The 69,265-nt window shown below is 47.6% G+C and overlaps 8 protein-coding genes and 1 long non-coding RNA gene across 10 annotated transcripts; 5 read left to right on the top strand and 4 right to left on the bottom strand.

Moving 5' to 3' along the window:
* Positions 1-12,402: 12,402 nt before the first annotated feature.
* LOC136351045 (cationic peroxidase SPC4-like) lies at positions 12,403-14,002 on the top strand. The gene is made up of 2 exons (XM_015780057.3): positions 12,403-12,806; positions 12,897-14,002. Exons 1-2 carry the CDS (start codon positions 12,579-12,581, stop codon positions 13,674-13,676), a joined length of 1,008 nt encoding a protein of 335 aa, XP_015635543.1. The 5' UTR covers positions 12,403-12,578; the 3' UTR covers positions 13,677-14,002.
* A 5,627-nt stretch (positions 14,003-19,629) lies between these two features.
* LOC4337486 (cationic peroxidase SPC4) lies at positions 19,630-21,322 on the top strand. Its single transcript, XM_015780053.3, has 2 exons — positions 19,630-20,169; positions 20,297-21,322. Exons 1-2 carry the CDS (start codon positions 19,927-19,929, stop codon positions 21,110-21,112), a joined length of 1,059 nt encoding a protein of 352 aa, XP_015635539.1. The 5' UTR covers positions 19,630-19,926; the 3' UTR covers positions 21,113-21,322.
* A 1,600-nt stretch (positions 21,323-22,922) lies between these two features.
* Positions 22,923-26,203, bottom strand: LOC136356098 (uncharacterized). The gene is made up of 3 exons (XR_010740790.1): positions 25,377-26,203; positions 24,550-24,606; positions 22,923-23,235 (listed from the first exon to the last, which is right to left on the bottom strand). It is a non-coding gene; the product is annotated as an uncharacterized lncRNA (long non-coding RNA).
* A 1,714-nt stretch (positions 26,204-27,917) lies between these two features.
* LOC4337484 (cationic peroxidase SPC4) lies at positions 27,918-29,418 on the top strand. Its single transcript, XM_015780058.3, has 2 exons — positions 27,918-28,283; positions 28,439-29,418. Exons 1-2 carry the CDS (start codon positions 28,029-28,031, stop codon positions 29,204-29,206), a joined length of 1,023 nt encoding a protein of 340 aa, XP_015635544.1. The 5' UTR covers positions 27,918-28,028; the 3' UTR covers positions 29,207-29,418.
* A 13,304-nt stretch (positions 29,419-42,722) lies between these two features.
* On the top strand, positions 42,723-44,264 carry LOC4337483 (cationic peroxidase SPC4). The gene is made up of 3 exons (XM_015780054.3): positions 42,723-43,145; positions 43,239-43,424; positions 43,506-44,264. The coding sequence occupies exons 1-3, from the start codon at positions 42,873-42,875 to the stop codon at positions 44,091-44,093; spliced, it is 1,047 nt and encodes a 348-aa protein (XP_015635540.1). The 5' UTR covers positions 42,723-42,872; the 3' UTR covers positions 44,094-44,264.
* Positions 44,265-47,509: 3,245 nt separating this feature from the next.
* Positions 47,510-49,095, top strand: LOC4337482 (peroxidase 12). Its single transcript, XM_015780055.3, has 3 exons — positions 47,510-47,804; positions 47,959-48,144; positions 48,240-49,095. The coding sequence occupies exons 1-3, from the start codon at positions 47,568-47,570 to the stop codon at positions 48,855-48,857; spliced, it is 1,041 nt and encodes a 346-aa protein (XP_015635541.1). The 5' UTR covers positions 47,510-47,567; the 3' UTR covers positions 48,858-49,095.
* A 3,819-nt stretch (positions 49,096-52,914) lies between these two features.
* LOC9269370 (protein BYPASS1-LIKE-like) lies at positions 52,915-54,527 on the bottom strand. The gene has a single exon (XM_066309594.1). It carries the CDS (start codon positions 54,418-54,420, stop codon positions 53,143-53,145), a length of 1,278 nt encoding a protein of 425 aa, XP_066165691.1. The 5' UTR covers positions 54,421-54,527; the 3' UTR covers positions 52,915-53,142.
* Positions 54,528-56,751: 2,224 nt separating this feature from the next.
* On the bottom strand, positions 56,752-60,398 carry LOC4337480 (tubby-like F-box protein 7). Its single transcript, NM_001402460.1, has 5 exons — positions 60,271-60,398; positions 59,542-59,930; positions 58,947-59,034; positions 57,969-58,101; positions 56,752-57,868 (listed from the first exon to the last, which is right to left on the bottom strand). Exons 2-5 carry the CDS (start codon positions 59,896-59,898, stop codon positions 57,058-57,060), a joined length of 1,389 nt encoding a protein of 462 aa, NP_001389389.1. The 5' UTR covers positions 59,899-59,930; positions 60,271-60,398; the 3' UTR covers positions 56,752-57,057.
* A 5,154-nt stretch (positions 60,399-65,552) lies between these two features.
* LOC4337479 (WAT1-related protein At1g68170) lies at positions 65,553-68,951 on the bottom strand. 2 transcript variants are annotated; one of them, XM_066309593.1, is made up of 3 exons: positions 68,512-68,951; positions 67,998-68,081; positions 65,553-66,841 (listed from the first exon to the last, which is right to left on the bottom strand). In XM_066309593.1, the coding sequence occupies exons 2-3, from the start codon at positions 68,042-68,044 to the stop codon at positions 65,860-65,862; spliced, it is 1,029 nt and encodes a 342-aa protein (XP_066165690.1). In that variant the 5' UTR covers positions 68,045-68,081; positions 68,512-68,951; the 3' UTR covers positions 65,553-65,859. The 2 variants fall into 2 exon arrangements, with proteins under 2 accessions (XP_066165690.1, XP_015635021.1); XM_015779535.3 differs by having other exon boundaries at positions 67,998-68,060.
* Between the last annotated feature and the right edge of the window lie 314 nt (positions 68,952-69,265).

Genomic DNA, 69,265 nt, shown 5'->3' with positions numbered 1-69,265 from the left:
GGGGCGTAGCCTGGCTGGTGGTTAGCCTGAGTTACCGACTGGTGATATTGCATGGGTTGACCGTAGCGAGGGCGAGGTGCGCCTCGGGAAGAATTTCCCTGATGGTTAGACTTGCGTTTCTTGTATTCTTCGGTAGCCTCTTTTCTGGCATCCTCAAGTAGAAGTGCCTTGTTGATCATATGGTGAAAAGTGGGGAAGTCATGAGCAAGCAACTGGAGTCTCATTCCAACTGCGATCCCTTTCAAGAATTTCCTGATCTTCTTCTTATCTGTGTCCACTTCTTCAGGGGCGTACCGAGCTAACTTGTTGAACTGACTTAGGTACTCATTGACACTGCTGTTGCCTTGCTTAAGTCTGTTGAATTCTTCTTTCTTCATGTCAATAGTGCTTTCAGGCACATGAGCTGCACGGAAAGCCGTAGCAAACTCATCCCAAGCAATGTTAGTGGGTTCAGGGTGTGCATTGCAGTAATTCTCCCACCAATCTGCAGCAGGTCCTCTTAGCTGGTGAGAGGCGTAGAGCGTCTTCTCAACAGGAGTACACTGCACTAAGTTGAGTTTTCTATCAACATCTTTCAACCAATCGTCAGCCTCGACGGGCTCGACGGTCTGAGAGAACTCTGGCGGACGTGACCTCAGAAAATCTGTCAGCTTGGATCTATTGTTGCCCACGTGAGGGTGGCCATTTCCATGCGCATTATGCTGAAAACTGGCTATGGCTGTGGTTAGTCCTTGCAAGATTTGTGTCTGAACTGTCATTATGTGTTGCATGTTGTTTTCCACATGAGGTAGGGAAGGGAGGCGTTCTTCTCCAGAATTGTGACTGGCAGTGCGGTGAGAGCGGTGAGACTGTCCCATCTCTGCATCACGGGAAACTGTGCGATGCGAGCGGTTGCTGCGGCGGGGTTGCCCAATCTCTGCGTTGCGGGAAACAGTATGGTGCGAACGGTTGCTGTGGTGTGACTGCTCATTAGCCGACTCATGATTTTCTTCTGGCTCAACTCTACCATCTTCAAAACCAAAGCGGGCTGGTGCACGGGCTGCATGGCGGGGGTGGCTAGCCATCTAAACTCCCAGAAGAGGGCGAGGTAAGAGTCAGACAAGCACTTAGGAGGGCAAGGAGCAAGGTAAATAGCAACTCAGATAGCACACACTAGGCATAAACTGGATTTTTCAAATCATAAAAACACCTGATACAACGGGTGTGGACAAGTCACAGAGCTACGCCGAGCTTGACTGTGCGCACACCACCTAGGAGAACCAGACTACCAAACAACACCCACAACAACACACGCATGCACTACCTCGCCACGACTCCAAAAGAGTTGGCGGCGGAACAAAAGGGGCCTAACACACGGATGGCTGCTGAAGACTGCCTCCTCTACTCCTCGTCGGCCTGGCTGCCTCCTGTAGTCGGCTCCTCAGTCGAAGAAACGTCGATCGGCTGGCGCGAAGGGACCGGCGGAACCTGTCGAGGGCCGGCAGCAGCACGGGCCGCTGGCGGTGGGGGAGCTGGGTGGCGGAAACGGAACACGGTGGAAGAACCAACAACACGCTTCCGCGCAGTGCGGATAAAGCGTGGGCCACGGCGGGAGGAAGCAACTGGGGTGTGTCCGGGGGTGTAGGAAGGGCTAACTGGGTGTGGGTAGGGGGAGTACATTGGTGAGTACGGCGCACGCGAGCTGGGGGAGCGCGGGCCACTGGGAGTGCGGGCAGAGCCGCGGGAGCTGTGGGAGGACAGGTGGCTGGCGTGGCAGAGGCGGCCTGAGTCCCAGGAGATAGTGTCAACTGAGGTGACACCCTCCTCGGCCAGGCGGGCCTCCAAGGCGGCGTAGCGGCGGGCAAGGGAGCGGTAAGCCTCAAGGAGTAGGTCGTGCTGAGTGGCCTGAGCCTCCGAAAGCTCAACCATGCGAGTCAGCACTGGCTGAGACTCGCTGTACGGACAAGGGTACCTGGCGTCTGAGTGGCCAGAAGGAAGGCGTGGAAGCTGCCGGAAGGCGGAGCCTCCGAGACGGTGGCTGTAGTCGTGGGCCAGGCGACGAAGCGCAGTCCAGGAGAGGTCCTGGTACGCGATCTGGAGAGTGGGCCTGGCCACAGTGAAGTGGTGGGGGCGAAGGCCAGCTCCGTGTATACCTCCACGGGGGTAAAGGTATACCGAGAGCTCATAGTGAGGGGGAACACGGTCCACGGAGTACCCCGTGTACTCGGGACACGAGAAGCCAAGGAAACGGGAGAGGTCACGAAGCTGAGCGACGTGGTGACCCTCACCAAAACCGTGGGAACTGAAGCTGGCGTTCACTGCCATCTACAATTTTGAAAGAGGGAGAAAGATCAGTAACCGTTTTAGAAACAAACTATTGAAAATAAAGAAAACAAAAGAAACCTTAGCTTTTCGCAAGTAGTTTTGAACTTAGTATCCTTAGGGTCGTCCTAAGCGTCGGGTTTCGCCCTAGGGCCAAGCCTGTGCTCTGATACCATCTCTTGTCATGCCCCGAACTAGTCCCGACCGGAACTAGCCCGTGACGCTCCAAATTAACCTGTTAATCGATACCAGTCCCAGGAAACAGTGCTGGTATCACAGGGAGACAGAGTATCACAGCAACAGAGGTCTCTTTATTATAGAGTAGAAGTACAGTCATGTTGGCTGCGGACAGATCCCGAGCTCACAACTGCATTACAAAAGTAAAGCGGAAGCCAGGACTTGGACCAATCATCACAGGCGCGACTTGGGAACTAGGCCGAAACCCTAAAACTCATCGTAGCCGACTTGCTCCTGGAAGAACTCCTCGTCAGCAGGATCCACTTCATCTTCTTCAGCAACTGGGGGGGGAATTATTTATATAGAGCAAGGGTGAGTACGGGAGTACTCAGCAAGCCAGGGGAAATAAGTGTTTAATGCAGGCTTCAAGGAAAGGCTGTTGTTTTCGTAATTGATTTTGTTTGAACTCTTTTCTAAAAAGTCTAAGTGAGTGCTTCTCAAACGACACGGATGAGACAGTGCGTCTCGTCCGGTCGGAGTATGTGCAATGCATCAATCTTTAGAATTGAAACAAGATTGGCACCCGGCCAACAGCTTTTCAAACGGCCACCCGGGCCAACAACTTTTCAAACGGCCACCCGGGCCTAGCTGATCCCGTCAGCTGCTGATTTTTCAAACATCGAATCCCCTTTTCACAACAGCAATTTTACAAGCAGTAGTCAAACAAAACTACGCTAGGAATCACCTCACATCCGCCCATGACCGTGGGCACGGCTGTTCGAACAGTTTGTTAACCTCTGCAGAGGGGGTACACTTTACCCAGATGACATTACTAACCCGGATCACCCAGCCCGTGGGGATCAGCCACGTCGGGAGACCTCCAAGCTTTCATGACAAGGCATTTCGAAAGCCGACACAGGTTTACCATATGCCGACGAGAGGGGTCCCAGACCAACAACAGGTTAGGTCCCAGACCATACTATGCCAGGAAGCCCAGGGGTCCTCCCCGACACCACCCCGGCGAATCCACATGTCTCTCGGCATCAAGGCTCCCCTGATAAGCTAGTTACTCAGCCAGCGGTTTTGGAAATTCATTTAGTTCGCAAGCACCGACCCAGGTGTCGGGTTTTCCAAGTCTCTTGTAAAACTCCAGTTTTACCCAAGTTGTTACTCAGATTTTAAGTTTGAAGGCGACCGTCGATACTCGCACAGAGTGCACGAATATCGAGGCGCAACTGGGTGGTTACAAGGGGACATGGTATAACAATTATCAATGGAAGGATCAAATGTAACAAATTAGGTAGGTCTGCCAATCTGCCTTGCAGACGGGACAACAGATTAAGTGTGATCCTATCAATGCATAATATTTCGCAAGCAATATAATTAAATTTCAAATATAGGCTCAAGATGTTCAAAGGTGGCTTGCCTTGCTCGCGATCCGGAGCTTGATCCTCGAAATCCTCGCACTGCGGGTCTTCGGGCTCCGAAACTACACGCGAAACGGGACAACTCAACAAACGGCGAAAATAAAGCCCTATTAATGACCTCTAAGCGTGCCATTAGATAGATCTCGAGATTTGAGGAATTTTGGAAGTTGAACGGAGTCAATCGGATTTACGGTTGGGAAGATATTGAATTTCTAAGATTATTGGATTTTTGGTCTAAAGGAAAAAGGATTTATTTAAATCCTTATTTTGGAAAAAAAAAGAAAAGAAGGGAGGGAGGGAATATAGACTTTTCTTGGGTGGCTAGGGTGCGGCCCAAGAGATTTGGGGCGGCTCGGCCGAGCTTAACGGACCAGCCGGCCCAAGACGGACCAAGCGCGCGCGCGCGGGAGGGAGATGAGAGAGGGAGCCGGTGAACCGGGCTCACCACGCGTGGTCCCGGGTGGGACCCGCTTGTCAGCGGCTCGGCTCACCGTGCGGAGGGAGTATGCGGCGTACGCGCGCGGGCGGGGCTGGGACGCGGTGCACGCGCGCGGTTCGCGGAGGAACGGATGCGGCAGGCCCACGCGCAGCCTCACGGCTCACCGCGGACCACACGCACGGGGAGAAACGGAGGGAGCGGCTGGCCGGGTCGGCTTATCCGGTCGCGGCCGAGGTGGCGCCGACGTGGTGCCTACGTGGCAGCCACGCGGGCCGGCGGGAGGTAGACGACGACCCGGCCGCGAATGGATGGCGGGCGACAGCGGCGAGCGGCGGAGCGAGCCACGGCGATACCGGCGAAAGCGAGCACACCGGGTGGCTGCACAGGACGAGGGGAGACGAGCCAACGGCTCGGATTCGCCGGAGGTTGCTCGACGGCGGCGGATTGCGGCGGCGGCAACCGGAGGCGGGGGACGAGGGAAACGGCGACGAGGCCACGAGGGGCCGATTCCCGGCGGTGAGAGCATCTACGCGGCTTCGGGAACTCGACGCTAGCGTCGGATTGGGCGGAACTACGCCGAGCGAGGCCGGCGACGAGCGGGTGCTACGGAGCTCGGGCGGCGACGGCGGCGAGCACACGGCGAGCGATGGCAACGGTCGGGGCGGCGCCAGCTAACTACGGGGAGGCTACTCGAGCTACTACCGAAATCTAAGGGGAGGAGATGGAGCGAGGAGGAAGAACGGAGGGAGACACTACCGTGCGGGATGAGGCGATGTGACGAGAGGCCGACGGCGCGGGACTAATCTCTCCGGCCTCGGGCCGGGGAAGAGGAAGAAGAGGGCGCGGCCGAAGTCCTCTTCCGCGTCCTTGCTCGTGCCGGCTCCTCCGACACGCGCAACGACGATCGGCGACGGCGAAACAGAGGGCGGCAATGGCGCGGAGGCGAAAATGAGAGAGTTTGGAGGGGGAGGGCTTGGGCTTAAATGGGCGGTATTGTCGGTTTGGGCGAGGGAAACCGACATTGAACGGTCAAGCCGGCGAGCTGGCGCTCCGGCTAGCGTCCAAAGCGGCGACAGGAGGTGACGCCGGCGAGAGGGGAAAAAGGAAGGAAAGGGGAAAAGGAGGGAGAGAAAGGGGCTTGCTCCTTTGCCGAATCGGGAAAAGGAGGAGGGAGCGGGGCGACGCGGCAGAGGGAAGGGAGAGCTCGGCCTCCGCCTCTTGGCGGCTTACGTGCGGAGTGGCGGGGGCCGGGGGATGACGACGGCGATGACGGTGGGATGGTTTGGAGCGGCGCGATGACACGGGCGACAAGCGCGGGCTGGCGCGGCAGAGGGTGACGGCGGCGGCGACCAGGCGGTCGGCCACTCGGCACGCGCGCGCGGGAAGCAACGGGCGGCGCGGCTGGGCAGCGGGACCGGGCGACGCGGACAGCGTAGACGACGCGGCTCGGGCGGGAAACCACGCGGCGCGCGCGCGAGCAACGGCGCGCGGGGCCGGCTTTGCGAGCGGGGAGCTCGCGCGAGAGGAGGGGGCGCTCGGCGCGGGCGACTCCCGCGCACGCGCGCGCGGCGCGCGGGCGGAGCGGAAGGGAGCGGAGAGAGAGGCGCTCGGCGCGGCTCTCGCACGCGCGACCAGCGAGGGGGGGGAAACGCGCCGGGGGGGGGAGGGAGCGAGAGAGAGAGAGAGAGAGAGAGAGGGGGCGCCCGGGAGAGAGAGGGGGGGCCGGGGAAGAGATGGGCCGAGCGGAATTCGGCCCATCGAACCCGGGGGAGGCAAACTAGACTTTTGCGGAGGGATTCGATTTGGAAGGAATTGTGACGGAGCGTGGGGCTCCTCACCGGGAGACCGCGCAGGCCCCCCTTTGCCGGTTCGGCCGGGGGCTCTGGGTGAGGTTCTAAGCTCTTGGTCTGTGGAAAGTTCGCGAGAGTGGAAACACACAAGACACGGGCGATGTATACAGGTTCGGGCCGCTGAGAAGCGTAATACCCTACTCCTGTGTTTTGGTGGATCTGTGTATGAAGAAGCTACAAAGTGCGAGCCAGCCCCCGATCGTTCTGGGATCGTTTTTTCTTCTAAGTGGGCAAGGTCCTCCTTTTATATCTCAAGGGGATACCACATGCACCATCTCTCCCTCTCTTTCTTACTTGACTTCTCTTCATTAATGGACGGAGATTTGTATGGCTGCCGTCCGAATGACCTTCTGATGGGACGGCCCATACCTACCTCCACTTCCGCCGGAAGCAGGCGCGACGTGGGAACATGGCTGTCTGCTGACGACATGACCATTGTCTGACCGGTCACAAATCGGTCATTCTTGTCCACCACGTGTCAGTTTAACAATCTGCATGTTCGCCCTTCTTCATACAACATCTTGCCTGTAATGGTTAGGATGAAGCCTGGCATATATCTGACCGGAACCAACGTGCCATCTCCAGGAGCTAACACGCCGGTTCCGGCTAGGGACGAGTGCTTGGAGGCTCTCGTCCTGACGGGATGGGGCGAGGCGTGCGTCAGACCGCCTGTCGCCACCTAACCCACGATCTGACCGGTATGTGACCGGTCACAGACCGGATAAACGAGCGCGCTGCACTGCGTTACATGCGGCGTGACGCGCTCGTCCAAACCGCAATAAATGCGGTTAGGTGAGCGCCGCTGCGCTCACCTAACCCATACACGCGGCGCAAAATCCACAAGGGGTCGGGGCGCCCCAGCCCTCGGGGCCGAGACGGGAGCGGTCCGACCCCTCGGAGAGACAAAGAGAAGGGCGGCCGTATCACCCTCGGGCCCGACCCCCCCGTGGGGGTTAGGCCACGTGGGTGATCGTGTCTGCCTCAAGTCTCTAAGTCATGATACTCCCGGTCCCATGTCACCGACAGTAGCCCCCGGCGTTATGCCAGGGCGATCACCCTCCCCGAGGGAAGCGGTCGGGCGTGACGCCACCTCTAAGGCCTGGTGACAGGTGGGGCCGGTTACTACAGGTGCCGTCGAACTACATCACCCAGAGGGTGGTGTGAGGCAGCTGCGATGGGCTCGAGCTGGCCTCGGGGGCGGAGACGAGCTCGGGAGCTGGGGTCCACTCCACCACAAAGTCGGCGAGGGCTTGGCTCCTGATCGCGTGGCTTGGTTCAAAGCGCAAATCGAATTCAGAGAGTTCGATTGCCCATTTCACCACCCGTCCAGTACCCTCTCGGTTATACAAGATTTGGCCGAGGGGATAAGACGTAACCACCATGACCCGATGCGCCTGGAAATAATGGCGCAACTTCCTCGAAGTTATCAGGATAGCGTAAAGCATCTTCTGGGCCTGAAGGTATCGGGTCTCAGCGTCCCGGAGGGCCTCGCTAACGAAGTAGACGGGCCGCTGCACCTTTCGGCGGGGCCGATCTTCTTCGTCAGGGGCCACATCTCCAGGGCGCTCTCCATCCGAGAGGCCACGCGGGGCGCACTCGGCTTCTGTGCCGACGACCTCGGGGTCAGAGGGCGACAGGCGCGGTCTTCCCGCAGTGGCCTCGGGGCCATCCTAGGGGTCGGGGGCGCCTGGCACCGTCGGACAAGCAGGCGGAGGGCCAGCTCCGGCCGTCGGGGGCCTTGGGCCGCCGTTCGGCTCGGGGGCCTCTCCTCCCTACTCTCTCTCTCTTCGGGCAGAATCCCGGCGGTCGCAAATCGCGCGCATCAGCAAGGGAAAACCGACCGACAATAACGAGCGGCCTCTCGGCTCGCGTTTGCCTTCAACTCCGACGAGGAGTGTGGTGACGACGGTGCGGACGACAGCGACGGCGAGGCCGGCTACCCGGGCGCGTCGGAGTGAGCCCCCAGGCCTCCGCCAATCTTAATAGCTTTTCCTTCTTCTTCCGAGGCCTTCGGGCCCCCTTCTTGTTATAGGCTGATTTAATCTGCAATCAAATAAAGAGGAAATTTTTGTGTCAATTTCATTTGTTCTGTGTATGAGACGAGGATGGTCTGTGCCACGGTCCTTCTGTGTCTTGGCTTGAACAAGGGCTCGTGCCCAGGTCCTAGTCCTCAAATGGCTCGGGTCGGGGCTAGTGCCTGGGGAGATCCACATGTCGAGACTGGCCAGGCCGGGAGCGTGGTGACCGAGGGTTATGGGTGACCCGATTGTGGGTTTTTGCCGATTCCCCCCCGGAGTTCACCACGCCCCGGGGCACGGCTCGGTTCTGGGCCCCGTTTGGTGATTTTAGCCGACCCGAGCCCCCGAGGGCAGGATTGAACACGAGTAACCTATTTCAAGTCAAGATTCTTCAAAAGGAAACAAAAGCACAGACACAGCCTTTAGGAAATCGAAAATGCTTTTATTGAAATACGGAAGAGAAAAAAGATAAGCCCCCGGCCAACCCTGCACGCCCGGGGGGGTGCGGGGTTAGCCCGAGCCCAAGACCTGACACCCGACCCCCACTAGGGGTAGAAGCGACGAAGGTGTTCGATGTTCCACGGGTTAGGCAGCTCTGTGCCGTCGCCCGTGGCCAGCCGAACGGAGCCCGGCCGGGGGACGCCGATCACTCGATACGGACCCTCCCACATTGGTGAGAGTTTGCTCAGTCCAGCACGTGTTTGGACACGGCGTAGGACGAGGTCGTCGACGCAGAGTGATCGGGCCCGGACGTGGCGCTGATGGTAGCGCCGCAGGCTCTGCTGGTAGCGCGCGGCTCGAAGGGCCGCGCGCCACCTTCGTTCTTCCAAGTAGCCGAGGTCAGGGAGCGTCGGCTTCCTTCTTTTGGTCGCTCGCAGGCCTCCCCTTTCGGGTGGCCAGCGAAACGCCTTCGAAGGCGAGGACATGACCCTCGTCGTCGGAATGGGCCGACCTCTTCTTCCTCCTCCTGTCCCGCCGCCCTGACCGAGCGGCGGACCCGAGGGCGGCCGAAGCTGCCACACCGGAACCGGAGGGGTTCCAAGTCCAGGCCTCCTCCTTGCGAGCCACTCGGTCCGCGAGCTGAAAAAGCTCCGCGGTAGTCTGGGGCTCTTTGGAGGCGATCTTTTCGAGCATGCGGTTGTGCCGCACACCCCCCCTGAACGCGTAGATCACCGCGTGTGCAGGGATGCATGGTATGGTGTTGCGGACTTGACAGAACCGCTGAATGTATAAGCGAAGTGACTCATCATCCCATCGCTGGACTGCATGTAAGTCCGCTTCTACACCTGGGCGCGGATATGTGCCTTGAAAGTTCATGGTGAACTGTTGGCACAAATCCTCCCAAGAGTGGACGGACACGGGTGGCAAGTTCATTAGCCAACCCCGCGCCTGTCCCTTCAGGGCCATGGGAAAGAAATTCGCCATGACCCTGTCGTCACCCCCGGCGGCCTCGATCCCGGTCGTGTAGACCTGGAGGAACTCGGCGGGGTTGACGCTCCCGTCATATTTTTCGGCGATGGTGGGCCGGAACCTTGGGGGCCAACGGACGTTCCGAAGGCTCGCCACAAAGGCTCTACAGCCGACACCACCAACCGGGGGCACGGAGGGCTGATCCCCGCGTCCGTGTTGATGTGACACTCCGGACGAGGAGGCGCCCTCCGTTGCGTGGGCAGCACGTCGGCCATTACACCGGCGCTCGATATCGATGCGGGCATCCGGCCCCCCACGCAGATCTTCCTGGGTCGGAGGCGCTGACGAAGGAGTGGCGGCCGAATGGCGAGCAACAGCCGCCGCTCGCCGCGCCCTCCGCCTTGACGATACGGAGCCGGTGGTAGCAGCGCCAGAGGTCTTGGTGGCGGAGGACCGCCCACCAGCACCTAGGCGCTGCCGTGCCGTCATGACCAAGTTGGCCACGTCGTCCAGCCAACGTTGGGCTGGAGACTCCGGGTCAGGGACAATGGGCGGGTGACGTAGGAGCGCGCCCGCAGCTTGGAGCGCGCCCTGGGGCGTGCTACCGTCGCCGTAGACGAGGAGGCGACGCTCCCCATCTCGCCGCCCTTCCCCATCACCCGTGGATGTCGAAGTCGTGGATCCTTCGACCCTCTCGAGCACCTCCTCCCGCCTAGGACTTTGGCGTGGAGGGGGCGGTGGAGTACGAGCTCGACGGCGTGGGTTTGGCTCCCCGTCGTCACCGCTAACACTCGGAGAGAGGTTGTGCGCCTTTGCTTGTTCGGCCATTGGGCTGAACAGGAAAAGCTTGGCGCACACGAAAGAGTGCGAGAGCTCAGAAGATCACTCGCAGAGCCCCCTACCTGGCGCGCCAGATGACGGAGCGTGGGGCTCCTCACCGGGAGACCGCGCAGGCCCCCTTTAGCCGGTTCGGCCGGGGGCTCTGGGTGAGGTTCTAAGCTCTTGGTCTGTGGAAAGTTCGCGAGAGTGGAAACACACAAGACACGGGCGATGTATACAGGTTCGGGCCGCTGAGAAGCGTAATACCCTACTCCTGTGTTTTGGTGGTCTGTGTATGAAGAAGCTACAAAGTGCGAGCCAGCCCCCGATCGTTCTGGGATCGTTTTTTCTTCTAAGTGGGCAAGGTCCTCCTTTTATATCTCAAGGGGATACCACATGCACCATCTCTCCCTCTCTTTCTTACTTGACTTCTCTTCATTAATGGACGGAGATTTGTATGGCTGCCGTCCGAATGACCTTCTGATGGGACGGCCCATACCTACCTCCACTTCCGCCGGAAGCAGGCGCGACGTGGGAACATGGCTGTCTGCTGACGACATGACCATTGTCTGACCGGTCACAAATCGGTCATTCTTGTCCACCACGTGTCAGTTTAACAATCTGCATGTTCGCCCTTCTTCATACAACATCTTGCCTGTAATGGTTAGGATGAAGCCTGGCATATATCTGACCGGAACCAACGTGCCATCTCCAGGAGCTAACACGCCGGTTCCGGCTAGGGACGAGTGCTTGGAGGCTCTCGTCCTGACGGGATGGGGCGAGGCGTGCGTCAGACCGCCTGTCGCCACCTAACCCACGATCTGACCGGTATATGACCGGTCACAGACCGGATAAACGAGCGCGCTGCACTGCGTTACATGCGGCGTGACGCGCTCGTCCAAACCGCAATAAATGCGGTTAGGTGAGCGCCGCTGCGCTCACCTAACCCATACACGCGGCGCAAAATCCACAAGGGGTCGGGGCGCCCCAGCCCTCGGGGCCGAGACGGGAGCGGTCCGACCCCTCGGGGAGACAAAGAGAAGGGCGGCCGTATCACCCTCGGGCCCGACCCCCCCGAGGGGGTTAGGCCACGTGGGTGATCGTGTCTGCCTCAAGTCTCTAAGTCATGATACTCCCGGTCCCATGTCACCGACAAATTGGATTCGGAATTGATCTCGACGATCGATCGCGGATTGAGATCTTGAGATGGCACGGACACTAGACAACAAGCAAAGAAACAAATTTCGCAATTAGGGTTTTTAAGAGATAATTTTCCCGCTAGGCGCCACGACGGAACGGGCGCTACATCTTATCTCTTCTTCCTCTGTCTCCTCCCTCATCCATCGAGCACCGAGCTCTGATATGGGCTCAACGAGGTGGCACCGGAGGAGATATACGCTTGGGTTCAATGAGCTAGCGATGCTAGGCAAGTCATCACCGAAAACAATTTGATGTACTTCGACATTCGCTGCAACTGCCGCTCGATGCCCTTCCACGATGACTTGGCCGCCACTGCCACACACTCGGCGGTGATGGCGTCAGTGAGCTCAAAGTTGACACGAGCTTAGCAGGGAAGCGAGGGCTAAAAAGAACGAGAGTGTTTGCGGTGAAGGGTGAGTGTAGAAGTAGGGACTGTTGATGCTGGTGTAGGGGAGCAGAGGTAGAGGCAGAGGCACATATAGTCAATGAGGCAGGCATGATGAAGGTAGAGGGAATATGGGGGAAGGGGGGGTGGTTGGCCGGTGCATCTCGTCGCCCCTGACCTGTGCATGTCTAGCTAGTAGATAAGATGGCGGCGACGCTTTCCATGATTCCCCGGAGTTAAGTCATTGTCACAAGTGATCGAAATCTAAAACATGGTGGATAAAGAGAGGAGGGAAATTAAGAGAAGGGGGCATGTGTAAAATGGATATTTCACATCAGTAGTCTGGCCTATCACATCACATAGACGAAAGTGGAAAGAAATCAGGGAAGCTTTTATTCTGGTGGGAAGAAAATGGAAAAAGAACCGTAAGAACGAAATTTAAAGAGCGACAAGTCGACAACTTATAAAAGCCACAAATAGTTGCCCAAATAAAGTAGTATAAACTTGAAAAAAAAATATTTATCAAGAGTGAGAGCAGAGAGCCAAATTAAGATGGCTGCAGCGAGGAGACTGCCCGTCCTGGAGCTGGTCTCCTTCGTCGCCGTCCTCCTTATCTCCTCACCAACAGCAGCAGCAGCCGAGTTGTCTGTGGACTTCCACGCGGCGTCGTGCCCGCCGCTGGAGGCCATCGTGCGCTCCTCAGTGCAAGCCGCGCTGCAGCAAGAGATCGCCCTCGCCGCCGGCCTCCTCCGCATCTTCTTCCACGACTGCCTCCCGCAGGCACGCACGCAAGAACATACTCCTATATTCGCACGTACGTACGAACAATAATGTTGTACTCAACTGAACATGCTGCATATGCATGTGCAGGGGTGCGATGCATCGGTGTATCTGAGGGGAGGCAGCAACTCAGAGCAGGGCATGGGCCCAAACCTGACGCTGCAGCCGCGGGCGCTGCAGCTCGTCGACGACATCCGCGCCAAGGTGCATGCAGCATGCGGCCCCACCGTCTCCTGCGCCGACATCTCCGCGCTCGCCACCCGTGACGCCGTCGTCGTCTCCGGGGGACCCTCGTACGCAGTGTCTCTCGGCCAAAAAGACAGCCTCGCCCCGGCCCCGGTGCGCCTCGTCAACCAACTCCCGGGCCCGGGCACCTCCAGCGTCCAGGCTCTCCTCGACAAATTCGGAAGCAAGGGCCTCAGAGAGGCCGCCGACCTGGTGGCGCTTTCCGGCGCCCACACCGTCGGGAGGGCGCACTGCGACTTCTTCCGTGACCGCGCCGCCCGCCAGGACGACACCTTCTCCAAGAAGCTGGCCGTGAACTGCACCAAGGACCCCAACCGGCTGCAGAATCTGGACGTCGTCACGCCCGACGCCTTCGACAACGCCTACTACGTCGCGCTCACCAGGAAGCAGGGGGTGTTCACCTCCGATATGGCGCTCATCAAGGACCGGATCACGGCGCCAATCGTCAGGCAGTTCGCCGCGGACAAGGCCGCATTCTTCAGGCAGTTCGCCAAGTCCATGGTCAAGCTCAGCCAGGTTCCGAGGACTGACAGGAACGTCGGCGAGATCCGCCGCAGCTGCTTCAGGACCAACGGACCACGCCTCGTCGACTTGGCCACCGGCGATGAGGCCGCTTCTCCTTGATATGGGTGGATCGATCGAGATCGTTGGCTCCGGCTGTACGACGACATGTCCACGGAGCGGCCCTCCATCCGTTGTTGATTAATTAGGGAGGTGGTTGACGTATATACGCTAGCTGATCCTGGTCTCGTTGGCCTGCACGAGTGCAGGCCTTGGCCCTTGGCTTTTGTTCGCTTAATTCGTTGTGTCCCTACCATAAGGGAGATAGCAGTGCGACCACCGCATTTGCTGCGCTTCCGTTGCCACCTGGACCAAGCTCCTCAAAGGATATATGCTTCACAGTAGTGCAAGTTATTTATTGTGGATCTCACTTGTAGATCCACTCCCACTTTTCATCTCCCCCTATATCCTCTCTGCCTTTCCCACCGCCGGAGGAAGACGAGGCGCCGGGTGAAGGAAACCGAGGTGACGGCGCTTGGCGGAGGAAGCTAAGGTATCGAGCGGAGACGGAGTCAGGCGGAGCGGCAGCAGCAGCTCAAGAAGTAGTGGCGCCGGGTGGAGGGAGCCGAGCCGTCGGGCCCATGCGGCGACGACACTAGGCGGAGCGGCGGCTAGATCCACCGGTGTACCACCCTTCCTCTCCTCCCCCAAAGCATCGGCGAGGTCGGCGGCACGGGTGTGGATCTGGAGGTGACGAGGGCGTCCCAAGCGACGAAGGCAACAGCTCGACGTCGGCGCCACCTCACCTTCTCTCCTCTTGACGCGACGCCGGCACAACTATATCAGGGGATGAAGAGGACAAGAACAACGGCAACGTTTATCCCCTCTCCCCACCTTTTTCACCCCTCCTTCGTCTGTGGCCACGGCGTTGTGTCGCCGGTGCGGTCTGAAGCGCTCCTCACCTCATCGCCCTCCTCCACTGTCCAATATGCTCGGCAGCGTGGAGCGCGGGGATGGCGACAAAGTGCCTCTCCTCGGTCCTCTCTCTCCCTTCCTTATGGTGCGGGGCATGAAATGTGGGATCCAAAGATGCAGATTTTGACGAGGTACCTGTGGTAACATTTGGCTCCGCGTTCTTCAGAGCAACAAAATAGTTCGACGTGTGGTGGAATCTCCAACCTATTTGGCTCGGGCTGAATGCCACGTCAATGCACTATGAAAGCCAATAATAAGATTGTTTTTCTTTGCTAGCGGTACTACCTCATAATTTCAATCTCGTACTACCTCCGTTTTCTAATATATAGCGATGTTAACTTTTTACATAATGTTTAATCATTGTTTTAGTTAAAAAAATTAATGAAATATATTCTCTTTTGTTAGGGCTTGATTTATCACTAAAGAAACTTTACTTATATTATTACAATTTGAAAAAAAATGAATAAAATTGTAGGATCGTAAAGGGCATTTCCTACCCTAAAAGCTAGTCGTTGAGGTGAGGGGCTCCCCCACTTATATCTTAGGTCCTTTGTCCTTCCATAACTAATGTGGGACTATTCAACAATCTGTCCCTTCACACATTGGTGTCCCTCAGCCTTTCACCGTATACGGGCCCCACAGGATAGGCCCACGGTCCATCAGGTATACGGGCCCCGCAGACACTCACGGTCCATCAGGCCTTCACACACTATGTCTATCGGGCTAGAGATGTTAAACTAGCCAGGCTCTGATACCACATGTAGGATCGTAAATAGCCTTTCCCACCCCAAAAGCTAGCCATTGAGGTGAGGGGTTTCCCCACTTATATCTTAGGTCATTTGCCATTTCACAGTCAATGTGGAACTATTCAACAAAGACGAATGGTTAAATTTTATAACAAAACTTAGCAGATTCATATATTGAAAAGCAGAGTGAGAATTTTCTTACCTCCCATCTTGAGAAATATTGTTAGTCCGTATAAATTATAAAGGACTCGACTAGAGATAGTCCGTTTGATATGATAAAAGAAATCGTTAAAACTGCTTCATCAGTTAATAGTTACTGAAAAAACAAACTTATACATTGTGAAACAAAATTTTCAGACAATAAAACATTTAGAATATAATAGCTGTAATAAAAGAGAACCAGCGTGATATACCAAACACCAAGACAAGTGGAATGCAATATTTAGAAATAAAATAAAGGAAATAAAACATTGTCAAATTTAAATTGAAACGTATAATTTCCTTCCACGTATGAAATAATTGGGTTACGTTCCAATGATTGAAAAATTGAAGAAAGTAATAACAACCAAAACTTAAAATAGTGAAACACAATCAAATCAAATCGAAACATTTCACTTCCAGTACATGATGAGGTAGTATTTTCAACTATTGAAATTAATGTCACAAAAACATTGCAAAATTGAGCATAGCAAATGTAGAGCCTTCTTCCGATCTGTTGAGACCACGGAAGTATAGCGTGGGCCGTTGGCCGTGGCGTCGTGACTAGGGCTCATGGCCGGTGCTTCGCGGTAGCTACTCCAGATCCTAGCATGGTGGGGGCAGCCGCCCACTAGTCAAGTGACGACCATATATAGGTGCTTTCTTGCGATCTTCTCACCGTACTAGCACACTCACAAAGTTATATAATTAATTAAAGTTTTACTGAGCTCCGTAACAATTAATTTTTGCTTCGCAAGAATTTCATCATTATGTCAACATTGAACGATAGAGACATGCGTACACTAATTTAATTAATACGGCCACAATCAAAATGGTTTTAGCATATACTATATGAGAGAGAGATGGATTAGCATAGGCATAGCAACAGTTATCTGTTAATGGCTGGATGCATATGCATGGTGGATCGATGGAGAGATGTGGCTAGGCTTGTCGGCTCAAAGCAAGTGGTGGCCGGAGCAGATAATACACATGGCGACACCGGCCTGTTAACTAATTTCCAGTTTTGCGGCCGGGCCCCCCTGATAGCTACAAGCTACATTGCGCCTCTTACTAGCTTCTAACATTTCGACCGACCCAAAAAATCAAGTACTACTAGCTCATATCCCTCATGAGTTGTCGCTGTTGCTTATATAGATGTACCATATGCATCGTACTACCACTATGGCATATTCACTCTGTAATTCAAAAATATAAATTACTTCTACATTTGTAATATTAAAATACGTATAGATTTTTAGTATTAAGATGTGTCACATCAAATAAAAAATATCTTATATTTTAGGATGGAAGAAGCAACTATTGCTAGGAAAGCTCGAGATTTTTATATGTTAGTAGCTAACTGATGTATTAGCTATGTTACTTAATTTTTCTATTTTATCTTATCTTATAATTACAGATTTTAAATCCTGGTGAGATCTAAATTGTTTGGTAAGCTAAAAATTCTAAACAAAGTACAGCCCAGTTTGGGGGAGTATATATCTATAGTTGTTGCAGCTTCTTCCAGAATCAGAAGCTCCCCAAACAGTCTAGCTTTTGGTCCATATTCTGAGAAGCTATAGTTGTAGAATCCAGAAAAATGAACTAGAAGCCAGAAGTTGGGAACCCAGCTTTTACATATTCTCAGAAGCTAGCTACCAACCAGCTGTTTCTTAAAATCTTAAGCTCTCCAAACAAGCCCTATAGCTGATAGAAGCTTCGGCCATATATACTACTGGTTAAGTTATTCTTCTTATTCCTTAATTTATACCCTCCTAGGATGGCTTATATGTGTAACACTAATCTTGTTAGTTTGTTTGAGAAGGAAATAAAAGATACTAGGAATATATATACTACCGACAGTTAATTGCATATTTCGGTTCGCACCAAAAAATAGAGCAGGAAAATGTGCCTCGTAGGTCGATCGTAGCTACAGCATGCATGCATGTGGACCTTAATTCGGGGATCACTCCGATCCAGTGGATGCATGCATCAGGACGAGCCGGTGGCCGGGGTTAGGTAGGAAATTTTCATGGAGAATAAAAACCCTGCTAATGCCAAATTTTCAGTTTGGCCAGGTCCGGTCTTGTGGCCAGCTTCTTATCTTCTTATATGATCCGTTCTCAGATACTCCCTCGTTTAAAATATACTCTATCATTTCAAAAACACAGTTAGTTGACTTTTCACATAAATTTATATAAATATTATTTATTTTGTAATGACTTGTTTTATCATCAAATAAAATATAGTCTTCACTCATACTGTTACATATTTATACTAAATTTTAAATAAGATGAATGATCAAACATTATGCGAAAAGCTAACATCGTCGTACATTGTGAAAAAGATACAGTGCTAGTGCTACCTATGTCTCAAAATAAATAGATTTTGAAGGTAGTCTCAAAATGTACATATTTTGAAGATATATATTAATTAGTATTAACAAAGTTAATGAAAATAATAAGAAATATTATGATTAGTTAAGAAAATAAAGTAAGTGATGAAATTAAATGGAGAATAGTTATAATTGGTTAAGATGAGGGGTAGGTGGAAAAATAGTCATTTTTAAAAAAGCTACTATGCTAGAAATAATTATATTTTAATACGGATGAAATATTATATGACACATTCTCATACTACGAATCTGGATAGTATCACTTTAATTACTGGTTTGTTTATTATAGGACAGAGAAATTAAGTTTTAGGACGTAGGTAGTATTGAGAGTTTAAAATTTATACTAAATATAACAACTTAACACTTATAATGATATTTTTTGCTCCTAATTATCCTACTATCTCTGTATTATAATCCAGGCCTACACCTCTCTTATTCCGATAAGACAAATAGTTGTTTTTATTTTTTTATATACTTATGCGATCTCCTAGAAATTATTATGTTCGGACAGCGCGTCGTCCGTGTTGGTGTACTCCTCCTGTCCTCTACAGTAGTAGTACAGTGTGAAGGCGTGTCCACCTCCACCGCCACCCGCTACCCCACTTGCTCTTCAGACTTCAGTTGCAGGAAAAGTATAAAAGCTGAAGGGAAAAGGCAACCAATCATGGAAAAAAAATCATGTAAGACGGAAAAGTCTTTTAAACACTCGAGAATATATGTAACTTGTAGGTTATCTAAATTGTTATAAAAAATAATTTATAAATAATTGAATAGATTAATATGTGATATATTACATTAAAAATATACAATTTTAAATTTAACTCATACAAGTTGCAAAGAAAAATAACTATAAGCACACAAATGTTAGTTGGAGTTTAATTTGGTAGTTTTGTTACAACTTGTGAACATTGAAGTTGAACATATATGTTTGTGGTTGTATGTTTGTGGAGTGACATGAAAAAATAAGAGGACATATCGCGAGAGATTGATTTCTAATATATTGAGGATATGTCATCTCATCCATGCATGTCACCTAAAGAGTCAGGAAGAATAAAAAAAATGACAAGATAATAAATTAATTCATGATATATCACTCCAGTAAGTTCGAATTAGATTTCTGCAAGTTGGGGAAAAAAACAAACTAGTATATGTGTGCTCATAGTAAAATTTTGTTTTCTTTTGTAGTTTGTAGAAGTTAATTTTTAACTTGTATTTATGAAATGGTATATCGCACATATATTAATGTATCTTATTATCACATAGGAAAATGAGCCATCTTTCCCTGGTCGCCTGAGATCGATATTAAAAGATTTCCATGTAGTAGTCTGCATCATATAAGATACTCAACTACTTTCTCCGTCTCAAAATGTACTTATTTTTTTAGATTGACATGAGTATTAAGAAAATAGATGAAAGTAATTGGAGGAAGTGTACGTGTGATTGGTTGAAAAGAGAAAGGAAGTGAAAAAGAATGGTTGTGATTGGTTGAGAGAAGAAGATAGGTAGATAAATAGCTTCATTTTAGGATAAAACACTGTGTTAGAAATAGTTATATTTTGGGATGGAGGTAGTATAATACTTTTAATCCACCATGCGAATATGTATATGTGATAAGGTCGATTTCGCTGTTGGCTCCGTCAGCCCATATATTCCTCCATCTACTAAAAGCATGACAGTAAAATTTTTTGTGGCTTAAGTAATTCGATCTCTTAATTTCCTTCCTTTATCCGTCAACGACGATGACTGGGTGATGCATGCATGCATGCATGGAGCTAGCTAGCTACAGCGTTTGGTGTACAACTGTACAGCGTTGATGTACGTATGAATGTGTGCTAGCTAGAGTGTGAGATGGAAAAATCTGAAGGCCGCCCCCCTGCCGCTATCGTCGCTGTATATGTGCTTATAAATAACGAACACTTCTAGACGTGAGGAAGGCACAAGCACAAGCGCAGTTAGTAATAATTCGATCAATTATATTACTGCATTATTATCGATTAGCAGCTAGCTAGGAGGAGCTAGCTAGTGGAGTAATTAACATTGTACAAGGTAGAAATTAATTAAGATGGGTGCAGTGAGCAGAAGCGGCCGCGCAGTGGCCGTCCTGCAGCTTGTCTCCACCGTCGTCCTCCTCCTCTCGCCACCACCAGCAGCTGCATCTCGCCGTGACATGTCTGTGGACTTCCACGCTGCGTCGTGCCCGCAGCTGGAGACCATCGTGCGCTCCGCCGTGCAGGCGGCGCTCCAGCGGGAGATCGCCCTCGCCGCCGGTCTCCTCCGCATCTTCTTCCACGACTGCTTCCCACAGGTCACCTCTAGCTACTCTACGTGCGCCCTTATTACTGTACTAATTAATACAGTACTGTGTTGTATGTATGTACGTATATAAGGTATAGGATCGGAGTACGTAACTAAATGGACATGTATACGTACAGGGGTGCGACGCGTCGGTATATCTGAATGCCACCAACCCCAACACGGAGCAGTTTCCCCAGGGACCCAACGAGACGCTGCAGCCGCGGGCGCTGCAGCTGGTGGAGGACATCCGCGCCAAGGTGCACGCCGAATGCGGTCCCACTGTCTCCTGCGCCGACATCTCCGCCCTCGCCACCCGCGACGCCGTCGTCGTCTCCGGCGGCCCCTCTTACGCCGTGCCACTCGGCCAGCAAGACAGCCTCGCTCCGGCATCGGTGGATCTCGTCGGAGATCTCCCGGGCCCGAGCACCTCCAGAGTCCAGGCTCTCATCGACCTTTTCGCGACCAGGGGCCTGGGAGATCCTGCCGACCTGGTGGCGCTCTCCGGCGGCCACACCGTCGGGAGAGCACGCTGCGACTTCTTCCGTGACCGCGCGGGGCGCCAGGACGACACCTTCTCCAAGAAGCTGAAGTTGAACTGCACCAAGGACCCCAACCGGCTGCAGGAGCTTGACGTGATAACGCCCGACGCCTTCGACAACGCCTACTACATCGCGCTCACCACCGGCCAGGGTGTCTTCACTTCCGACATGGCGCTCATGAAGAACCAGACCACGGCGTCCATCGTCAGGCAGTTCGCGCAGGACAAGGCCGCCTTCTTCGACCAGTTTGCCAAGTCCATGGTCAAGCTCAGCAAGGTACCCAGGCCCGGCGGGAACGTCGGCGAGATCCGCCGCAGCTGCTTCCTTTCCAACTCCAACGGACCACGCCTCGACCTCGTCGTCGCCGCCGCCACCGACCAAGACCCCGGTTTCGCTGCCTCTGCGTCTGCTTGATACTCCATACGTCCGTCCGACCGTCCCTACTTTTAATTTGGGTTCATTCCAAGAGTGATCATATATATCTTGAGTATATTTTATTCCAACTGTATGTATGTATATGTTCGCGCGATATATATTTTACGTTTGTACTATAATATACTAGTAGTAATTACATTTGAAAGCTTTTTATATTAAGAAACAAGCTTGCCGCAATTTTTTTAGCAATTCATCAATTCTCTAATTAAATTTATCGGTACGTCGTCACTGTCAACTTCTTTCTCTGTAAATTCAATTGTACTTTAATTACATGCAACTATAACTTCTGTCTAAATCGTACTACATGGATTTGGTACGTGATTTTTAATTTATACGTTCATATCCCGCGCGCATGTGTATCAGCCAATGCATGTTTTGCTAAACATTTTTACGCATGGCTGCATGCATGCATGTGTAAGGAGGTGAAGTATATACATCGCCCGATGAGATATGGCCATGGAGGAAGAGCAAGACAATTCAAGCATGACCAATCGAGAGCATGGCAAAAGATTTCAACGTGCCAATCGGCGATAGACGACAATAGCCATGCATGCATGCATGTTGTCATCGATCGATCGATCCATTCTTTTGCTTGGCCAGTTGGCGGGTAATTAATCTACCCTATCCACCAAGTTTGGAGATTGGTTGATGTTGCATATATTGTCGTCAGAACTCAAACGTTGTACGCGTCAACATGAATCGGATTAGCATTTATTTTGCCCAAGTAAAAGAAAAAAAGGACCGGTATTCATCCAGTTGATGAAGACAGAAAAAAAGTAGCTAGCTAATCCCTTCAAAAAAAAACAAATATAGATCTAGATGTGAAATATTCTAGTATAATAAATCTAAACAGAAGTTTATTCAGATTAATTGTACTAGAATATATCATATTTAATCTTAGGTTCGTTTTTTTATATGGGCTAGTTATACGGTCAAAAGTCACACCTCAAAAAAATCAACCATTAAAATGTCCATCGTCACAATTCTGACCAGGAGTACTAATATAAGAAGTATATGTGTAACCTACTTGTTCGTTTTGAGTCAAAACAAAGACAACAGAAGATAATACTCATCCCAAAATATTCAAAGTTTAACTGTTCGTCTTATTTAATTTTTTTTATGATTAGTGTTTTTATTGTTATTAGATGATAAAATATGAAAAGTATTTCTTTACGTGTGACTACTTTTTTTATTTTTTCATAAATTTTTTAAATAAGACGGACGATCAAACGTTAGACACGGATATTTACGACTGCACTTATTTTGGGACAGAGGAGGGAGTATTTCAGTAAAAGACGACGATGACAATGAATTATACTCCCTCCATTCCAAATTGATCTACATATTTCATAGGTACACTAAGACCAAGAAAAGATAATAACTCTCTCACACTATATTTACTCTAGCAACAAACTCAATGCATACACCATCCCAACTATTTTCTAGCCAATAGCAAATCCAGATATTGCATGTGGGTTATAAATACTTGTGTGTATGGATGCATGCATCAATGTCCATTTACTCTAATGCACAGATAACGAATAGACTTAATAAATGAACACACATATGTAGATTATTTAGGAATAACCTTAAAAAAATTATATATAGATCAATTTAGAATGGAGAAAGTATACGTATTTCAGTACGTACATATGGGGTCGTGGAAAATATTTATGCCAGACATGGAGCAGGAAAATTGAAAATATACGTTTTGGCCTTTGGGCATGATATGGGGGTTGGGGGTTAGGCTGGAAATTTCCTGTGGACCCCCGTTTTTATAACAGGAATCAATCGTGTAAACAGTACCATTTCCCTGGATCAAGTAGTTTGGTACACACGAATTCATAGCTGGAATATCAAGTGCACATACACGAGTGCTTAATACGAATTATTACATCATAGGCCCGCAGGCATAGCCTTAAATCATCGGACCGAGAGGTCCGGAATACATCCAAAAGCAGAAATAGATAAGGCAGCGGAATTCAGGCAGCGGCATGCCATTGCCACAGGCAACGACCGTGCTAAAACCTACTGGACGCCATCGTCTTCATCTCCTTCCTGATAATAGGCATAGGGATCCTCCGAGGCTTCATCTCCCACTTCTGATAAATTTTATATTTGCAAGGATGAGTACCAACCGTACTCAGCAAGCCACCACAGCAACAATGCATATGAAAGGGGGAGTTCAAAGGATGGCCATAGTTCTTTTGCGCAAAGCAAGTTTTGTAATTCTTTTCACAAGCCTAAGACCTAGCATTGACTGATCAAATTTTTAGTACCAGAGTTTGTATTTAAACAACGACGGTTCTGTCCACCATCCATTGTGATCCCAAGGATAGCTTCCCGCCATTGATTTGTCATGGTTTTCTGAGGACGTCCACCTTCCCGCCTCTCAGGAAGTGGCTCCAACAGCATAAAATTCATCATGCAATATCCCATCCCACACAAGTTAAGAATTTAGAGTCTAGCCAAGTGTAATACATGTCCCGGTGCTCAATAACCGCGAGCACGGCTATTCGAATAGGTTTGGTTTACTCACACTGCAGTGGATGTACACTTTACCCGCACTCCGCGACTGCCCAACACATGAGCCTCGTCCCAACACATGAGACGCGTCACGGCAAAGCTTTTTGATAACCTTGCATTGGCAGTACCCGCTCCATGAACTTATCATCCTCATGCACTCTAGGCGTACACGGTTTCTAGCAGTGAGAGGAGTTCTGGCGCACCCGGGAAGGGAAGACTCACACATGCATTAAGTTATAATTATGTTTTAGATTCTCACATGGCAGTCCTACCGATGGCGACACCACTGTAGACACCCGCCTCGCGGTCCTACCAATGGCTGCCCCACCGTAGAGCCCCTGCCTCACACATCAAGAAACCACTATGCATGGATACTGCCTCCGCTCAGCTATCTACTCCGCTAGGTCTATACCCATACGAGAAGTGCGGTTGTACGGGGGTCGTTTCATGCTTAACTTCATGGCTCGGTCCTTAATTGACCAGGGACGGCACTAGCCTTTTCCGGACACCACCCAAGTCCTCCAGCCGCCCCAGTCGAAAACAGTTGTTTTACTTTATTTTCCTTTCACAAATTATGTCATCAATATCATGGCAATGTGGCGCTCATGTCTCCACATGCCGCATCTCAATTACCTTCCCAAAGGTAATTGCCCAAGCATATAGCATTTGATAAATATGAGTATGCATGAATCTAAAATAGCATTTCTAAGCAAGTGTCATAGTTGACTAGGAACTCGTACGTATCTATGGTTACAAAGATTTAAAGGTGAACAATAATCAAGGCATGGCATAATCACAAGTAGGAGGTTCATAATTGCATGCAATTTTATTTATAAACAAAACAATTTCGCAATTGGGATCAACATGTTCAAGGAATAGTGATGACTTGCCTTGCTCGAGGTCTTGCGGGTCTTAGCCTTCACCTGGATCCGCGGCTCCCTCGGTCTCTATAGTTACGTGCGAAAATTGATTTGAATTCAGTTAGAATTCAAATAAAAATCCAAGTAAATCCGAATGGAAGTCGAACGCAAAAGTCAATTCCTTTTTATTAATTTTACTATCCGCGAACTATGGCAAACCCCAATTTTGGTTTAAATTATTTTGCGGTTACAATATTTTGTTGTCGTATGTTTTTAATTTAATCTACCCTAGCATTATATCCATATATTAGGTTAGAAATTTCTTATCGCGAGCTAAATGTCGGACGGAATCCTAAAATTGTCTTATAATATTATACGACTTAATTTAGTCTATGATTAAATATAATACACGGCTAACACCCTAGTAATTAAATCCGAATCGCTACCGTTGATCGATTATTTATAGAGATTTCCTAGAAATAATCCACAATAATTTACGAGAATTCATACATTTGTTTAATTATTAATTACATCTAAATTAATACCGCGAATTGATTTCTTATGGAGAGTACTAAAAATTATCTATAATCTATAGGAATTCATCCAATTATATTTTCATTAATCCTATATTTAAATTCTAATATTTGCAAATATTTTAAATTTCCCCCTAAATTTTTCCCTTTTCTTTTTCCTCTTTTCTTTTCTTTTCTTTCTTTTCTTTCTTTTCTCTTTTTCCTTTCTTTTCTCCCTCCCGGCTTCCTCCTTCCTTCCTCTCCTTTTCCTCCCTCGGCCTCTCTCTTTCTCTCTCGGCTCGGCGACAAAAGAAAGAGGGGGGGGGGGGGGGGGCAGCGGCTCACCGACGGCGGCGACGGCGACGGCGGCGGCGGCGACGACGGCGCACGGTGCGGCACACTGGGACGGCGGCACGGGGGCACGAACGCGGCGGCACGACAGCACGAGGGCGGCGGCGCGGCGGCGCGATGGCGGCGGTGCGATAACGGCGGTGCGGTGGCGCGGCGGCGTGGAGGCGGCGGCGCGGTAGTGTGGGTAGAGGAGAGGGGTGGAGATGGAGGGGAGGAGGGGGAAATAGTGAGGCTTATATAGGGGAGGGGAAGAGCTAAGGGGGGGGAAAGGGGGAAAGGGAGACGCGACGGCGACGCGGGGCGCGAGGTGGGGGCGCGCGGCGCGAGGCGACGCGACGGTTGCGGCGACACGACGGCGGGCGGCACGAGGCGCGAGACGACGGCGACCCGCGGCGGTGGCGACGGCGACATTGGTGCGGCGCGGCAGAGGCGAGGGGACAGCGATGGGAACGGCTCGGCAGCGGCGGCGCGCGGCTCGGAGCGACGATGGGACGCGCGCGGCGATGGGACGGTCGCGCGGCGACGTCGACGCGCGGTGACGGCTCACAGCAGCGGCGCGGGGCGCGAGGCGGCAGGCTCGCGTCGCGGTGATGGAACGGGCGAGCGGCGCGCGGGCGCGAGGCGCGAGGCGACGCGACGGCCGAACGGTGACGGCGCGCGGCGATGGAACGGTTGGCGCGGCGCGGTGGGACGGCGACGCGGTGGCGACGGGCGACGCGACGGCGATGCGACGGCACGGGGCTCGGGGCGGCCGGGCGCGCGGCGCGCGGGGCAGAGGAGGAGGCTGGGCTAGGGGAGAGGTGGGAGAGAAGGGGAAACGCTAGGGACCACATCGAACACCTTGCGGGCAATAAACAGTGCATTTTCCTATTATTCCCGATTTTAGGTTATTTTCAAAATAAATTTGATTTCATAATTTCTAAATCTTGTATAAATGAAGTACATTCCACATTTGTGTTATCCTAACTAAAATCCTCCTTAATTTAATATCACTCATATTCTGTTTATATAATTTATTTTAATTAGGGTTATTCCATCGTACTAAAATTTAATTATTGCTAATATGGTTGCGATAATATTTTATTTGTTTCCAATCCCACCTAACCTTTATTTTAATTTATATTTTAATTATTTATTTAGTCAACTAGATTTTCTTTTATGGTTTGTTCCTAGCTAGTTATTCATTATTCGCGATTAATAGACTCCGACATCAAAATCCAATGAAACAGGCGAATAAAGTCGGCATGATGCAATTGGTTTAAAAAGTTTTTGAAAGTCCGTATTTTTAGAGTTTTTGTTTTGTCGGTCGAATTTTCAGGGTGTTACATTTCCACACACATAAGTTGTATAGTGGCATTGTCAAAGTTGAGTTTGGTCATATGGACATGTGGATTGCTTATCCATACAACCCGTTAGCGACAGGGACATGGCATTTCAAACATCAAACAGTGATTAGGAGTACGTGGTACATATATCTGCCAATCTCCAGTGCAGTGTGAAGGAGTGCCCACCACTACCACTTGCTCTGCTAGCTGTACGTAGTACAGACTCTGGTGTGCACTTGTGCTAGATACCTACAGTACATACTACTCCTACAGGGACGAGCTAGAATAAAGCAAACCGTCAACCATCTTCTATAAAAAGACGCCAATACTCGTGCTGTCTTTGTCCTAAAATAACTTTACATTTCACATATCTTGAACACACCGATACAAATCTAAAGTATTGAAATATCTTTAGGCGGTGTTCGGAGGAGAGGGTTGGGAACCCTCCTCCCCAACACGTAAAACAAAGTTCGTTTTATTGCATGATTAATTAAGTATTAACTATTTTTTTAAAAAAGATTAATATAATTTTTTAGCAGTTTAAAAAACGTGTACGCGAAAAACGAGAGATGTGGGTTGAAAAAATGAGGAAATAATAGAGCCTAAGGCTATTTCTTATCAAATTATAATACAACTATTTCTTACTTTATTTACTTTCGACTATTCTCTATTTTTACAAACTAAGATATGCTCGTAATTACTTTAAAAGTAATTTTATTTTAAAACAAATGTAAGACACTAAAAATAAAATTTAATAGGAGACGGAGGAGAACGTCCATGCAGTGTTGATAAGATTAGAAAGCACTAGTACTCCTCCTCTAGCACTTTTTCGTCCACCACGTGATAAGCCTGCTTTCTCCTATCGTTATTCTTCCATTTCTTAACCGCTTCTTTTTCTTAACTTTTGGGCCCGCTCTTTTCTTACTCACTCCAGTAGTTAATTATTCTCTCCATCGACGGGGAACGGGGTGATTCATTCGGGTTCCTGTAGCTACACGCAGTGTCGATAAGATTAGATAGCACTATCGTTGGGGGGTGAACGGCGGAGACGCACAGTGAAACATGAGGGAAGCTACAGTACCGTGCCGTTGCTATAGTGAAAAATATTGTAGCTCTCTGCCGTCCCAGAACGGCAGAGGATGTGGTGTTGATGTACTACAAGTATTGCAGACGATGGGACACGTACACTAGCTAGCCTATAAATAAGGGCCAATTGTGGGAGTGAGGAAGGCACGAGCAAAGCGGAGTGAGGAGAGTAGTCCACAACTCCGGCCGGCCACTACGACTCTACGAGTACGTACACTGCAAATTAAAGCTCAAGATGGCCGCAACAGCGGGCAGGACCGCGGGCGCATTGGCCGTCCTGCAGCTCGCCTCCATCGTCGCCGCTGCCGTCCTCCTCTCCTCCCCACCTGCGGCTGCTGCTGAGCCGTCTGTGGACTTCATTGACGTGGTGGCGTGCTCGCAGTCGCAGGTGGACTCCATCGTGCGCTCAGCCGTGCAGGCGGCGCTCCAGCGTGAGATCGCCCTCGCCGCCGGCCTCATCCGTATCTTCTTCCACGACTGCTTCCCGCAGGCACTTGCTACTATATATACTCTACCTTTTTATGAACTAAACCAACCAACCATCTAATTGAATGAATGTTTAATTCAAGCAAAAACGATCGTGTACGTACTATACTAATGGCAAAAGAAGAAAAAAAAGATTAACTGATGATGGAATTAATGCAGGGCTGTGACGCGTCGGTTTACTTGAGTGGCGCCAACTCGGAGCAGGGGATGCCGCCCAACGCCAACTCGCTGCAGCCGCGGGCGCTGCAGCTGGTGGAGGACATCCGCGCCAAGGTGCACGCCGCATGCGGGCCCACCGTCTCCTGCACCGACATCTCCGCGCTGGCCACCCGCGCGGCCGTCGTCCTCTCCGGCGGGCCCACCTACCCCGTTCCCCTCGGCCAGCTCGACAGCCTCGCCCCGGCCCCGCTGCGCCTCGTCAACCAGCTCCCGGGCCCGGGCACCTCCAGCGTCCAGGCTCTCATCGACCTGTTCGGGAGCAGGGGCATGGGAGACGCCGCCGACCTGGTGGCGCTCTCCGGCGGCCACACCGTGGGGAAGTCAAAGTGCGCCTTCGTGAGGCCCGTGGACGACGCCTTCTCCCGGAAGATGGCCGCCAACTGCAGCGCCAACCCCAACACGAAGCAGGACCTGGACGTCGTCACCCCCATCACCTTCGACAACGGCTACTACATAGCGCTCACCAGGAAGCAGGGGGTGTTCACCTCCGACATGGCGCTCATCCTGGACCCCCAAACTGCGGCCATCGTCAGGCGGTTCGCGCAGGACAAGGCCGCCTTCTTCACGCAGTTCGTTACGTCCATCGTCAAGCTGAGCAAGGTGCCGAGGCCCGGCGGGAACAAAGGCGAGATCCGCCGCAACTGCTTCAAGACCAACAGCGGAGCACGCCTCGTGGACGTCGTGGAGGGCTTCGCTGCCTCTGCTTAATTCATGTCATGTCGCTCATCGATCATAATCGAGATGAATATCTAGGGTCGACATCATTATGCCGTTGTATGTGTGACCTAGTACGTCCGCCCCTTTTGGGCCCGGTCGGTCGGTCTCGCCAGTATGGCCTTTGTATGTTTCGTTACGGCCGTGCGCGCGTTAATAAGATGTACTCCCGCACCGTAATAATTATGTTGTTTTAATTTTTTTTATCTTTAAGTAAAAAAAAATCTTCTCCAACTCTGCCGATATTTTAAGAAATCACCAGCATCTGCACCACCACTAAATTAGTTTAATTAAATTTGACTTGAAATTTATCACGATACAAGTGTACTGACATAAGTTTAACTTAGGACTAACTTACATAACGAAATAGAGTACTCTCGTACTTATACACATGCATGTCAGCCTAATAGAGTACTCTCGTACTTATACATGCATTATGCATAGATTATTCTTCATCTGTTTGTAAAATATATAACGACATTGACTTTTAAGCATTCGTTTAATCATTCGCTTTATTCAAAATAATCGTGTAAATATGTTGTAAGGTTTTTTTATCATCAAAGTAGTATAACATTAATTTTTAAATATTGTAATAAATTTTATAATAAGATGAATGTTCGAATATATGTAGAATGTCAATGATATCTACTATTTAAAAGGGGAAGTGGATTAATTTTGATCCCTCTATAGAATATCTTCTCGTTTTTTTGCATGTTACTTAAATAGTTATAAAATTTTTTTAAAAAAATAAAAAGATGTATTAACATGCGATATATCATTCCACAAATATGCAAGTTCAAATTCAACTTCTATATCTCGCAACGAAAAAAAAATCATGATTGTAAATATACGTTATTTAACTGCGGTTTAATTTGGTTTTTTGTTACGAGATGTAGAAGTTAAATTTGAATTTGTTTATTTGTGAAGTGCTATACCACGTGTTAATACATCTTCTTAAATTTTTTCATAACTATTTAAGTGATATGCAAATAACGAGAGATCCCTTTGTAGGATCAAAATAGTTTCCCATTTAAATGGTGTGAAGAAGTGTTGTACACAACTTTGAAAACAAACTGTAGAGATTATGGATATCCCATATCTACACGGCGATGATATTTGGACTGGATATAGGATACCGAATATATATAGAATATCTTATTTGTATCTCGGGTTCGTTTCTTAACTTGTACATCAAGGAAACACCTTGAGACTTAGTCGGTTACGACTGTATTTTACCTGTATCTGCATATTCCGTTAGGGATATAGATTATCTTTTGTAACACGGACTCCTTCCCATATATAAGGGGGGTCCGGGTGCCTCTAAGGGGAGAAGTTGATTTTCTCCAAATCATACAATCAATAATACACTCGGCGGATTCATCCCCGGACAGGAGTAGGGTATTACTTCTTGAATAAGAGGGCCTGAACCTGTATAAATCCTTTGTCTCCAAACCCATACACTTTTCCAGCTTGATAGCCACCCCCTTTTATTATTGCCGAAATCTAGTTTCGACAGTTGGCGCGCCAGGTAGGGGTAGCGTCAAGCTTTTCGCCGATCAGTGCAATGGGTTCCGTCTCCGGGATCGACGACCTCGTCTTCCCACCCGGGCAGACGTTTCGGTTCGGCAGCCTCGACTTCGTCACCAACAACTTCGGCAAGATCTCTCTCCTTGACTCGGTGTCGGCCCAGTCGGGAGAGAACCGGCTTTCAGTCCCGTTTGGACTCCTAAACGCGGCTGAAAGTTACTTCAAGACCATCTCAATCGAGTTGGCTTCAAACCACTCGGGCGAGATCGCATCTTCTCCAACGACACCAGATCAAGATGATGGGGCTTACCCACCGATCCTAATGAAGCTCCCCGACGATTCGGCGGCCGCCTCCATCACGACAGCGTCTTCATCCCGTAGGCCTAGGCGGAAGTCGGCTTCAACACCGATTTCGCCTAGCTTCAGGGAAGTCGGCGTCATCCTCCAACCACTCGGCACGGTTTCGACGGATCAGTTGGACGGCTACTACAGCTCTCCCACCGTCGACTCGCGCCCCACCGACATCGTGGAGTACGACGAGTTTAGCTCTCGCTACAACGAACCGGATCTCGACGACTTCGACGAAAGCCTAGATGACAACTACACCCCTCTCTACTTCGGCGTCTTCATGGCCGATAACGAGACGGAGGAGCAACGCCAAGCCCGGGAGACCGAAGCACGTCGCGAGGCTGAGCGTCTCCGACTGGAGGAGGAGCGTCAAGCACAAGAACAAGAACGGTTACGGCGTGAGCAGCAGGAGCGTGAGCGGACCGCGAAGGAGGCTGAAGATCGACGACAGCGAGCTTTGGAAGCAGGGCGCCGAGCGCGTGATCTCATCGGCCAACAAGATGTTGAAGGGACACCGGTTTTCCGCACCCCTCAGCAGAATGCGGTTGCCGCGATCACCCTCCTCGACACCCTCCTCAAGGAAAACGAGCTCAATCAATCTGATCACGTCGTCAACATCTTGAACCAGACGAAGACCATGATTGCGGCTTCGGTCCCAGTTAACTCCGAAAGCGTCCACACGCTGACTGGCAGCCGAGTTCCCCACTTCAGATCTCATGACTACCGTCATCCAAGCCTCAGCATCACTGGCGCAGGATCCAATCGCAAGAGCAGGGGTCACGACGGGCGGTCCGTTCACTCACCTCCCGACCATCATGGGGAGCGCCGAGTGGAACGGCCTCGCTCACCACCTCGTCGCCGCCCCGTCGATCTTCGCGACACGATCATACAGCGCCGAGCAGCTCGAGGCCATCATCATTTGCCGGACCGCCACGACGACGACCTTGACGGAGTAGCAGCCTTCACCGACGATCTGCGTCGAGTGGATTGGCCAGCCGGCTTCAAGCCGACTAGAATAGAGAAGTACGACGGTACCACTAACCCAGAATTGTGGCTTACCGTCTACGGTCTCGCAATCCGCGCAGCAGGAGGAGACAGCAAGGCCATGGCGAACTATCTACCAGTGGCTTTAGCGGATTCCGCCCGATCTTGGCTCCATGGATTGCCCCGTGGTACAATCGGATCTTGGGCCGAATTACGCGACCACTTCATCGCCAACTTCCAAGGCACCTTCGAGCGTCCCGGCACACAATACGACCTCTACAACGTTATTCAGAAGTCCGGAGAATCCCTTAGAGATTACATCCGGCGATTTTCTGAACAACGTAATAAGATCTCCGACATCACCGACGACGTTATCATCGCCGCTTTCACCAAAGGGATTCGCCACGAAGAATTGGTCGGCAAGTTCGGGCGTAAACCTCCCAGGACAGTCAAGCTTATATTTGAAAAAGCCAACGAGTACGCCAAAGCTGAAGACGCCGTCACCGCATCAAAGCAGTCGGGTCCTAGTTGGAAGCCAAATAAGGGTACGCCGGCTACGGGAGGAGGTGGAAGTAACAATCATAAGGACCGCAAGCGTAAGCCTGCGGAACTTGTTGCAACCGCCAGTCACTCTTCTCGACAGCGTTCGCGCGTCAACACGTTCGACAAGATCATGAACTCCCAATGCCCGCACCATCCTAACTCCAACCACGTGGCCAAAGATTGTTTCGTCTACAAGCAATTCGCGGATCAATACACCAAGACTACACGGAAGAACTCCGACGAAGAACAAAGCACGTCGAGGAAGAAGGACGACGGCGACGCCCCGGCAGGATTTCAAGACCACCGCAAGGAGCTCAACCATATCTTCGGCGGCCCCTTGGCTTATGAGTCTAAACGGAAGCAAAAGTTGACTGAACGGGAGATCAATGCTGTTCAACCCGACACGCCCCAGTATCTTCGATGGTCAGAAATCGCAATCAAGTTTGACCGCTCGGATCATCCTGACCGAGTGGTCCACCCGGGGCGGTACCCCCTGGTACTAGACCCAGTGGTCCGTAATGTCAAGCTTCGCAGAACCCTCATCGACGGTGGCAGTGCACTCAATATCCTCTTCGCCAAGACCTTGGATGACATGCAGATCCCTCGCTCCGAGCTAAAACCAAGCAATGCGCCTTTTCACGGAGTAATTCCAGGATTATCCGCAACTCCACTCGGCCAGATCACCCTCCCGGTCACCTTTGGCACTCGGGAAAACTTCCGCACAGAGAATATCAGCTTTGAAGTCGCCGATTTTGAGACAGCATATCATGCCATACTCGGACGCCCGGCGTTAGCCAAGTTCATGGCCGTCCCGCACTACACTTACATGATGATGAAGATGCCCGGTCCCCGAGGAGTCCTATCCCTACGGAGCGACATCAAGCAAGCCGTCACATGCGACAAGGAGAGTTGCGACATGGCCCAAACCCGCGAGATGGCGTCTGTCCGAGAGGATATCCGACTGGCTGCAGCCACGGCGAGCGAAGGAGAAGTGCCCGCCACCAAGACTTCAAAAAGTGGAGAAAGCGAAGCCAAGACTAAGAAGATTCCCCTAGATCCTTCTGATCCTACTAAAACTGCTGTAATAGGCGCCGAGTTAGATTGTAAATAGGAAAGCGCGCTCATCACCTTTCTTCAGAACAATAAAGATATCTTTGCGTGGAAACCATCTGATATGCCCGGTATTCCTAGAGAGGTGATTGAGCACTCCTTATATGTCAAAGAAGATGCCAAGCCTATCAAACAACGACTCCGCCGATTTGCACAAGACAGGAAGGACGCGATCAAAGAGGAATTAACCAAGCTGTTAGCAGCAGGCTTCATCAAAGAAGTCCTTCATCCCGACTGGCTGGCAAACCCGGTTCTAGTTCGAAAGAAAACAGGGCAATGGCGCATGTGTGTTGATTATACTGACCTCAACAAATCCTGCCCTAAAGATCCTTTTGGGTTGCCTCGCATTGACCAGGTAGTCGACTCGACCGCCGGCTGTGAGCTTCTCAGTTTTTTGGATTGCTACTCGGGGTATCATCAGATCCGACTAAAGGAATCCGACTGCTTGAAGACTTCATTTATCACACCCTTTGGAGCATACTGCTATGTCACCATGCCGTTCGGACTAAAAAACGCAGGAGCAACTTATCAACGTATGATTCAGAGATGCTTCTCAACACAGATCGGTCGCAACGTTGAGGCCTATGTGGATGATGTAGTCGTTAAGACCAAGCAAAAGGATGATTTGATTTTGGATCTAGAAGAAACCTTCGCGAGCATCCGCGCTTTCAGGATGAAATTAAACCCTGAAAAGTGCACCTTCGGAGTACCGTCAGGGAAGCTGCTTGGTTTTATGGTGTCTCATAGGGGCATCCAAGCCAACCCGGAGAAAGTTATTGCTATCCTCAACATGAAACCGCCAAGTACCCAGAAAGATGTTCAGAAGCTGACTGGATGCATGGCGGCGCTCAGCCGATTTGTTTCAAGGCTCGGCGAGCGGGGGATGCCCTTCTTTAAGCTACTAAAGAAAACAGACGACTTCCAGTGGGGACCCGAAGCACTGAAGGCCTTCGAAGATTTCAAGAAACTCCTCACCGAGCCACCAGTCTTAGCCTCACCACACCCGCAGGAGCCGTTGTTGCTGTATGTATCAGCCACCTCCCAGGTTGTGAGCACAGTCTTGGTCGTCGAGCGCGAGGAAGAAGGCCATGTCCAGAAAGTCCAGCGACCGATTTACTTTGTCAGCGAGGTCCTAGCCGACTCCAAAACGAGGTACCCTCAGGTTCAGAAGCTGTTATATGGTATTCTAATTACTACCAGGAAGCTATCTCACTACTTTCAAGGTCACTCGGTAACGGTGGTCACATCATTTCCACTCGGTGATATACTGCACAACCGTGAAGCAAACGGACGGATTGCTAAGTGGGCTTTGGAGTTGATGTCTTTGGACATATCATTCAAGCCCCGAATTTCGATCAAGTCCCAAGCGTTAGCTGATTTTGTCGCCGAATGGACCGAGTGCCAGGAGGATACCCCCGCGGAGAAGATGGAGCACTAGACCATGCATTTTGACGGGTCAAAACGACTTTCGGGCACTGGAGCAGGAGTAGTTCTAATTTCCCCAACTGGAGAAAGATTAAGCTATGTGCTTTGGATACATTTTTCGACGTCCCACAACGTCGCCGAGTATGAGGCGCTCCTTCATGGACTACGGATTGCAATCTCCCTAGGGATAAAGCGTCTAATAGTTCGAGGCGATTCACAGCTGGTCGTCAACCAGGTTATGAAAGAGTGGTCCTGCCTTGACGACAACATGACGGCATATCGACAAGAAGTACGCAAATTGGAAGATAAGTTCGATGGACTCGAGCTCAGTCACGTTCTTCGACACAACAATGAAGCTGCCGATAGACTCGCCAACTTTGGATCCAAGCGTGAGGCGGCACCCTCCGATGTTTTCGTCGAACACCTTTATACGCCGACAGTACCTCACAAAGATGCTACTCAAGTTGCGGGCACTCATGACGTAGCTATGGTTGAAGCCGACTGGCGAGAGCCCCTCATACGATTTTTGATTTCTCAAGAACTCCCCCAAGACAAAGATGAAGCCGAGCGGATTTCAAGGCGGAGCAAACTTTATGTTATGCATGAAGCTGAGCTATACAAGAAAAGCCCTTCAGGGATTCTGCAACGCTGCATATCTTTAGAGGAAGGGAGACAATTGCTGAAAGACATACATTCTGGGATATGCGGAAACCATGCTGCTGCACGTACCATTGTCGGCAAAGCTTACCGGCAGGGTTTTTTTTGGCCTACTGCAGTGTCCGACGCCGACAAAATCGTGCGCACATGTGAAGGTTGCCAATTTTTCGCCAGACAAATTCATCTACCAGCCCAAGAGTTGCGGACTATCCCGCTGTCTTGGCCGTTTGCGGTTTGGGGGCTCGACATGGTTGGCCCGTTTAAAAAGGCAGTCGGCGGTTACACGCACCTCTTTGTGGCCATTGACAAATTCTCCAAGTGGGTTGAAGCTAAACCGGTTGTCACAATCACAGCGGATAACGCTCGAGATTTCTTCATCAACATTGTGCATAGATTTGGAGTGCCCAATCGGATCATCACTGATAATGGCAGACAATTCACTGGCGGAGTTTTTAAAGACTTTTGTGAAGACTTTGGAATTAAGATTTGCTATGCCTCAGTGGCGCATCCCATGAGCAATGGACAGGTGGAGCGAGCCAATGGCATGATACTTCAAGGGATTAAAGCGCGTGTTTTTGACCGGCTAAAACCCTATGCCGGCAAATGGGTGCAACAGCTGCCATCAGTACTTTGGTCTTTGCGAACTACACCCAGTCGGGCCACAGGCCAGTCACCTTTTTTCCTTGTCTATGGGGCAGAAGCAATGTTGCCGAGTGAAGTTGAATTCGAGTCTTTGCGCTTTTGAAATTTCCGTGAAGAACGCTACGAAGAGGACCGAGTGGATGACTTGCACCGATTGGAAGAAGTCCGCGAAGCAGCTTTGATTCGGTCGGCTCGATACTTACAAGGGTTGCGGCGTTATCATAATCGCAATGTTCGATCCCGTGCCTTTCTAGTCGGCGACCTGGTTTTGAGGAAAATTCAAACTACACGGGATCGGCACAAGTTATCTCCTCTATGGGAGGGGCCGTTTATCATCTCTGAAGTCACCCGGCCAGGTTCCTATCGACTCAAGCGCGAAGACGGTACTCTCGTCGACAACTCTTGGAACATTGAACATCTTCGTCGTTTCTATGCTTAAGCTTATCATTGTACTTCCTTATCTTAACTGTCAACATCAAGTTTTCTTCTTGAAGTTGTCAGTCGGGGGCTATCATCATAATAATGGAGTGTGATTTTTTACCAATTCAATTTGCTTACTTGGTTTATCATTGCCTTGTTCGATTTTTCTACTTAGTCTGCGAGGACTGAAAGTTTTTAATAGCTTCTTTGGGTTTTAGGCTCAACAAAGCTTGATAAAAGCTTTTAAGAAATCAAAGATTTCGCTAGAACTATCAAGCACAGCATATATACACCAGTATTGTACAAATTGAGCCTCCATTTGTTACATTCATACTCAATCAGAATCAGTCCTTTCATCATCAGAGTTATTATTGCTCGGCTGAAGGTCGTTGTTGCGGAATTGCTCTACAACGTCACTTGCAATCTTGTCAGCCGCGTTTTGAGCATTGCTGATAAGATCAAGAGCAGCCTCTTCGCTTGTCCCGTCTGCAAAGCCATCAATGGCGTCAATTTCAATTCTCGGGTACAAGGACTTGGTCATCGCCAATGCCATGCTAGCTCCCATACTTCCAGCTTTCTTGATGTTCTTGAAATATACATCCGGAGCAACTCTCAGCTTGTCGAAAATTTCGGTTGCGTCGAGTGCACTCGGACCACTGTTATTGAGGAACATAGCTTGGACGAGTGGTGTAGCGACATTGGCGACTTCATCTCTTGCTCCTTCAAGCCTCTTGATCTTACCAACCAGGACGTCAAACTGAGCTTGAGATTTGATTTTACGATCTACAAAACACATTTATGATAAGAATCTGCTGCATTTAAAAGAGAGACGTCCAGATTGCTAGCTGGCAGTACCTTCAACCTCCTTCAAGGCCGAGTCCCTTTGCGCAGCCAGTTCTACTTTGTCTTTTTTCAAGGCTTCAATTTGTTTCTCCATTTGAGCCATCCTGGTGGCTTGCGCTGTTTGAAATCCAAATGGTTGAGGATACAGTTAGGACAGCATAGATTAATGGGACAGATCTAGAAGATTACCTTTTGACGAACCACTCAGCTCGAAGTTTGAATCCTGGAGCTGAGCAATTCGCTCCCTTAATTCTTTTTCCGTCTTTTTGGCGAGCTCCTTGGCCTCGTGTAGCTGGTCCCTAACTGCTTCAAGAGTTCCCAAATGAGGAACCAGCTTCTCCAAAGTTGCGGTCTTGGCTTCATTACGAAGATGGATTCTCTACATGATGGTTCATGGTTTAGTTCTGCTAAAAAGAAAACAAAGTCATCAAAGGCAGTCGCCTGAAAGATTTACATTCACAATACGAGTGGCTTCCCCAAGCGCCTTCTTCAGCTGGCACACTTCCTCATCTTCTTTTTGACGGCTTATGACGATGCCGGCAACCTGTGAGATCTCGTCCCACCATTTGAGCAAGATAGGAGGACGAGAATCATCAGCCGCCTTTATGCGGAGAATTTCTTCTTCGCCATCGCCCGGTGGTCCTGATGTATTTCCAAGACATTAGGCAAATAAACTGGAGTTATTTAAATCGGTATCACTTGAGAAGATGAGTTACCTGAGGATGTTCCTAGCTGAGCGTGAGGTGACCCTTGTTCTTTATTTGGAGACCCAATCATTGAGTCTTTACTAGTCTCTGGTCCTTGGGAAGTTGTCGTCTGCGCTCCAACTTCAGGGATTTCTTGATCGGGACCTGCATCCGACTGGTTTCCAGTCGGGGGCTCTTGGGTTGTAGCAGTTTCAGCTGCTGTAGACTGGTTTCCAGTCGGCGGCTGGTCACTCGGATCGGCCTTATCACCCGAAGCATGGGCGCCAGTCGGCTGGCTTTCGGCAGTTGGCTCGGGATCCTTGGATAAATTTGGCTCTGTCACGGCTTGATCAGGATCTTTTCCAGTTGGATCTATGTCGGATGGTTTCCTGCAAAGTGTTCTTTCAATATTTAGTATAATTTCTATGAGAGAAGCATGTCAAAGGGAAATGGTACCGAGAGGTTTATACTTGGAAGATGTTCTAATCTTTGGCATTTGACGGCCAGCCAGTTTTTTCCTGGGCATGGTACGCTTCGGGAGTTTATTAGGCGAGCCCTTGTCCTCAGATTTGTTGTCGTCGTCGCCTTCATCGTTGTCAAGCACCAGTTTTCTCTTGCGAGAACCTGTCTGTCCAGTTGGATTGGAGGTTTGAGGTTGCGAATCTGATCTGATTGTTGGCCCTCCACCTCCCTGAACGGTGTGCTGGCGAGGAGACCGGCGCTGAGTGATTGGGGGATCAGATTTTATCAATACATATTCCTGAATAAGATGCCTCCATGGTTAGTTAACTCAACATGAAGACAAGATACTATTTTGGTCATAGGTTGAAGATTTCAGATACATACCTGCGGAGGCGGATTGAATGCATTATATGGCACAACTGGCAGCTGATGTGAGTAGCTGACGACAATAGCATTTGAGAAGATTTTATACATTCTCTCCTTCATGATTTTAAAATCCAGAGAGTCTGGTTCTTCGCGATTAGGATCATGCTTGCCGTCAAACTCAAAAGCTGTACGGGATCTTTCTTTAACTGGCGCCAGTCGGCATTTGATGAAGTGCCGAGTGATCTGCTCTCCTTGTAAGCCTTGTTCTTTGAGTTTTAGCATGCGGTCCATCAACTCTAAGGCTTGGGCTGCTTCGTCCCCAATCGGAAGAGAGTTCCAAGTATCTTGGTACACTGGAGGAAGACAAGAGTACTCGGGAAGAGCAGGCTCAGGATTCTGAACATAAAACCAGTTCGCATGCCACCCTTTGTTTGAAGTCTTGAAGGGCATTGAGAAGTACTTCTGGCTCAGAGTTCCCCTCAGCTGAAATCCGGCCCCTCCGACTACACATGGCTTGCTCTTGTTTGGTTGGGGTTTGAGAAAGAAGATTCGGCGAAACAGAGCGAAGTGGGGTTTAATTCCCAAGAAGGCTTCACAAACATGGATGAAATTGGCGATGTGGACTATGGAATTTGGGTTTAGGTGATGCAAGCTGATTCCATAGAAGTTTAATATCCCGCGGAAAAATTTCGAGGTCGGAAGAGCAAAGCCGCCATAAAAGAAATGAGAGAAGACCACAACCTCGTGTGTATCGGGGGACGGAAAAGCCTCACCGCACGCTGGCCGCCACCCGATGATCTCCTTGGCAGGGAGAACGCCGTGCGCCACCATCTCCTTCAGGTTCTCCTCCGTCACGTCGGATGGCGCCCATTGGCCTTCAAAGCTTTCTTTCTCTTCCGCCATTGATTTTACCCGAATGCGCTGATTTGATTCGGGGGATGGCTAGGGAGAGGTGAGGGATTGAGGCGGTGAATTACGGGAAGGATTTTGATGAACTTTTCGAAGGTGGATTTGAGTGGATTGGTGAACCCTAGTTTGCCGGCGCAGCTCCGTACTGTAGCAGGGAGTGGGGAAAATGGCGAGAGTTCCGGCGGGGAAGACGAAGTGGCGCTTGGATCACGGGATTTTTTGTTAAGGGTATCGGAGGTGCGAATGGGCTTAGGCCTGAACGGTACCTCAGCCCAATACTTTTAACAGCGTGGCCCATTGTGCTCCTTAGGGACTTAGGCATTTTTTGCTTTGGCAACTTATGCGCACAATAGTGTTGCCCAATGCTGATAAAATCTTTTTTTACGCGGTCATATAATTCTTCGGAATTATTGCAATGCGAATTTTCAGGTGTGGCCTGTCACGTTCTTTTAGGGACTCAGGCACTTTTCGCTTAGGCCAAAGTGCGCGTGATCAAGTGCCCAATACCTTAAAATCCTTTTATACCGCAGTTACTCAACTTTTTAGGAGTTGGTACAATGCATCTTAAAAGGTGTCAAACAGTAAAGCTTTATATAGCTGCCCCGCTGACTTTTTAATATAGTCATGGTGCTGTTTGGGTTTTTAAGCAATTGATTGGATACAATATCGTTGCTCTTTGCCACGTAAGTGTGTATTTTTATTGACCAATATTATGGCTTAGGCTGATTATATATTGTAGTCATTTTTTTAGGCGGTTGGTAAATCCTTTATGAGTTTATTTACTCGGATTTTACACCACACATGCCTGTTTTCATTATGGTGGATAGTCATAGCTTAGGCTATTAGACTTATTCATTACCATAATTTTTATAATATTTGGTGGGTAATCTTTAGAGTTTTTTATTCGGATGCCTGTCAAGTGTGTTCATTCGTGAACCTTTTAGAGTGTTAACCACTCGGATTCTTTTTATTATGGCTAAAAAGCAGTCGGCTAGAATGCCTCTTTAGGCGCCGCATATGCTTTTGTCATACGATGCATGATTGTGCTATTATTTTGTTCTCAACTATATGTTTAGTTTGTTAACTAATCACATAGTTGGGAGCTACACCTAATTAGGTGCATCTATTCGATGCACCATATTCCTTATTTTTTCGCCCTTTACAGTCTTCGTCTTCGCTACTCGGCAGGCCTTGGCATGAAAAGTTTGAAGCACTCGGATTATTATCTTTGAGAAGGCTATGATGGTTGACTGCAAAGGTCTCGGGGGCTACTGTGGAGATTATGGATATCCCATATCTACACGGCGATGATATTTGGACTGGATATAGGATACCGAATATATATAGAATATCTTATTTGTATCTCGGGTTCGTTTCTTAACTTGTACATCAAGGAAACACCTTGAGACTTAGTCGGTTACGACTGTATTTTACCTGTATCTGCATATTCCGTTAGGGATATAGATTATCTTTTGTAACACGGACTCCTTCCCATATATAAGGGGGGTCCGGGTGCCTCTAAGGGGAGAAGTTGATTTTCTCCAAATCATACAATCAATAATACACTCGGCGGATTCATCCCCGGACAGGAGTAGGGTATTACTTCTTGAATAAGAGGGCCTGAACCTGTATAAATCCTTTGTCTTCAAACCCATACACTTTTCCAGCTTGATAGCCACCCCCTTTTATTATTGCCGAAATCTAGTTTCGACACAAACAGTTCAACTCAGCCTACATGTCTGAAAATTTGTTTATGGATGATGTAAATTTAGCTTGTTGACCCCGGGAACACGCTCCAGAGATGCTGACTATCTTTCCCTTCCCCTTGAGCTTCCTAGAAGGTGCCAGGCGGTCGTATTCAAACGGGTGATTATTGTAGTTCCTCGATCGACAACTCCGACGTATTTCCCTGCAGATATACCAGCAAATTAAGTCACTGTTTAGATTCCACCTTAAAATTTTTCACTCTGTCACATCGAACGTTTGAACACCTGCATAAAGTATTAAATATAGGCTAAAAAATAACTAATTACACAGATTGCGACTAATTTGCGAGACGAATCTTTTAAGCCTAATTGCTCCATGATTTGTCAATGTGGTGCTACAGTAAACATTTGCTGATGGTGGATTAATTAGGCTTAATAAATTCATCTCGCAGTTTATTGACGGATTCTATAATTAGTTTATAATTAGTTTTTTTATTAGTGCCCGAACACCTCATACGACAACCTTCATGATATCCAATTTAACACACTAAAAATTTACATCCTTAGATCTAAGCATCTTAGGTGAACAAAACGTAGGTGGCCCCATTAATTGATGATGAAATGCAAACCTAAATCCCTCAAATTAAGCTGAAGTGTGTCGGCAATCAATCTTAAATCTAGCTCCCAAACAAAAGTAAAGATATACATGTACGCGCTAGCATGGGACTGGGAACTTGTATGTGGATCACCCAAGAGATCTCACGTAGTATTCACGTGTGGTTGCTTCCCAGTTACTCGACCTATCGCGCGACCCATGCATGCAATCCTGACTTCGATCTCTAGATTAAGATTAATTTCAACTCTGGTCTGCAGTATCATCACTGTTAATTCCTTCTCTTATAAATACCGGCACCATGCATCCATCTTGTTGGACGGGACCGAGGACAGATCACATCACCACAGTGTGGGTGTAATTAAGGTTGGGAAACGAGTAATTAGCTTAGGTTAATTAGGATTCGATCCATCGATACGATGGCGTTGAGAAGAATGGGCATCATTCTTGTGCTCTTGGCCATTGCTACTCTGCTCTCGCCGGCAGTGTCCGCACGGTTCATCTCTCTGCCCACCGACCATCTTCCAATCACTACGCCGCCCCTCGCCGACGGCCTCGGCTTCGACCTCTACAGCGACTCGTGCCCGCAGCTGGAGACCACCGTGCGCTCCGCCGTGCAGGCGGCGCTCCAGCAGGAGATCGCCCTCGCCGCCGGCCTCCTCCGCATCTTCTTCCACGACTGCTTCCCCCAGGTACTTGTTACTGATTTTGTTGTTGATTAAGTAATGAACACTAGGTTAGCTAGCTCTGTCAACCTAACCTAATTAACCTAATTGAATTTGCAGGGCTGCGACGCGTCGCTGCTTCTGACGGGAGCCAACAGCGAGCAGCAGCTGCCGCCCAACCTGACTCTGCAACCACGGGCGCTGCAGCTCATCGAGGACATCCGCGCCCAGGTGCACGCCGCATGCGGCCCCACCGTCTCCTGCGCCGACATCACCGCCCTCGCCACCCGCGACGCCATCGTCGCCGTACGTACAGATCGATACATGTTTGCCCATTGTGCATATATATATACTGCATCAACGTACTGATCGATGCTTGCATTGCAGTCCGGTGGTCTGCCCTACGACGTGCCGCTCGGCCGCCTCGACAGCTTCGCGCCGGCTCCCAGCGACGCCGTCTTCCAGCTCCCGCAGCCCACCTCCGACGTCTCCACGCTGCTCAGCGCCTTCCAGACCCGCAACCTCGACAACGTCGACCTCGTCGCGCTCTCCGGCGGCCACTCCATCGGCAGGGCGCGATGCAGCTCCTTCTCCAACCGCTTCCGCGAGGACGACGACTTCGCCAGGAGGCTCGCCGCCAACTGCTCTAACGACGGCAGCCGCCTGCAGGAGCTTGATGTCACCACCCCGGACGTGTTCGACAACAAGTACTACAGCAACCTGGTGGCCGGTCAGGGGGTGTTCACCTCCGACCAGGGGCTCACCGGCGACTGGCGCACCAGCTGGGTGGTCAATGGCTTCGCCGGCAACCACTGGTGGTTCTACGGCCAGTTCGGCAGCTCCATGGTGAAGCTGGGACAGCTCCAGGGTCCTTCAGGGAACGTCGGCGAGATCCGCCGCAACAGCTGCTTCGTGCCCAACAGCCAGACCATCCTTGCGGCCGCCGGCGACGATGGCTTCACGGCATCTGCTTGACATCATCACGTCAAAAGTCTTGTGTTGTACAAGACTCGATCTTGTTCTTGATCTGAGCACTAGCTAGCCGTCTCGTGCGTGCATGATAATACTGCGTACGTACTTTGTAGTGCAGTGCGTCCCACGTACGTGACGTATAGTTTAATAAGAGTATCTTTAATCTGTTGAAGATGCCTTGGCTCGTCGTCAATCCTTTGAGGTACGATCGAGAGATGTTTGAGAATTATAATACTCAATCCGTTTCCAAATATTTGATACCGTTTAAATATTTGATACCTTTTACCACATGTTTGACCATTCGTCTTATTTAAAAACTTTTGTGAAATATGTAAAACTATATGTATACATATAAGTATATTTAACAACAAATCAAATGATAGGAAAAAAATAATAATTAATTAACTTTTTTAATAAGACGAACGGTCAAACATATTAAAAAAAGTCAATGGCGTCAAATATTTAAAAACGGAGGGAGTACTACCCCACTAGTCAGACATGAGTGTTGTGCTAAGGATAAGACCCCTTTTACATACAGGTGCAATATTGCACATGTTATTTTCATACGGCTTAAAATATTTATAATAGATAACATTGGTTATGATAACATAAATCTATACACAAACATGTAAAACTAAATTCGATTTACAACTATAATAAAATCAGGTAACGAATAGCACCTGTACGTGCAACGCAAGTAAAATTTGTCGTTATTGTTCTTTTATATGTAGATTAAATTTAAACTTGTATGTTTGTGTACTATCTTCATAATATATCTTAAGCTTTGCTGAATTAGGTGACGGTGGCAATAGAGAAAGGTTAGAGAGGCGGTAAGGACAGGTTTTGAGGGAAGGCCTCGGTGATGGAGGACCGGTGGTGGACAAGAATAGGAGGTAGGTAGCAAGGAGGGCGCCATATTAGCGGATCTCTTAGATGCCACTATGGTGTGGACTGGGTAGAGAGAGACGGCGTAGATGGAGGAGCGTAACTATTTGGACGAGTGGCCGGTGGCGGTGGGATTGTGTTGGGAGGATAGGAATGGGTTTGGTTGGTGTGTGCACGAAGCTCAATGGCATAAAATCGACTGATTCATTTGAAGAAACTCGGTCGCATGAAGGGCTTGCTTTTTTGGCTTTGCCGATTTGATTGGAGGTCATAGATATACCGAAATTTCTGAAATTCTATTCAAATTTTTAAACAAATATTATCAAAATTCATGAAAAATTAAAAAAAAGATGAAAAAATTTGCCGAAATAGTATCGTATCGGAGGGGTCTGAAATTTCAGAAATTTCAGCCCGAAATTTCCAGCCCTGGTCACATGATAGATAGACATCCTCTGTTTTTGGACTTTTCAAAGTCAATAAGATATATCTTTAGCCGCTTAATTCTTTGAAACATATCCAAATTACACTATTGTAACATTATGGAACCTTAACAAACATGGCTATATCATTCTCATATGCATAAAATTTACATTCTACATGTATGGATTCTAGAACAACATTCTTTTGTGGTTAGAGGGGTACAATATATTTGAATGCCAAAGTCTAAAAGCTATTTTGCTTTATATATATCCTTCATGTTACATATAATTTAGATTTTATATATGTACAGTCAGCTGCATGCGAATTCTATGCTTCAATTTTATCTAGCAAATCAGTTGACAGATAAATTAAATGCTCCATTTATTTCCCTATCGATTGCATCACTGAAAGTCACTTTACCCCTTAACAAATCTAGTCATTTTGGACTTGCAGCCACTAGCTATGTACTCCATGTCATCGCCGGATGGTGTCGTCTTGTAGCCACACCCCGGGTGGGGTCGGCAAAATCCACTGGTATGCATGATTGGAAAATTGTGGGTGTTTCCACAAGCCTAGAGTCATTGTAACCGTAATTTACATTAGCAATAGTACTCATCGTTGGTCACCAACTACAATTCTAGTGGACAGATGCACATGCCTGTTTGCAGAAAATGCCGGGAAACAACAACTTGACTTTTGGGTAGGAACGCATGCATCCAGCATCCTCTTGACTGACCAGATCGATTCACAGCATCTGGATTTACTAGTACAGAAAAGCACGTGTCCACGGAAAAAAATTGATACATTTGCCTAGCATGTGGGCATGTGGCAGGCACAATCCGGAAGACACTCCCTAAAGGCAAAGGATTCCATGGCGACCAAAGCCTCCTTGCAACAAACTCCCTCCGTCCTTAAAAAAAAATAGTACGTTTAGTTCACATTAAAATTAAAAATTCGGTTAAAATTGAAACGATGTGATAAAAAAGTTGAAAATTTGTGTGTAGGAAAATTTTGACGTGATGAAAAAGTTAAAAGTTTAAAGAAAAACTTTGGATCTAAACTCGGCTATAATATGGTATTGAATGAGATATTTTTTAGTACAACAAATCTATATTGAGCTTTGTACAGATTCGTTATAAAAACATCTCATCTAATACTAAATTGTTTTATTTTGGGACGGATGGAGCACACTATATATTGCACATCGTTTTATTGGTTGTTTTCCATTGATTTTTTTCCTCTCTGGACTGCTTTGTAGTTTGTACCACTAACTGGCTCGTGAAGCTTTAAAAAGAAGGAAAGAAAAGAAATGGGAATTGGGAGGTGTCTAATTGGTGGGGGCGTGCAACCGTAAGATAGAGATATCAAGCGCAATTAATTGCACCATCACCACTTGCTAATTGGATTTCTTTTCATACACTAGACCACTTGCTAATTAATTGATCAACATCATGGCCCACTGCAACGTTCTTCTTGCAATCTGGAGTCTTAAGATCCGAGAATCCATGCTGAAAAAAATATTTTATTAGTGTGACGACTGACATGTTTGAAACTATTAGAATTTGATTTATAAAATTGATATAATTAGATTTTTCGTTACAAAATCTGTTCATACAAATATAATCTTTGTATGATCTTGATGCAAAGTTATTAAATGGATTAGCCCAAGTCGTATTCTGGAAACCACAAGAAAATACAAAAATGTGAGGTTTAAAATAACAGAGGCAGTATTATTGTACAACACAAATTAAAGATGTGATGGTAACTAAAAGAAATGAGTCTAGCTGGTCAGCTTTATCTTTGTGAAAAAGTCAGCTTTATTTTTCTTTGAATATAGTTAACATACTGCAAGGTTAGGTGGTGATATATTAATTATTGATCTCTGCCTTTGATGTAGGCATATGCCTGCCTCCTGTGGATCAGATCGGGCTTGGACATAACAATTAATTAGAAACAGCAAACTGACATCTTGATAATGTGCTGGCTTGAGCAATCAAGCCACAATCCTAGACCAACATACTATGCACGTAGTAGGAGTATACATTATATTCCACTTTTCCACAAGATAGGGTCCAGTCCAGTATATATATAGGGCATGGAGAGATGGACCATTTGCAGGAGGCAGAGGTCGAGCTGAGAGTGATCGATCTTTGTTAGCTAGAGTGTTGAGCAATGGCGTCCAAGCTGGGTATGGTTGTGCTACTGATCTCGGGCCTCTTTGCTGCCCGTTGCGCGGCCGTGGTGACCACCGGCGAACCCGTCGTCGCCGGCCTCTCCTGGGGGTTCTATGACACGTCGTGCCCGTCGGTGGAGGGCATCGTGAGGTGGCACGTCACCGAGGCCCTCCGCCGCGACATCGGCATCGCCGCCGGCCTCGTCCGCATCTTCTTCCACGACTGCTTCCCGCAGGCACGTCCTACTACCATTTTACTCCAGTAGTTGCCGGTTCGGTTGATGCATGGTGCCTCCTTCTTACAGATGGCAATACATAAAAAAAAAACAAATTAAATACCGAGTTTTAGTAACTACAGTAGTATATTAACATAATTAATTAAGTGTTCAGGGGTGCGACGCGTCGGTCCTCCTGACGGGTTCCCAAAGCGAGCTGGGTGAGATACCCAACCAGACGCTGCGGCCGTCGGCGCTGAAGCTCATCGAGGACATCCGCGCCGCCGTACACTCCGCCTGCGGCGCCAAGGTGTCCTGCGCCGACATCACCACGCTCGCCACGCGTGACGCCATCGTCGCCGTACGTCTAATTCTTAATTAATAATGAACAGTCGGGATTTTTACTCAAGAACTGAACAAATTAACATATTTAATTTAATTACATTTACATGGCAGTCCGGCGGGCCCTACTTCGACGTGCCTCTGGGGCGGCGCGACGGGCTGGCACCGGCGTCGAGCGACAAGGTGGGCCTCCTGCCGGCGCCCTTCTTCGACGTGCCCACGCTCATCCAGGCGTTCAAGGACCGAAACCTGGACAAGACGGACCTGGTGGCGCTGTCCGGCGCGCACACCATCGGACTAGGCCACTGCGGCAGCTTCAACGACCGCTTCGATGGCTCCAAGCCCATCATGGACCCTGTGCTGGTGAAGAAGCTGCAGGCCAAGTGCGCCAAGGACGTGCCGGTGAACTCGGTCACGCAGGAGCTGGACGTCCGCACGCCCAACGCCTTCGACAACAAGTACTACTTCGACCTCATCGCCAAGCAGGGGATCTTCAAGTCCGACCAGGGCCTCATCGAGGACGCGCAGACCAACCGCACCGCCGTCCGCTTCGCCCTCAACCAGGCCGCCTTCTTCGACCAGTTCGCACGCTCCATGGTCAAGATGAGCCAGATGGACGTCCTCACCGGCAACGCCGGCGAGATCCGCAACAACTGCGCCGCTCCCAACCGCCGCTCCTCCGACCTCCTCAACGCTGCCGACGACGACCAAGGCTTCGCCGCCGACGCCTAATTAACTTATGGAGTAATTAGTGATCGTTTTATGTTTATGTTTTGTGCTAGTAATAATAATTAAGAGGATGCCATCTGCGCGTGGTGTTTGGTTTCCATGCATTCTCTGCTTAGTTAGAATGGTTTTGCTTCATAAAAAGTAAAGTTACTACTCGATTCCTCGGTCGGGACAGAGTAACTGCATGTCAAATGTATCATCATCATCAGTTAGTGCTACATCATCACAACTGTCTTTGTCACAGCATAAACCCAAAATTAATGTTTCCATCGTTCGGCATAGCACGACACTTAATCAGATAAAAACAAAACAAAGTGTAGTTTATTAAATTGCACAGCGCTGGCACAGGACCGGGAAGCATACGTGACACGAGTACGACTACTCAGAAGTCACTCACCCACCGGAGTTAAAGTGCATAACTAGATGCTCTGAATCTGGGACAAAAGGTAGATTGGTCAAAGTCGTCCACGTTTGCACACCATCACTAGTGTACACCAACGATGATCATGTGAATGTTTTGGGACAAAGGAATCCAATAACTCAGCAAATAAAAGCGCAACAAAACAATCAGCCTTAGTTCATTAAGATATTACTACTACTTTGGAGCAGATTTTACAACGTGCTAGCATTAGAAAAGAGAGGTAGAAGTAGCCAGTATATAGCATTGGAAATAAACAAATGGAAAGGTTTATATATACTATACTACTGTATATATAAACCTTAAGAAAGACGGGTAGTACATTCTGCATCTGGATCTTGGATGACACCTCCTGATGATTGGCCCGCAGCATGGTGGAGACTGGAGAGCTTGACCAGCACAATCATATCAACCACGCCAAGAACAGAACCCCAGGATACGAGGATACTCAGACGGGCTTCGTTTGGGCCTCCAAAATTATAGCACTTCAGTCAATGGGCCAGGCAGCACAGCCTATAATATATCACTCTTCTTTTTCCCTGCTGCCTCTACTGTATGAATATTACTCTCACTTTCAAGTTTCACACTTTCACTTTCTTTTCTTTTCTTGCATCAATCACCACCATTTTTTCTCACGATAAAATTGCTCTCGTCCTAGCCTGTTACCATTAGATTGATCTCTGGTACTGCACAAGAGACATCTACAGTTATGGCGAATCATTCCCATCAATCAGCCTAAAACTTTTTTTTTCCGTGGAATCAGCCTAAAACTGACTATGGAACACCCACATATCAGCTGTACAGAGCAACATAACAGGAGTAGTTACGAAGTTAGCACTAGTATGCATTATGCAAGTGGTCAGACATCACGAACGATTTGTTACCATCATCATCCGCGAACTGCTACATATCAGTTTGTTACTCCCTCCGTCCCATAATATAAGGGATTTTGAGTTTTTCTTAATCTGTTTGACCACTCATCTTATTTAAAAAATTTATGCAAATATAAAAAACAAAAAGTTACGCTTAACGTACTTTGGATAATAAAGTAAATCACAAAAAAATAAACAATAATTCTAAAATTTTTTGAATAAGACGAGTGGTCAAACGGTGTAAGCAAAAACTCAAAATCCCTTATATTATGGGACGGTATATTATGGGACGGAGGGAGTACTTTTTTAAAAAAAAAAAAAAAAACTCATTAGATTACTATAGATTAAAGACAGAGTTTAAGGGAAATAAATTCCCTGATACATCGCCTGAAACAAAATATTATACAGAACAGAACCATCCTTATAGAAGGTAAGGTCGTACTCGTAAAGGATAAGTGAACTAAGAAAACAACTTTGCAAGCAAACGGAACCAAACAACAGTATTTTCTGAACTTACAGAAGGTAAGGATAACAACAGTTTGTTACTCAAAACACAATTTCCTCTGCGTCCATGGGAAGCAAAATTAAGAGGTCTTAACTGCAAGTGTCAAAAAGGAAAAAAAAAATGAAGCTCTTGCCAGTCCCACGGACGCCAAGGACCAGCAGACCAAGTCAAGCAGGCAGAGGCAGTAAGCAATTTGCCAAAAGAAATGCCAAACTTGCGCATAGCATGCGCTCTGGTTTTACGCTCGAAAAGAACAAGCCACACAACTTAAATTGGACCGCAGATTCACACCAAGAAGATTAGAATGCAATGTAATTTCAAGAGTAAATTTCAGAAAACTCCACATATTATGATCGAAGTTGCACAAAATTATGACATATAACACATAACCATAGGTTTTGTGGTCTATATGTTTCATAAAACCCCACCTTAAAATATTGATTAATTTTAACATATTTGAAACATTTTTTTTGGTAGCGAATAGTTAAACTATCAACCTTATCATTATTAATCAAGAACTTCATAATTAAAAAAATTATATACACTCCATGTTTTAGAGTTGTAAGTATATCGTGCTCAACATGCAAAGGGTGAGGTTTTGTGAAACTTTAGAGCCATAATACATGGGGGATGGCGCCAAGTCAGAATACTTGTGGTTTTCTACAACTTATATCATAAAACATGGGGTTTTCTAAAATTTACTCTAAGTTCAATTCACAATGTACAATGTTTTTATTCAGGTTATCACAGAAACAGGAAAATTCTCCCAAACTTGACAGCTCAACAATGGTGAGGTCCATTTCCAATTCAAAGTGGCAATGCACGAGAGGTTGCAAGAGCTAAGCAACCACCCAGGCAGAAAAAAAATGGGAAGATAATGGCATTTCGCCTAGGCATGAAAAGAAATGGAAAGATAATGAGATTCCGCCTTATTGACCAAGCAACCTGCACAGCAATCTTGCTGCAACAGTACTCTAATTATAGGGATAAACACCTTGGCATTGACTTCTTCACCTGACTGGGTTGGTCCTAGGGTTCTAGAACGTTTAAACACACCAAACTCTCTTGAATAATTCATACAACACAACACTACTAGTTTACAGTGTTATAGTCAGGTAAAGGGTAAATATAATACCACAGATTACAGAAGTCAACTAATAACAGTGCAGCCGAAGTCACCTTAGAAACGAATACCACAATCACCCCATCTAAGTCATAGAACTTCTCACTGAAGTCACTGCAGATGTTTCTAAACAGCCAGTAGCTACAGACATTACTCACACAGAGGCAATGCCATAAAACAGTACAGTCCAGCATCATTTACCTATGCATTTGCTGAATTGCAGTACAAACTGCAAACGTAGGTACACAAGGTTTCTAATGGAGCGTCTTATATCGTGGAGTGCCCAGTGGAATTTGGCTTTTCCTAAATGGATTTCAAGGTTTATTCTAACTTATAGATATACTCACTCCGTCCCAAAATAAGTGCAGCGAAAGTGTAGTTCACGGTGGCACTTATCTTGGGACGGAGGGAATAAGTGACAATAACAATACAAATTTATATCCCATTTAGTGATACTAGTTCCTATCCCTAATACAACTTTCATACAACAAAAATGTAAATGTGTACATAAGTTTTGAACGTAAGTTAAGTAACCTTAAAATTGAACCTTCTACATAGATATAATCATTCCAACAAAGCAATACTTCTTGCAAGAAAGAAGAGTATATGTGTGTTGATTATATAACTAATAGTACTAAATAGAGAATACCAAACAATTTGTTCTAATATTGATCTAAGCTCAATAAAGGACACAGAAGCAGACATTTGCAAGCGGATGTTCTACTTATTCATCCCAAATGTAATACCCATTGGGCTTTCCTGTTTTGCGTTATTGATCATAGACTGTGTCAACGGAGCACACGATGAATGTGGCCATTTTCAAATCTAAACGCACAACAAAACAAAGGGCAGAAGAAAGAAAAGGAGCATTGTTCGGCCTTTTGAACTAGAACAAAAACAAGTCAATAATCAATAAAATTCTGTATTCTTTTTTCTTCCGATCATATACACATTTGTTGGAACATCAACAAACAAAATGTTGGGAATAGCAGTATATCAAAACCTCACAGCTCAATATCTGAGCTAACCTATCCGATTGTATAAATTACTCCCGCCCACGCCTTTTTACAATATAAACCTAATCCACAGACTAATCATGGAAACAAACCAACCAGAGTGCTCAACATTACCAGGACAAGCAATGAATGAAATAAATGATATTAGACCATTAGTACGAAGAACTGCTCAAGTAAGGATTCACAAGCTACAAAAGGAGAGAAAAAAAATGAAAGAAATAACTCAAATGTATCATAACTAAGGCCAGGCCTTCTTCATGCAGAGACATGTATATGTAGATGCTAACTTTTACAGAGAAGCTACCTCGGTGGAGCGGCTGCATTTCACACAAAGTTGGATCAAGCAATGAGTCCTCACCCGGCGTTGTGCGGCCTACTGAGGTAGTCGAGGATTTCTGTCCGGGTGCGCACAACCCTGTGGAACATCTCCCGCACCTGGCGCTCAAGAGGGTCCAGCCCATCCTTGAGTGACCCGCAAACTTGCACCAGCTCCTGCGTGGCCTCCTGCACCTCGGAATCCTTGTCGTCGGCCAAGGGGAACTCCGCAGCATCAGTGACCTCCATGAGCTGCCGCGAGCAGCGCTCAATCTGGTGGATCTCCTTGAGCAGGCCGCATGAGTGCTTGCGGTCCTTCTTCTTGGACTCGTCGAGGATGCGGTCGAAGAGTGTGATGAGGGGGCCAGCCCAGGGGAAGGTCCTGGGCACCGCTGTGAGGTGCGCCTGGAGGCCGCGGTCCTGGCATGGGATTGCTGCCACGAGCGCCCAGGTGACGACGAACAGCACGGCGCCCATGGCGTAGACGGCGGAGGCGAGGCCTCCGGTGGCGGCGATGTCGTTCGCGCGGGGCACCGTGAGGCCTCCCCCGATGGCCTGCAGCTGGCGCGCGGCGGACCATGTGCGGGAGACGCTCCAGGAGAGTGACCTGAGATGGGAGCCAGAGCCGGACCCGGAGCTCCCGCCGCTGCTGCTCCGGCGGTGGTGGCCGTGGCCGTGGGGAAGGGAGTCCCGAGTAGTACCGGCGCGGCCGAAGGAGCGGTTGCGCTGTCCGACGACTCCCCCAGCGTCCTTGTCGTCGAGCATGAGGATGGTGAGATCGGTGAGGGCCTTGCGGGCGCGGCGGATCTGGGCCTCTCCTCGCTGCGCGGCGGGGGCGGGGGCGAGAGCGGCGGCGGCGATGGCGAGGTGCTTGCGCCACTGGCGGATGAGGTCGAGGCCGTCGCGGAGGGCGTTGCAGAGGTCGAGGGCCTTGACGGCGCGGTCGAGGAAGTCGAGGAGGAGGCGGTCGAGCGGGGGGCGGGAGAGGGGCTGGGAGTCAGCGAGGGCGAAGAGGATAGCGCGGAACTCCTCGAGGCAGATGAGGAAGGAGTCGAGGAGGCGGCGCGTCCAAGCGAGGGAGAGGAGGTCCGGGGCGGAGGGGTCGGAGTTGGAGTCGGAGAGGAGGTCGTGGAGGAGGTCGGCGGCGTGGCGGTGGAAGGCGTCGATCTCGAGGTCGGAGGAAGAGGGGTGTTGGGTGTGGGAGTGGGAGTGGTGGTCGGGTGGGGGAGGAGGGATCTGGTCGCGGCGGTGGGAGAGGAAGGAGCGGCCGAAGGAGGTGAGCGGCGCGGCCGCCGACGAGGAATCGGTGGCCGGCATTGCGGCGGCGGCGCTAGGGTTAATCGATTGATTGATGGATGGATTGCTTCTCCCCGTTTCCAACTCCTCTTGTCTTGTGGAGACGAGAGAGAGAGAGGCGAGGGGATAGAAGAAGAAATTGGGATTTACTACTAGTAAAGTACTCCTCGCGAGCGAGGAGGCAGAAGAGGAGCAAGCAATGCAAGAAGCGAGGAGGGGTTTGTCTGTCTGTCCGTCTGTGAGTATTGGAGGAGTAGCGCTGCTGGTGATATCTGACTGACGAGGTGGGGTCAGGGGTGGTCTGTCTCCACCCTGGCTCAGCCTGTCGCGTTGCTGGCTGCCTAGGGCCTTCCCTCCCTACCATTAATCTACTATACTACTGCCCTGGTGTACGCCTGCCTGTATTGTGTACACTCCCAACGTGTGTTTTGCACGCTAATCTCAATCAAGCTTTTAAAACGCTGAGTATTAGTAATGTTTACACTATGCAGATATCATCCTGTTCCTGTACATAATTTGGAGCCTCCCTGTAGTTTCCATTGGACAACCTGACACACCAACAACTCTTCCCACCTGGATTAAAGCAACATTTTGGAGGCTGTATAATTATATTTGTACTGTACGTCTCAATATTTTTGTGGTGTAGTATACGTTTTGACTGTTCTCGGACCTTGTAGCGACGTTGATTAGTCATGCGTACCAACGATCGACTTGATATTTACTACTGTACTCCACTTGCCGGCCAATACGCAGCTCCATTTGGAATTTCGGTATTTTTATACTAGTACGGTTCAGATTTTTCACTAGGCAGCAGCATGAATGTATTTTTTTCTTAACGGAAAGGCCCTACTGTGCTATTTTCCGTTAAAAAAATGACAAGAGTAGTACATCCTCCCTCCGTTTCAAAATGTTTGATATCGTTGACTTTGTAAGTACGTATTCAAAATGTTTGATATCGTTGACTTTGTAAGTACGTATTTGACCATTCGTCTTATTCAAAAAATTTAACTTATTTATTCTTTTCATATCATTTGATTTATTGTTAAATATACTTTTATGTACACATATAATTTTAGATATTTCATATTTTTTTTAATACGACGAACGGTTAAACATGTGTTATAAAGTTAACGATATCAAATATTTTGAAACGGAGGGAGCATGCGATTGTAACCCAAGAGAGAAGGGAGACGACCATTCCGGTTCCGGAGGCCGTCACGCCCTGGAACACAAGAATTCTCTACACGTGGCTCTATGAGCTACTACATGGCTCACGTGTAGACCAAAAACAGGTCAAAGGCACGTGATTGATTGGCCGTGGTCGCCGTCGACGACGAGCTCTGCTCAACCGGAGAGTGTGTCACTGACAGCTGAGCCCAGGTGTCCGACTCCCATACAAACTGCAATACGGAGTACGGAGTACTAGACTCGCGGCGTAGAATACGGCACGTGCCATTTGGCCGCCGCTAATCTCTCTTTTGTTTTGATTACTCTATCTACTAATCGAACTTAACACCAAATACGACCAATTGGCAGACAAGGTCATGGGAAGGAGGCAAGCGAGGTTGGTTTTGGTTTTGGTTTTGTTTTCTAATCGATCGCTGCCAATGCAGCGGCGGCGATTTCTCGTCTGTTGCGGTTGGGTTTCGATGCCTGCCTGCAGCTGCAGGCCAGCCTTTAATTAATTAATTAAGCAAACCACAAACCGATCCATCCAACATTATCTTTTACTCCTACAAGCAACAGATTAATGTAATGATGCTGACATTGCTACTGACAGCTACTATTTGTAAGGCGTACTACTACAGCTTCTACTGATTAATAATGTACTCCTGCCCTAAATTAGCCACATCACAACTCCTATCCTCCATGAGTAAGTACTAGTACTAGTAGTAGAATACTCTCTCAATCTATTTTTTGGTTGTCATATTTCTAAATCTGGAAAATTTATTTTTAATAGGTATATTTCAATCCAACAAATTATCATCTTAATGACTTTCTCAGATTTAATACGTGACTCTCCATTAGCATGTTTAAATGGATGATAAGTAGAATTGCTTGTCATTGGTCTGTGTGCCAAGATGAAATATGACTATTAAAAGTAGATGGTGGGAGTATTATACTACGAGTGCACTAGGTTTTTCTAATTGTATTAAACTAAACTCGTCATTAATTAAGCAATGAGTACTACTGTAGCACGGTACCTGACTTCTTTCACGGGGACAAATGGTCACTCCGGTTGGTTGGCCACATCAGACAGTCAGTAGCTACCCAAGATACAATAGAATCAGATTGATTGATAGCTGTTGCTGTCTGGCCATAATAATGCTCAAAGCTCACCATCTCCATCATTTTAACCCCACATTCAGACCGACGGCTCCCTCAACCATTCATTCATTCTCTTGCTCAAAACTTTTTAAGCCCAACATACAAGAAACAAGATCTTGTTCTATCTTACAGACATCTACACTTCAATCCCCTTTTTACACTTCTAACAAACACGCACGCCGGAGGAACACAAGGATTCAACCAAAGAACTGCACATGAATACACACAAGTGACTAGACACAGAATTCTCCTATCCTAAAATACCATACGCCTGGAGTGGCTTAGGTCCTCAGGTACACTGGAGTGCTTTCTGATCGCTATTCTACTCATTTATTCACATGCCAGCTTGGTGTCAAAGCTGGTCAAACAGATAGCAAAAGCCTGGAAGGCCGACAATGGGTACCGGTAATCCATGGTGAACATGTCCTTTGCAACTTTGCCGAATTGCAGGATCACCGTATCATGGTTGGATGATGACGACGACGACGAACTCGATGGCTGAGAAGGTTGGGTTTGCTGTTGTGCAGCCTGCCCTGCCTGTGAAGGTTCAGAGGCGGCTCCAGAAGATGGCTGAGGTGCAGCAGCTATCAGCTGGAAGTTCTTCACTGAAGCCACCGTCACACGGCCACGGAAGTTGAGGCACCAGCATTGCAGCTGTTCATGCCACCTTGGTGCTTTGTTCCGGAGAACCAAAGGCCTCTCCTTGTTCACATCATCGCCATCTTGCTCTTGCTCTTGCCCTTGCAGAGCCCCTCCCCCAAACTCAGAGAAGCGAGAACTACTGAAGTCTGTCGAATGATCTGTGATGGAGTACTTGGAGAAGGAAGTTGCCATACTGCGGAAGGACTCCTCAAATAACCTTGGGAGGAGCTCTTTAGGTTGGCCAGGCACAATGCCACCAGGCTCTACTGCTGATGCTGGGATGGAATGCATAGCGCATTGCATCCGTCTTGGTCCCCGGGTTCCAAGCACATTTAGCTCATAATTCACCTGCACGATGGGATAACAACCCGTTGGAACTTTTGGGGAAACTTTCCTAGAGGAGAACCGACGGCTCGTCCGTTCTTGTGAGCAAAGTGTCCGAGCATTGTATGGAGGCTGCGTGTCATAGATGATGAATTTGGTGCCGAGGAAATTTGACCTGCAATACCATGGTGTATGTCAGATTATTATGCATGTATCTGTGACCACGTGTATGTGACAATGTGGGTGCAAGAAGATTGATGGCAAAGGAACTTTACCTCAACTTCCCAATATAGCCACTACTTGATCGGGAGATATTTTTGGAGTCCATAGAAATGATGTAGTCAGTGTGTGTCGTTCGCCGGCTCCTTTTAGCTGATAGTAGGAACTTTCCAGTCTCATCAAGCACAGCTACAAGATGCAATTAAAATTGTTAGTGCAATTTCTAGCTTTCTCTTCAATATACTACTCAGAGTATTGTAACGAGTTATCTGAAAATGCTGTAGGTAATCTCTAAAATTGTGTCGAAGAAGTCCTTTATACAGCAGAAAACATGGAACTACGGCACATCACGTGTTTACTTTAACTTAAAAATCATGTTATATGGGAGGTTCCGAAGCAGCATCATTAGAGCCACAAAAGACCAGTGCTGGCATCCCTACGCATTAAATGATAGGTGAGTGTTTGCATAACTGCAATATCTACATATCAATTACCAAGATACATTGCTTTCAGAGAGACAATAGGACTAGTATACGTCGTTTACAAAAATGGTAGCAATCAACGGACGAGAAGAAAGTTTATGGAAGACTGTTCCGAGGGCAATAATTACCATATTGCTTATAGCATGCGTGAGTAATCATATTCTTTTCGATCACTCAACAAGCTCACTTTCTTACAGCAAGTTGAATCGGTTTATACTATAGTACGTTCGTTTCCAGTCGCTTTTGAACAGACTAAAATTTCATACTAAAACAGATTTTTCAAAATTACTGAAAATGACCACCAAAATTCTACTACGCCAAGCATTAAGTCAAAAATTGATTCTACAAGGAGGTTTTACACAAGAATAGATAAAGACAGTCACTGGATGCTAGGATAAGGATTGACAAAGTTAAGGACTAAAATAGTAACAAAACAAATACTCCTATGAGTACTGTCTAGTTTATCTGCCAACAAACAGATCTGTTATAATATCAAAAATAGTGCCGATTAGAGCAATAATGGGTAAGTGGAAAAAGATTACAGGAACTTACCAGAGCTAAGGCACAGGTAGAGATGATAAGTTAGTTTTGATTTGTCCCTTTTTATGAAACATTGGATTACTCCATCTCGAGGTCCAGGCTGTGCACAAGAGATGAAAAACATTGTTAAAAGACAGAGGAAATATCATATCTCAACAAGAAAACAAGGATAAAGAGATGAGACCAAAGGGGTAAACTTGAATATAACATCTCATCAATGCAGAGTTATTTCATCAAGAAAGTGATTGGTACGATAATTGGAAAACAGGTTACGCATAAGATTCAGTCTCAGCCAGGTCCCAAGAAATGTAAAAACCCCGAGGTCCAAATTTTGTTCAGTGCCCAAGCCCCATGGGGCAGGCCACACATGTATATCGCATATTTGTCTTTCACTCATTTACTCTAGAAGAGCTAACCTGGAAGTAGCATTGGACCAAATGGCACTACTGTCTGCTAGTGTAAACCAATGTAAACTAACAGTGTGGTGTGAAATTAAAGGTTGGAGAAATACAAAAGAACATGATGGGAACTCCAGCACCGCTCAGGGAATAATGATTGTAATAGGAATTACGTATTGTAGTTATTTGCTATTGGATTCAGTGGTTACCTGCTTAAGAGACACTGGAAATGTAAGCTTTCCACAAAATTCAGGGTTCCTGACAATATCTTTGCACATGTCTCTCCAAGTCGTACAAACTGAAGCGCAGGCAACAACATCCTTGCGGGAGGGCCAATTGCTATCATCTTCCTCCAGCCTTTTCATCACGTCGCGAAGTAATTCAGGAGGAAGACCAGCCCACTTGCTTTGCTGAGCTACCACGGGCGTGTCATCCAGCTCGCTTGATGGTCCAATGGATTTCCCTCTGTGACGGCCCGAAAAGCCTGAAATTTTCACCTCGAAACTCCGCTTGGATAGAGTCCCGAAACTGTCCCTGAAATCACGAACTATGCTGCGGAAAGACATCTCCAGATGTGATGCAGGTCAGGAGTGAACAACTGCAAAAGATACACAAGCTGCAATTAACAACTAATAGCACCGGTCATCGAAATCTGCTGAAATCAGCTCAGCCTCACTCATCATCAGAGGCACTGCTTATGGACAATATAAAAAACAGAGCTGCCATAATTATACTACATCTTGATAAGCTCAAGTCCAAAGATTGTTTGTATGTATGCATGGCCACATGATGTCATGGTTGGGCGGATCCAACTTGAGACATGGGGGTTCAGTGTAATGAAAATTAAGAGAAGAGCTTCTTCCAGATCTAGAAGAGAAGCTAGTCCCGATGGGGGGAGAGAGAGATGAAATCAGAAGGCAGAGGATGGGGATGCTCACCAGGACGACGGCGCCCTTCCCCTCCCCCTCCCCTGCTCTGCTCTCGCGAGTCGCCAGATGGAGTCGATGGGCGCAGGCACAAGGAGCGGAGGAGACGAGACGGGGGATTTTCTTTTATGCAAGTGAAGGGGGAGATACTCGAGTGCTCTACCTTTTATATCAAAATTTTCACATAGTAAAAACTAGCCCATTCTTTATCAACAATGATGATTCGTGACCCACGTGTCAGTGGTACTAAGAAAAAAAATACAAAAAACTCACTTAGAGATTATATCGATAGTAAACTTTTCGGACCCTAATAACCACTAACTGCCGCCCCAACCACAATCACTACCGCTCTTTCCTCATGATACACCATTGTTCCTCTTCTCCTTCACATGCGTCGTCGTACCCTCTAGCCATCGGTATGTCTCTTCTCCTCCCAAGTCGTAATGTACACTATTTTCATGGTCGTCGTTAAGGCTAAGGGTGTCGGGTTTGCAGAGACTCGGGGAGGCAGGAGTCAGACCCGTTGGAGAGCAGAGACGCTAAATCTAGGCTCCTACTTGCTAGATCCGGCGGTTCCTCAACCATCAGAGGGGAAAGAGATAATTAGTGCGCGAAGTGGTTGTAGAGTTACTGAACTTGTAGGTGTAACGAAGGTGGAGTCACCGGATTTGGAGATAGATAGAATGGGGTGATCCAAATTAAAACAAAAATGTGAAATTAGATGTTGTTAAATGAAAAAAAGTTAAATAATGATATAATATGAAACCTTTTAAAAATACATAGTACAAACTCTAATAACTTTTTTCATTGGATTACGCAGGCTAATTAACAGAGAACCATTAGCTCGAGCAAGTACTTCAATGCTACTCTCCGTTTTAAAATAATATTTTCTTCGTTTCAAAATATATGTTGTCGCTAATTTTTCGTATTAGTTTGACTATTCATCTTATTAAAAATTTAATATAAATATATAAAAGTATAAGTTACTATTATAGTTTCTTTAATGGTAAAATAAGTTGTAATAAAATAAATGATATGTACATAATTTTTTAAATAAAACGAATGGTAAAATATTATGAAAAAGTCAACGGCATCGAAATGGTACTAAGTAAAGCTGGCTAGTACTACATTCGTTTTATATTATAAGTCATTTTGATTTTTTAAGTTAAATTTATTAGGTTTGATTAATTTTGTAGAATAAATTAGGTACACCTATAACATTAAATTAGTTCCATTAAATGTAATATAGAATATATTTTGATAATATGTTTGTTTTGTGTTAGAAATATTATTTTTTATAAATTTGGTTAAATTTATAAGAGAATCGATATGAATCGGAGGAGGTAGAATATTTTGTGAGTTATGTACGATGGTGAAATAGTTTAGAGAAATGAGGCAAGGCAACAAGATTGGTTAGTGGAGCCATAAGAGGCAAAAGTGAATTAAACACGATCCACTTTGCGCGTTTGCCTTTTTGAAAAAGAGAGAGAGAGAGAGAGAGAGATCCACCTTGCAATACAGTCTACAGCGACATACTCCACTTTGGCGAGCATAATCCGACATGGAGAGCACTAGATAAAAAATCTACAAAAGTTTTTCCTGGCTGCTCAAGACACATGAATCGCTCCCCGAGCATGGAGACAACTGAAAAAGATCGCATCTTGTCTATTCCTCCTGCAAATATTTGTTCCTCTCTGATTGGGAGGCAAGCAATGCATGGATCGATATGTAGCACTAGTAATCAATCTTTATATATGCATCGAGTCAGCTAGGCTCTTGCATTTACATAGTAATTTACATGTGCATTCCACTGAAACTCAGACTTTACTAAAAAGTAGGACACCTAAGCTTCAGGCTTGAGTAATTCAGAATAATCTTGAATCCCTATTTGTCGGATCTACTGAAATTTTTCTGCAACTTTTCCCCTCTCGAGCATCTAATCTGGTCCAGTAGTAGTACAGAGCGACATGATAGCTTAGCTGCCTCCCAAACACCGCTGCAACTGCGAGCAGAGAAGGCGGTTTTGCGTAACTATCTGCTACTACTAGTATTCTGCTGTCTGTTACAGGTAAACAAACTGAACCTGACCGGAGACTTTTCGGTGCTCTCTGAAGAAAATTACTTGAAACTTGCTTCCCGGCATTGATTCTCTGATAGGCTGTTAACACTTGTAATTCATTCCATTTTCTTCTATACCATTGTCCTGCTAACTAAATATCTAATGCGATTCAGATATTTAACGACCTGGACAGCCGCAAGAGAAATCTGAAAAATGTAGCAGCCGAGGCGAAAACCTAATTAAAACATTTAGTTCAGTGGAGCACTATCAGCAATGTATACAGAGAAATATTATTATACTCACATCACACCTGCTGCCTCTTCTGCTAAAATGCTTGCAATATGCAGAAGAGATAGACCACAGCAAGTGCCTGAGCCAAGTGGAAATCTCTGAAACAAAAAGGGATATGAGCTAGTGTACTTATCCATCAAATAAACAGGATAAGGAAAGCACAAGGCAATAACACAAGATGACTTTTTCCACATGATGAAAGGAAAGGGAATGGGAAAAAATATCTCAAGATTTTTATCTGCCATTTATGCATACAACTGTTCAATTCCTGCATCGATCGAGTTCACTTTTCATGATGACAGAGAAAGGGAGAGAAATTGATCATCCTTTTCAGTTCGGCGGTGTTAAGATAACCACCACCTAATACCTTGTGGTTATCGATCTCTCAGAGATTGGTACTAGTACTATTTAAGCAAAAGTAGCCCTTGATTAATTAGCTGCCAAATATCATTGCGATGACCTAATCAGGCAAACCAAGACAAATATCAGTCACTGTGCATATAAACATAGAGCAGTGGATGAATAAAAGCAAGCAAGCATCATGGAACTGCTGATAGCTACATCTAACCAAATGGTCCAAAACTCCAAATAAATGTGGTTGCTGCTGCTGTTATTGCTGCATGCCGGTAGCTTTTTTTACTCTTCCTTAATCCTTTACTTCTCCCGGTCTCTTGTTAACTTGGACCAAAAACATTTCACCAGAAGCAGCACAAATCATTGGATAAGCTCAATCATATCAGCTAACAATATCTATCATATTGCGTACCACTCATACACATAGTTATATTCGCACTTGCAGATAGAAGTCAAATAATAATGTTGGGGGAAATGCATGCATATGCATACGAAATCACGTGGAAACAAACAAACAAACAGGCAGATAATTAAACAAATGCATGAGGGCAACAAAGCTTTACATAGTGCAAATTAACAATACTACTAAATCTGCATCTGGTTCTTGTTTAATGCTAATGAGTAGTACTGCAAGTAGCAGTAGGCCAGGTCCCCTGGAAATTAAACAAAACGAGACACACGAGTGATTAAGAGAGGGCAGAAACACATCTCTCGCCGGATAAGGTTAAAAATGTCGCGATCTGTCATGCCCACCAGCACTGAAATGATGGATTAATTCTTCTCCACCCGGAAAGATCACAAAATGAGCTAGCTAGGTGGAAGTACTCCATGAGACAGCAACCAGCACCACCTTGGCTGCCTCTGCTTGCTAAAGGCTGCAGATATATATAGATAGATAGTGCAGCGACCACTACCACCAGCAAGATCGATATATGTAACGATTCAATTCGCGTTGTGATTGAGTCAAGCAGAAATGCTTCTTATATATGCGAATTGAAGAATATATATGTATGTACGTGATGCTTCGTGTTGGAGGAACTTTTTTCGTTCGTTCGACCCGTGGTTTCTTTCCATTTGTTTACTCGCTTTCGTGGGCGTATCTAATGCTAAGCTACCATATCTCTATATGTTTAAGAATAATGTTTTATTAATTAATTAGTCCGGTGGGGTGCAAGTATATATCGCTCACATATATCGTGTCCCTACTTTATTGTTGCATGCTGTAACCCGGATTGGATGCTGGTTCATGTTGCTATCTACTCTGAAGTTCTGAATGAACAATATACTGAAGTAATTAGACTGCTAATTAATAATGCTGAGGCTTCATTGGACTTTTTTTTTAAAAAAAAAACACAAGCCAACGCAGCATGAAGTACTTTCTTTCAGTTAATTGCCGTGTACTTGTTGTTTTTAGTTTGTATGCTTCCAATCTTCTAAACAATGTGTTTCAGGAAAAAAAATGTATATAAAATTAAATCTCCTTAGAATACTTTTCTAAAGCAACCTTTCAGTAGTTAATCCATTCAAAAAAAAATTGCGAAAGTTTTCTAGCAAATTCGTTCTTAAATAACTATCATAAAAACTAGATTATTCACTCTTCCACGTGCTCTAGATTTACAAAACACTCGTAACTTACCGCGTGCAATACTATATATAACTCTAATCAAAGGAAAAACAAAGCATCGATCCATCAATCTTAGCTATTTTAAACGGGGCCTTAGAGTGGATTAAACTTTTTTAGCTTGGAGTGAACTGAACTAGGGAAGGCTGGGAATAAGACAGCTTAATTTGTCGTCTTTATTAGAATCATCATACATGTATATGTATGTGTTTCATGAGGAGGAGCAGCTAGCTATTAATAAATTAATTTTATCTAAAAAAAAGATATTAATAAATTAATTTATTTTTGTGCAGAGAAATACGTTGTGTTTGTCGTTTGGGATAGATCGAGCGTATCTTTAAGAAGAAAACGTCGGCACGTAAGTGAATCATTTATGCAGACAGCTTGGGTGATGAATGGATAGAAATCAACCTGACAGCTTGTATATATGGTCAAAACCAAAACCGTTTGAGAAATCAACAGCTATAGCTGCCCTGGGTACGTACGTAGTATGTGTGACGCCGGCTGCTCCGCATCCATATCATCCTTTAATTCGTTCGTTGCTCATGACGTTGACACGCACGGAATTATACTTGTTTGCATATTTTGTCCGAGTCGTCGTCGCCATCGCCGCGGTATCACCAAACTATCAATGGACGAACGAATCAATGGTTGGTGAATGGTGAGGGTGTGACGAGTGACTACTTGGTTTTAGGCCCAGCCCAACTCTGCCATGATTTAAATCAGCCCAGCTCAGCCCATGATATACCCGAGACCAAAAGTAGCCCATTAACTGGTCGGAATCGAAAGCAATTCTTTCCGGTACGTAGCCCAACCCATCTTCTTTCCCTTGCCAATATTCTCCTCTGCCTACTTGTTGTGCCAATCCGATGGCGATGAATAACAACTCAAGAAGAAGGGGCACCCCACTCTGGCCGGGTTACATTGCAAGTTTACAATTTGAATTTGGCAGAAATTGGAGAAGTAGTGTTCATGCATGTGTACGTACGTATATATTAATGATCAGAGATAGAGCAACAATATATTTAATCTCCTCTCCTACCTACCATACATGCATATCCTACGTACGCACGGTCGATCGATAGCTTGTTGATCGCGACCGCTCTCGTTTGTTTGTTTCTTGTTGATTGGTTAATTGGTTTCTACGTACTCGCGCTGATTAATTAATTAATTAGTTACCCTCGAACAGAGATCATGGATTAAGCAGGCCGTACGTACGTGCGAGTTAATTAATTAGCAGCTAGCTGAGCCTGAGCTAGCTAGAGTAATTAATTAATTAAAACCCGCAAGAACGATGGAAGTATCTATGGCTGTGTCGTAAAGAGGATGCAATATTCGCCCGGTCCGAATCCGATGGTTGTTCGCATGCCGTCGTCGTGGCATCAGCATCAGCTTCCGCTTGTTGGTGCGGCTGCGGCTGCGCTTGTTCCGGCGGCACGACGACGACGACGTGGATGTGGTGGTTATCGTTGTCGTCGCCGACCTTGGCGGCCTCGAGGGCGGTCTCGCGTCCCTTGCCCCAGAGCACGGCGTAGAGGCCGACGACGATGAGGGCGGCGCCGAGCAGGGTGCCGACGTGCATCTTCTCGTCGAGCAGGAGGGACCCCAGCACGGCCACCACCACCAGCATCAGCGGGTTGAACACCGACGCGAACAGCGGTCCGCGCCGCTTCACGCACCACGACAGCACCACCAGCATCACGCCGGAGGCCAGCACGCCGGAGTAGACCACCGACAGCAGCCGGATGTCCAGCCCCAGCCGCCACCGCGCGGGCTCCCTGTCCACCAACAGCGCGAACGCCGCCGACTGCGCGCCGCTCATCACGCACATCAGCGCCGTGCTGGTGTAGTGGAACGGGTACTCGCGGCTCAGCTTCGCCTGCAGGATCAGCCACACCGCGTAGAACACGCAGCTGCCCACCACCAGCATCGACCCCATGATCACGCGGTCGTTATTCCCGGTGGCGGCGGCGGCGGCGGGGTGGCGCGCCTCCAGGGCGGCGACGAGGTCGAGGTGGGTGTGCCAGGGGTTGAGCTCGGCGCCCTTGTACAAGGTGAGCAGCATGGCGCCGCCGACCCCGAGCAGCGTGCCGGCGACCTTGGCCTGGCCGGCGACGGTGCGGATGGCGAGGCGCTCGTAGCGGCAGAGGACGGCGAGGACGAAGGTGACGGCCGGGATGAGGTTGGTCATGGCGGTGGCGAAGGTGGCCGACGTCAGCTTCATCCCCGAGATGTACAGGTTCTGCGCCAGCGACCCCCTGCACGTACGTAATTACCTTACACGTCAGCATGCATGCACACCAGATCGACCACAAATTAATTCAACTACACGTCAGCAGGCACTGACACCGAGAATTGAAGCTCGGTGACACGTATTCCTCCACTAGGTATGTACGTAGCTAATTATACACGTACGTACGTATACGTATCAGATCGATCGAGGTCCGTGTGATACGTATGTACATACGTACGGACACCGCGCGCGTACGTGGGTGAATGGATTAGCATTCCTAGAAGTGTGCAACCTACTCCTACTAGTCAGTTAACTTAGCTAGGGCGTACGCCATCGTCAGCATCGATGTGTGCACAGCTGCGTGCGTGGCTGTATATATATATATGCTGCCAACGTCACGTTACTTCTAATGGTTTTGATTAATTAGAGATCAATTAAGGGTCAAAATTAAAGAAAGCATGCAGTGTGTTGGATGGAATTTCCATTAGCAGTATATGATAGTGGAAACTAAAGTGCAAAAGAAGCAAGGAAAAAGTGAAGACCGATCGACGTGTGCAACACAAACACTTAACGCTTACCTTCAAACACAGGAAGGTACGTACCAGCTGCTACTGCTAGTAGTACGTGGTAGCATATATATGGCATTAATTAACAAGGTAAAATTAGTTTGAACTTCAAACTGGAGGTAGTAGCTAATTAAGCTTGTGGTTAATTTGTGTTGTCCAATAACTAAGTGGTTATCCGCTTCTGTCATGTACATGTGCGCCATCCATCCATCCATCTATCTTTAGGCTTTAGACGATGCTTGATTGCTTTTTTTTTTTATGCAGAGAAAATATATAAGCAACGTACTATATATGTAGAGTAAAGGATGGTGGTGAGGCAGCCAAACGTTTTTGTCAGCCGGCATCGGCAAGCACCTCGTGACGGACGGGCCCACCGACCAAAAACACACATGCTTAGCCTCCATTGACCTCGAGTATATATAGCCAGCTGGAGTAGTAGCTAATTAAGCAGCATGGGCATTCAAATTGAAAGCTAATTAACGCCTAATTATCTCGATGAATTGGGTATCGCTATATAGTTAAGTGAAATTCTAGTAGGAGTACTATATATATGTAGCTAATTAACTGCATGTTAGTACTTTAGTACAGTCAGCGTGATTGAATAAAAACAATTACCCGGAGAGTCCGCAGACGAACGACAGCATCAGCACTCTCCACGTCATCTTTGTTCTGTTCTTCCTGCATCACGCACACACATACCTAAAATTAACAGATTGCATATATGCTATTGTTTCAGTAATTGACTAACCACAGAATAAACAAATTATTTAAAATAAAACATGCATATATATGTAGGCAGAGAAAAAGCTAGGATGAGTGAGCTGGGCCATTGATTTTTATTCGCAGCAAAAGGCTGATGGTTTAATTAATTTTCGCCACAGAATAAAACTTGCATTCATTCAATTCATGCATGGGGCGGTCGTGAAGGAAAACAAAAAAAAATAATTATTCAAGTGATGTTATACAGAAAGGGAGATACTTAATTTTAGGAAAAATAATAAAGAAATACTGGTATCTTTGAATTGAAGAAGTTGTAGAAATATATTGTATAATGCAAACAACTCGATCAATAATAGTCTCAAGAAAAGAAGAGAAGAGAAGAGAAGAGGGAATTATATTAGGGAGGGACCTCTCGACGAAGTAGGCGAGCGGGGCGAGGACGGCGGAGGCGAAGAGGTAGCGGTAGGCGACGAGGACGCGCATGTCCATGCCGTCGCACACCACCGCCAGCTTGTAGAATATGTTCACTCCGGCGAACACCACCTGCACCACCACCATCGCCGCCACCGGCTTCAGCCCCTGCACCACCTCGCCGGCCCCCATATTCTTTACTTCTTCTTGCCGGCGGCGCCGGCCCTTACTTATAGCTAATTTCTGTGCTGGATCGGATGAACTGAATTGCAGTTGAGTTGGGCACGTAATTAGCCAATTGAGCTAGATATTTATGTCTCTCTAGCTAGGACTACTGACGATTACTTGCTTGTTCGATCGATCGATCGCATATATATGAATTGAGATTGGATTGATTTGGAGGTAACTAGCTAATTAAGAACAGAGAGGCAGGCGAGCGAGGAGTGTGGGGATGGTGATGGTGTATTTATAGACAGTGCCTAAGTCATCAGAGACAGGTCCATGGTGCTTATTAGCTGCTAGCAGGAGACCACAACAAGCGCACGGCGAGTCTCAGGGAGGACAAAGAAATTAGTTAACTCGATCACCACCGAATTCAATGGACCTAACTATATCTTCCTAGGGTAAACGGAAACTTTTTCAAACCTTACTATAAAATCAGCGCGCAAGGTAAACTATTAAGTGCTTGCTTCGGAGGATGAAAGCAGATTTTAAAAACTTTGTTTGGATCTTTTTTTCTCTTTATATATAAA

This window comes from Oryza sativa, chromosome 4 (genome assembly GCF_034140825.1).
Source record: "Oryza sativa Japonica Group chromosome 4, ASM3414082v1".
Lineage (NCBI taxonomy): Eukaryota > Viridiplantae > Streptophyta > Magnoliopsida > Poales > Poaceae > Oryza > Oryza sativa.
This window is presented reverse-complemented; position numbering and strand designations above follow the sequence as displayed.

Coding starts and splice junctions, on each gene's coding strand:
- LOC136351045 (XM_015780057.3), top strand. CDS start 12,579: ATGGCTGCAGCGAGGAGACTGCCCGTCCTGGAGCTGGTCTCCTTCGTC. Junction 12,807..12,896: donor TCCACGACTGCCTCCCGCAG/GCACGCACGCAA, acceptor ATGCATGTGCAG/GGGTGCGATGCATCGGTGTA.
- LOC4337486 (XM_015780053.3), top strand. CDS start 19,927: ATGGGTGCAGTGAGCAGAAGCGGCCGCGCAGTGGCCGTCCTGCAGCTT. Junction 20,170..20,296: donor TCCACGACTGCTTCCCACAG/GTCACCTCTAGC, acceptor GTATACGTACAG/GGGTGCGACGCGTCGGTATA.
- LOC4337484 (XM_015780058.3), top strand. CDS start 28,029: ATGGCCGCAACAGCGGGCAGGACCGCGGGCGCATTGGCCGTCCTGCAG. Junction 28,284..28,438: donor TCCACGACTGCTTCCCGCAG/GCACTTGCTACT, acceptor GAATTAATGCAG/GGCTGTGACGCGTCGGTTTA.
- LOC4337483 (XM_015780054.3), top strand. CDS start 42,873: ATGGCGTTGAGAAGAATGGGCATCATTCTTGTGCTCTTGGCCATTGCT. Junction 43,146..43,238: donor TCCACGACTGCTTCCCCCAG/GTACTTGTTACT, acceptor TTGAATTTGCAG/GGCTGCGACGCGTCGCTGCT. Junction 43,425..43,505: donor CCCGCGACGCCATCGTCGCC/GTACGTACAGAT, acceptor CTTGCATTGCAG/TCCGGTGGTCTGCCCTACGA.
- LOC4337482 (XM_015780055.3), top strand. CDS start 47,568: ATGGCGTCCAAGCTGGGTATGGTTGTGCTACTGATCTCGGGCCTCTTT. Junction 47,805..47,958: donor TCCACGACTGCTTCCCGCAG/GCACGTCCTACT, acceptor TTAAGTGTTCAG/GGGTGCGACGCGTCGGTCCT. Junction 48,145..48,239: donor CGCGTGACGCCATCGTCGCC/GTACGTCTAATT, acceptor TTTACATGGCAG/TCCGGCGGGCCCTACTTCGA.
- LOC9269370 (XM_066309594.1), bottom strand. CDS start 54,420: ATGCCGGCCACCGATTCCTCGTCGGCGGCCGCGCCGCTCACCTCCTTC.
- LOC4337480 (NM_001402460.1), bottom strand. CDS start 59,898: ATGTCTTTCCGCAGCATAGTTCGTGATTTCAGGGACAGTTTCGGGACT. Junction 59,035..59,541: donor TTCCAGTGTCTCTTAAGCAG/GTAACCACTGAA, acceptor TCTTGTGCACAG/CCTGGACCTCGAGATGGAGT. Junction 58,102..58,946: donor CTACCTGTGCCTTAGCTCTG/GTAAGTTCCTGT, acceptor TGCATCTTGTAG/CTGTGCTTGATGAGACTGGA.
- LOC4337479 (XM_015779535.3), bottom strand. CDS start 68,705: ATGGGGGCCGGCGAGGTGGTGCAGGGGCTGAAGCCGGTGGCGGCGATG. Junction 68,061..68,511: donor CTCGCCTACTTCGTCGAGAG/GTCCCTCCCTAA, acceptor TGCGTGATGCAG/GAAGAACAGAACAAAGATGA. Junction 66,842..67,997: donor TTCGTCTGCGGACTCTCCGG/GTAATTGTTTTT, acceptor ACGTACGTGCAG/GGGGTCGCTGGCGCAGAACC.